Below are 72,089 nucleotides of genomic sequence, written 5' to 3' on the forward strand. Positions count from 1 at the left end.
TCCAGAGGTATCAGTGTGGGAGCAGGAAGAGAAGCCATTGCAGGTGATTCTCTGGCCATGACTGGATAGATAAGAAGGGAACTAGGTGAGTGCAGTCCCACCCAGCTGGACGACAGAAGAGAGGGGTTTCAGGAGGATGGTGTGGTGAACCGTGTCAAAGCCTGCAGACAGGTCCAGAAGGATGAGGAGGAAGAGTTTACCATGGTCGCAGTCACATAGGATGTTATTTGTGACTTTGATAAGGGCCGTTTCAGTGCTGTGGCAGGGGCAGAAACCTGATTGAAGGGGTTCAGACATGGAGTTGTGGGAAAGATGGGCACGAATTTGGGGGGGGGGGCAACAACACGTTCAAGGGCTTTGGAGAGGAAAGGGAGATTGGAGATGCAAACTGCACCCTGTATAATGTAAATCATTACAGAAACAACAAGTCATTTTACTTTAGCATTGGGACATTTGGTTTTATCACAAGTGTTCAAAAAGCATGCCGTTTTGTCATGAGTTTGATATTGAAAAGTAAACAGTGTTAAGAACTCAAATTCAAAGTACTAAAGTGAAAGGATCTTAGATATTGGAAACAGAAACAGAAAATACACTGCAGGCCTATCAGTATCTGAAAAAGAAATATTTCAGCATGGTAGATGGCAGTTCAGTCTACATCCAGAATGTTCATCTTAACTTTTCTTTTTTGAAATGTTGATGGGCCTGTTGTGTATTTTCAGTATTTTCATTGGTTTAATTTTCTGATTTCCAGCATCTGTAGTTTTTTATCATCATCTGTTCAGATCTTTATTTATGTTTTAAGAGGACATTTAATACTCTACAATAAAGCTTTGTTCATTTGATGCTTGCAGGAAAGATATAAATCGTTGCACATATTTTCAGTCAATCTGCAATGATCTCTGTCAACGATAACCTCGTCCTGAAAAAAGATTTACATCCTAGAAGGAATCAGTATCTCCTCACCCCTTCATTCCCATTGTGTCCTCTATCCTTTCATCTTCCCACTATCACCGCCCCTCATTCTCATCACTATCCCGAGCTCTTCCCCTTGGAACTACTCACTCAACCACTGCATTCTACCTTTTCCTTGCTCCATTGTCACTCACTTCACCCTTAACCCTCCATCTATTTCTGCTCTCTCCCCCCGCCCCCCAAAGACAGGTGGTGAAAGATCAGAGCGCCCCCCACCCTCAATCTGTTGCCCTTCACCCCTCCCTTCCTTCCTATCTGTGTCATTCAAAGGGGTAGATCTTGACTTTGTGCTGGAGTGTAAAACGGATGCTAGCATTACAAGTTGGCAGCTTGTTTTACTTCTCTGCTGACTTTTATTTCCATTGAAGTCAATGGTTTCTGATTACACCTCTGTGAAGCATCTTGGGATATTTTTTCTACATTAAAGGTGCAATATAAATGTAAGTGGTTGTTGGTAAATGACATGTTCACAGTTTATCATGCTGTTAGTGAACTATACAAATCAGGAAGGTGCTAGCTTTGATTCTGGGGTTGTGTTGAGTTAGCGGATCTCGGTGCAGACAGTGGTGGGAGGAGAAGGATGCTACAACTGGCCTTCACGCCCCTGGACTTTGGTGAAGATAAACCACTCTTAACAATACTGAAATAATCACTCTGCAAAGTCCATACTTTATGAAGCATCTTCACATGTGCTGAGGAACATCATGAGAAATGCAAATATGAATAAAATCAAATTGAAAACTTTTTGGGTATGGACTTACTTCTTTAAAATAAATGTGCTTGTGAAGAGGTGTAAATGTTTCTGCACCACTATGCCTATCTCATCATGTTTTCCCCTTCTCTAATGGCTGGTGATTAGTCAATGGCTATGGGTGGATCCCAATAACAAGGAAATATTTACACCCTGTATTCCAATGAAATGTGAAAATTGTATCAGATGCTCACACAGTTGATGAATATGGGGACTTAACAATTTATAGATAAATATATTATGCAGACACACATCCCAACAGGAATACTTAACTGGATTTAAGTTTGACTCTGGGTCACTTAAGGACCTATGACAACACTCATTTATGTAACTTTTCATGAAAATTTGATTAACAATAGGATCCAAAAATAAAATAGATCCTGTCTACAACATGTACAAAACAGCAGCTATCTTTTGATGATGATTGTAGGGCTCTCTGACAGTTACTGCAATTAGGAGCTACTTTTACACTGCTCGTGAATCTCCTATGGCTTTACCCTTGATTAGGCACAGGAAATGGTCTGTCTTTTAGATGTTTTTGTTGCAACAGGCGGGGAGAGATTATAGGGCCAACTCTGGAGTAACAGACATTGCTGTTAAACAATTACCCATTGATTTCAATGTTCTTGGAGCATAAGTGTTACCAACTGAAGGATACTATTCTGAGTGATTGGTTTTAAATTCAAGCAAGAAATTACTGTTGGGGATATGAGCAGATGGACACCTGTTTAACACTTGGTTTAAAGGTTGGTCTGATATTCCTTTTTGCACTATTTTAACAGTTGTTAAGCTTTTTAAAATGAATGTTTTCTTTAAATACCAGCATTAATCCAGAGGAATATCATTGGTGGCAAAGCTTTCAGTTGCCTCACCCTTCCCTACGGAACTTCTTCCCTAAACCTCTTCACCTCTCTCAACCTTTAAAAACCTACCTATCCGTGGAGAGAGAAACAGAGTTAACGTTTCAGGTCGAAGACCTTTCGTCAGAACTGGAAAAAAGCAGGAAATGGAAAGTAAGTTTGGGGGCTGGGAAAAGGGGGAGGGGATGAAAGAACAAAAGGGAAGGTCAGTGATAGGATAGAAAGCAGGAGAGCTTAAGAGACATTGAGAGACACTAAGAGATATTCAAGGCAAGAGGAGGTGGTAATGGGATAGGTTAAGGAATAAAGGATGGCTCTAGATGGGGTGTGAATTGCGCTGGCAGAATGCAGGACAGCTGCCATGTGGGAGGGAAGGAAAAAAAGGCCAAACAAAAAGTGTGGATAAAAAAAAGAAAATATATATATGTGATAGGGGCCGAGGTGGGCCAGATAGTAGTATGAACCATGAACCAATTTACCAATCTCTGTTTATCAATTGGTTGTTTCACATAGATTTGGAAAATTATGTTTCACACTTGCAAAACATTTTTTTAATGTCCTAACAATCCTGTCACTAAGCACCAAATTAACCCATTCACTGGTTTCCTACTCCCCAGAAGCAACAAATCCTTTGCTCCAGTTCTCCAGAACTGACAAAATGATCATGAACAGTACATCTCTCCAGTAGAAAAGAAAGGCAGTTTGCAGTATTTTATCATTAGTTGTATAATATGTTCAGAAAATTCTCATTCACACAAAAAACTCTCATTTGTTTCTCAGTAATTCCACAGATTCCAGCAGATTGTAAACGTTACCCTGAAAAGATGATCTGATGATTTGCTGATTTCAAAAATTAACTCTGGAAAATTAAAACTTATAAAACTGGAAAATAATTGATACCTGGGAATGACCAGAAGAAATTAAGTACTGCTGCCAACTGTGAGTTCCTAGTCTTGAAAGAGTCCTGTTTAATGATATACATATTGGATTATGTTTTATGAAAAATAATTTACAGCAGATTAAAGAGAAATTCTATTACCAGTAAAATGATCCCCATGCCTTTGCCACATGAGCTCCTTCAGCTGGGAGGTTTGAATGTTGTAAGCTGTCAGTTCTGTCTTTACTGTCAGGAACATCACTCCATGATCTTCCAGGCTCAAAGGGGAAAGTTTTTTTAAAAAAAGATGCTCCATCTAGCAATCTGGTTGTAAAATCTACAAAACATCCCACGAGGGACTACCGAAACTGGGACTCTTAGATCATAGAATTATCGAATGATACAGCACAGGAGGCGGCTATTCGGCCCGTTGTGCCTGTGCAGATTCTTTGGTGGAGCTCGCCAATTAATCCAACTCTTCTGCTCTTTCCCCATAGCCCTGTAATTTTTTTCCTTCAAGCATTTATCCAATTCTCTTTATATTGTTTCTATTGAATCTGCTTTCACCACCTTTCCAGGCAGCACATTCCAGGTCACAACAACTCGCTGTGTAATAAAAGGTTTCCTCATGTCGTCTCTAGTTCTTTTGCCAATTACACCTTAAATCTGTGTCATCTGGTAACTGACCCTTCTGCATAAGAAAATAAAATAAATTGTAACCTTGTCCTTCAATTTTTTTGATGATCTTAAAGTTATGGCCTCTACTTACTGACTCGGCAACCAATGGAAATGTTTCTCCACATTTAGTTTATCAAAACCATCTCAATTTTTAAGAACTCATATCTGGAATGGTACCAGGGATGAGGGACTTCAGTTATGTGGACAGACTGGAGAAGCTGGGTTGTTCTCCTTAGAGCAGAGAAGGTCAAGAGGAGATTTGATACAGCTGATCACAATCATGAATGGTTTTGATAGAGTAAATAGGGAGAAACTGTTTCCAGTGGCAGAAGGGTTGGTTACCAGAGGACAGATTTAGGGCATCCCGACCACGAACAGTGGTGGAAGCAGAATCCTAATAGCCTTTAAAAGGGAACTAGATAATAAAAAGCTATGGTAAAAGGGTAGGGAAATGGGACTAAATGGATAACTCTGAGAGCCAGCACTGGTGTAATGGGCTGAATGGCCTCCTCACGTGCTGTAAAATTCTACTTAGTAACAAGGACCCAAACATCAAACTACAGGAAACTTTTTTTTAATCCGGCACACATGGGACCGACATGGTGCCGGTTCATCAAAAATTCCGGATAACCGAAAGCTATAGTAGAAGATACGGAGAGCTGAGAGCTCCGTATAAAGCAACAAACCCTGTTGCTTAGCAACAGGTTCAGAACAGTGGCCACACCTTCCAAGCGTCTCTGTAGCTTAGCAACAGCTGCAGCCACATCCTTGCACAGCAACAGATGGAGGAAGGCAAGTAATAAAACTTACCTGAACCTACTCCTGAATTTTGCCGGTTAACCGAGATTTCCGGTTATTTAGGTGCCGGTAAATCGAAAGTTTCCTGTACTCTGAAACTACTTGAGCAACTAGCTAGAAAGCCAGTCCCATAATCGCTGGGCTGTCAAGCTACTTACAAAATATTACCCTGTTGAGCCCGTCAACATTTTAAATCAAGAGTTGATAGAGGACTGTGTATATTTTTGAAAATTGCTTCTCTTAGTGCTCCAGTTTTAAAAACATTGCGCTAGAAGCAGGCCCCACCCACTAAACTGGCCACGGCCCCAGAGTGAATTGATCACCATTGGGAGTTTCCGTTAATTGTACTAATTTGCGGGCCTTCGAGGAGGCTCCAAAAGTTAAGCTGGATCTTTTGGGCGCAAGGACACTAATAGGTAAGTTTTGAAAGGTTTTGAATGAAATTTGTTTTTAAATTTACTAAGGAACGAACTACTGTATCCCAACCTAACTTAAAAAAATACAAAACCATTTTCTAAAGTCATTTAAAATCAGGTTACTCACAGGTGGTGGATTGGCACTGTGATTTAAAATGCTTACTGTTTGTGATAAACCCATTTTCAGCTGTATTCATCAAACTTTACCACTCTTAAAATATATCAAGGAATATTTTTTGAAGCAAATGTTTTTTTTAAATTACGCTGGTTCGGTGATATGCAAATGAATTTGAACGAAACTCGGAGAAAAAAAAAACTTTTCAAAATGGGCACAATTGGCGGTGGAAATGCCTATTGCACCCAAAGTGGAAACTCTACCCCATCATATAAAGCTTACTGATAAAAAAAAAATGCAACAGAGTGCCATAGCTGACAGTAACATTTTTATTAATGAAATATTACCTTTTATTCAAAACAAACACGTATAAATATTGGGGATTATGTGTCACATTACAAAAAATAGCTTGCACTTCAAATACAACTGCTCGGAGAATCAATTCATTTTTATGGTCGCAATCTTTGGGATTGTATACAATTTTTGTTTTCTTTTGGTACCACCTGTTTCATGCTTTGAGCAGTAGGCCCAATAAATGACCATCTTCATGGATACTGTAGGACAATTCTGAAATGACATTTTCTACACTCACATACCTTATTTTTTTCTGCAGCGTACTGATATTCTCAAGTATTGCAGTAATTTGAGCGCATTACTGCAATATGTATATTACACATTATGTAAAAAAAAATACAAAAAGTTGAAGACCTAAAACCTCACTTTCAAAAAAGCAAGCTCTTTTACGATACATCCAAGATCCCAAACAGGTCAAAATGTTCTCCAAACACGGTCCACTCAATTTAATTTTAGGATATTTTATCAGGAAAAAATATCTGCCAAATCTTTAGGTGGTCATCTGGTGGATTCAATCCTTTAAACAGTATTTTCTGTGAGAACCATGTTTAGGACACAATATTATCACCCAAGCTCCTGTTGTCCAAGTTGGTTTGCTCACAGAAAGTAAACTGCTGATGTTTGATTAACAGTAGAGAGCCATGATAGCAAAGTGACCCTGCTGAATTATACCTCTTCAGATCGGTTTCTGAATAATTGTCATAGTGATTTTAGTTTCTGGAGTAAAGGAAAATTCCTTTTTTGTAAATGTTAATTTTCATCTCAAAATTTTTGGTAGCACATAACCCTCCCCTTCACCCTCTTTTACAATTTTCTACCCCTTCTCAAAGTGCCAACTCTTGCTGGGGTACAGTTCCATGGTACCTCCCCTAACTGACCATTTTTCATCAGTGAACTGTCAGTAGGCTATTCAACCATGGAGATCATCATCAATCCAGTTCTAATCCTGTCGGACTCACGGGAACCCTGCTGGCTTTTTCTTCCCCTCAAACAAACAAGGGTAGTGAGGCCAATTGTAGCCCCCCGCAAGTGCTGCTCTAGTTGACATCAGCTAACTCAGCACAGACCAGGAATCGAACCTGCAACCTTCTGGTCTGTTTAGCTTAATGCTACATCAGGCACTGCCTTTATCCATGACATGGTCAGAGAGCTGCTCAGAGAACATTCAGTAGTGCAGACAAGTACTTCACAGCAACTGCCTCATGGAATGTTTCTGCAGTACAACCAGGTGCACTGGTTTGAATAGCAACAACTTACTTGATAAAGAAAAATAAATTTCAGCACATTAGGAGTTCCAAAACAGATTTTTAAATACACATTGTTGGTTTCTACAAGGGGAAACAAAAATACAAACCAACCAAATTCATTGCCCACACAGTCCACAGCACTTCCTCTATTTCTTCAACCACAGGCTCCTCCTTGGTGTCTAGAGGATTAATGCGTTTAGCAGCAACAGCCTAAAATGGTGCTGGATACCATCACCCACAGAACAGTTCTCCAATATGGGTCATTCACCATAAGTGCCAGCCTGCTCTTATTGATTCACTTGGCTGGATTCATTATCTCCTTCCTGGCTTCACAGTTAACCAACTGCATATATTTGTACAAGGGTGCATCACAAGCCATGTGACATGTGCAATCTGGCATCTAGAGACCAACAACAGGACAGCTCTTCTGCTTGATTAAAAAGTGCATCAAGGGCTCAGATGAAGTAATCATGTGGGGCTTTTTCTGTATAAAACCTGTACAATAATAGAACAGAAACAAAAATGTATGCAAAATAAAACTGGAAAAATATAAATCTGAGCATTCGCTTCGAGTTACAGTGCAGCACACACAGGATTATCTTCCGTTTTCAGTCACTATCCTACACGAATGACACGTAGCTCATACACTTTTCTCATGGCTTGTTCAATCTGTTTAAGGAACACTTGTGGAAGCCTCCCACATAAAGTGTGTACAGTTTTCAAGAAGCTGTTTTGGAGTGGAAAATATAGAGACTGAAACAAATTATCTTCAAAGGGAAACTGAAAGACAAAAAAAAAAGTTTCTGATCAACTTCTTTGCTTTAATGTAAATTTCAATAGTTCCAAGACACCACTACACATTTAGCAATGGACTCCGACTTTTACGTCATATATGAGGAAGGCTAACCCATCAGCATCACAGGGTGGGACCAACCAATTCTTTCTCAAAGTAATAGGTATGAGGTTCTTGCTGCCGATTTGGATGAGGGCAGAGTCTGCAGGGTGGATGAGCAAACTGACCACGGCACCGTGGTACAGGAGGCCATTCAAATTGGTTGCGGGGGGGGGGGGGGGGGGGAGGGAGTGAAAAGGAATGTGGTAGTGGTAGGGGACAGTATAGTGAGGGGGATAGATACTTTTCTCTGCAGCCACGACAGGGGGTTCCAAAGGCTGTGTTGCCTGCCAGGGTTAAAAGACTTACATTTATATAGCGCCTTTCACAACCACCGAACATCTCAAAGCGCTTTACAGCCAATAAAGTACTTTTCTGGAGTGTAGTCACAGTGGTAATGTGGGAAACGCGGCAGCCAATTTGCGCACAGTAAGCTCCCACAAACAGCAATGTGATAATGACCAGATAATCTGTTTTTGTTATATTGATTGAGGGATAAATATTGGCCAGGACACCGGGGATAACTCCCCTGCTCTTCTTCGAAATAGTGCCATGGGATCTTTTACGTCCACCTGAGAGATCAGACGGGGCCTCGGTTTAACGTCTCATCCGAAAGATGGCACCTCCAACAATGCAGTGCTCCCTCAGCACTGCACTGGCGTGTCAGTCTAGCTTTATGTGCTCAAGTCCCTGGAGTGGATATCTCATGGCTGGAGAAAAATTTGGAGTGGGAGGGGGAGGATCCAGTTGTTGTTGACCATGTAGGATCCAACAACATAGGTAGAACTAGGAATGAGTTTCTGCTGAGAGAGTTTGAGGAACTAGCTTCCAAATTAAAAGGCAGAACCTTAAAGGTAATAATGTCTGGAATGTTGCCTGAGCCACGTGCAAATTGGCATAGGGACAAGCAGATCAGAGAGTTAAATGCGTGGCTCAAAGAGTGGCGTGGGAGGAAGAGATTTCGATTCATGGGGGACTGGCACCAGTACTGGGGAAAAAGGAAGATGTTCTGTTGGGACGGGCTCCACTTAAACTGGGCTGGGACCAGTGTCCTGGAGAATCGAATAACTAGTGCTGTAGACAGGGCTTTAAACTAAAAAGGTGGGGGTGAGGCGTCAGGTGAGGGGAAATTTAGAAATCTAAACAGAAAATCAAGGCAATGGATCAGTGTAGCTAAATGTGTAGCGATTTGGGTAAAGATAAGCAGAGTGTGACAGGAAGGGACAGAGAATTTAACAGTAATAGTGCATCGGCAAATAAAATGAAAGCAGGGAATAATGGTAAAAAGATAAAATTAAAGGCTCTTTATCTGAATGCACAAAGCATTCATAACAAGATAGATGAATTAATGGAACTAAATAGAGATAAATGGGTTTGATCTAATAGCCATTACAGAGATGTGGTTGCAAGGTGACCAGGGTTGGGAACTAAATATTCTCGAGTACTTGACATTTCGAAAAGACAGGCAGAATGGAAAAGGAGCAGGGGTAGCCCTGATAATAAAAGGATGCCATAAGGACAGTGGTGAGAAAGGATCTTGGCTCGGAAGATCAGGAAGTAGGAGGAGATTGAGGAGATTGGGCCTATATTCCCTAGAATTTAGAAGAATGAGAGGTGGATCTCATTGAAACATATAACATTCTTACAGGGCTTGACAGGGTAGATGCTGGAAGGATGTTTCCCCTGGCTGGAGAGTCTAGATCTAGGGGGTCACAGTCTCATAAGGGGTCGGCCATTTAGGTCTGAGATGTGGACGAATTTCTTCACTCAGAGGGTTGTGAATCTTTGGAATTCCCTACCCCAAAGGAGTGTGGATGCTGAATTGTTCAGTATATTCAAGGCTGAGATAGATAGATTTTTGGACTCTAGGGGAATCAAGGGATATGGAGATCGGGCGGGAAAGTGAAGTTGAGATTGAAGATCAGCAATGATCTTACTGAATGGCGGAGGAAGCGCGAGGGGCCGTATGGCCTACTCCTGCTCCTAATTCTTTTGTTCTTATGTCTTATGCTCTTATAAACAACTTCCAGCAGTGCACTGTGCTCATTATTTTGATCAAGAGTCTTCCAATGTTGCCAGACTGCCACAGTTGAGATTGTACATCCTTGTTTACGGGCCTACACAACCATAGACAAAATGAGGGACGCAGAAGCACTGATTGGTCAGGTGCTCGTGAAACCATACGTGGAAGAGATAATTCAAACTTAATTAATTGTTCCAGCTGGTTTTTGCAAACAGAAATTGAACATTCTGACATGAATGTAGCACGATGACAATATCCTCACTCTTGCGAAAAGACAATCAGGAAATGTGCCACGATTGTTCTTTCATGCACAAATGCCATTCTGATGACACAATATTAACTATACACCTTTTGTGCTGTCTGCTGAGTGATGGCTCGACTGTCAAGTGCGCTGAATTATTAATTGTCAGCAGAATTCGTTTGTATCACCGTCACATACTCAAAACAATGAACTGAAGTCAAATGTCACAATAGTAAACAGTGGGATTCTTTTCAAAAAAACTCTGAGAAACCTAGGCTTTCAAAACATCCATCAGTCCCATTTTCTCTCTATCCATTAAGTGCAATAGAAGGACCAAATGAGAAAGATCATATTTTGTTTCTAACATTAATGATGTGCTCTTATCAGTCTTTCACTGTATAAGCACAGTGAAGCTCAAGTAGAGATCAGAGGTGGAGTGACAGTTAATAAGTAATGGAGCAGTAATCACAGACAAGTAATTTGAAACTTCAATCCACAGATAGGAATCAAATGAAATACCACTGATAAAACTGTAGCTCTTCGGAAAGGAGACATATCACTTTTGTGTTTAAAATACTTACATCACGAATAGCCTCATACATTACTTTGAAGGCAGGCTGTTTATCATCATGATAAACACCACGGTTTCCATGGAGAATGGATACCCCCTGGTCCTCTGCTCCCCTACAGTTGCTGCCATACATACAATGATCTGGTCTATAATTCCACTGACAAGGGAACACGTACAGATATTCTACAGAATCAAAAGAAACAATATTTTAATATCCTACCCAAATGAATTGCTAATTTTTGTTCAATGTCTTTTCTTATCAAGCCGCATAGCCCTTTAATATTTAACTTCTGAAAAGATTTGGGATGCATCTAAAAAAAAAAACTTTTATGTTCCAAGCAGTCTTAAACACTAAGCTTCCTTAACATAGCTTTTGCAGGCTTCCCCAATGACTCAGTGTGTAAATGCTCCATGTGGCGTGATACTAACCTCTACAGACCAGGGAGGTTGCAGGCACAGTCGATGATTTGTACTGAGTCCAATGATCTAAACCAGGCTGGTGTTGGGGCACTACAACTAATCTAAATATTCTTGGGCATGGGAGGAGAAAAAAAAAAATCAACCATGGTTCCTGGCGCTGTTGCTGTGGGGTGACAAACAATGATAGTGATGTCCCCGACAGCTGGAGCATCTGCTAACACTCAAGTGTCTAGGTTTACACAAAGAATAAGGTGCTATTCGTCTGCCAGCACTCAAACTACACCCTGGCGTGACTCACTGCTCCCAAGAGAAGGGGAGAGGGAAGGAAGAAGAAAAACTTTGGCAAAGGGATTGTTTGGTAATCTCAAGACTCAAATTTCAAATCTTCATTTGTAAAAGAGTGGTTTATATATACCCTGTATTGTAATATAAAGGGCAACATGTCAGATTTTGCATGCTTCTCTGAGCATTTGTGAAATGCTCTGTAAAGGACAAACTTTTATAATACATCTAAGAGTGAATTTTCCTATAAACCTGGTAATGCCACTAGTCCAGTCGTGTAATCTGATTTATCTTCTGGTCCTAGATCATGCATATTTCATTTATTTTGCTGTACTGGAGAAATAGTTCAAAAAATAGTGAATTGTTATTTTTCTTCATAATTACTAAGCACAAGAAAGTCAAGTATGTGATTATCACTGTTTAACTGCCAGGCATTACTCATGCTTTGCTTCTGTTCTCCAAGACTGTCTGTATATATCCCTCAATTAGATCAAAGCCTTGGCTTAACTACCTACTCTTCAGTCATTTATATGTGACACAGTTAATACGCTCGAGCGCAACCATCAGTAACAACACTGTATTGAAGTTACAAGAACCTCAAGATTAGGCCACTCCCTGTAACTCCTCTTAACTACTTTGAAAATATATAAAGCGACGATTTTTTTTCAGTGAAACCATACTCATTTTGCTCACCAGTATTCAGGATCACCTCAGCGCCTAGCTGAATGGATATCAGTGAGCGCATGGTACATTGCATTACCATGGCCTGGAAATTGCGATTGGAGGCTTGCCACCCACGTACGTCTCCAAACCAAAAGAAAACTATGTACTTACTTTGTGTCTCCGGAGCTTCGGACTGTTCCGGTCCTGGGCCTGCGTAAAGGCCCACGTATCCCAGGGTGCACGCGGTTCGCAAGCGTCCCTGGGCTCACGTAGGCCAGGCCAACCAATGACAAAGGGGAATTCCTGTTATGCTTATGGGGATTCCATTTATGTACGGAATCCCCAGGAGCATAATAGAAATCAGCTAATAAATAACATTTCACACCACTTATCTAAAAATAAATGATCACAGGTTCAAAATTAATTAAACATTTAAAATAAAAAATTAATTTTTTGAAAAATAAATTTAAACAAAATGTACCTAAACTAATTTTAAATGCAAGTGAATGTTTAAATCATTAAAAAAATTATTTTAACATTTATTTTAATCCTTATGCTGGTAAAAGGCCTGATGCCTGCTTTTACCAGGTGTAAGGGTTTGGTGGGTATTCGCTGGGCAGTAGTTGGGCAAATAGCTCAACTCTGCGCCAGCGAAAGTGAATTTACAGTGGATGCGGTGGATCTGTCCAAGTGAAACTTGACAGATCGCAAGTTCCGGGTTTTTGTGCATGTGCAGCACATGAAGTAACCGGGACCTTGCGGGGCCTCTCACAGCACTTACGATGTTGGAGCTGGGACCTGAGTTTGAGCTGTAAGTGAGTCACTTACGATGGTGTATGCTTTGCGTACGCCATCATAGGCCCCGTAAACTCCGGGCCAATGTAACGTAAGCGATTCTAAGATATGCAACTGGTAGGAAGCTATCAGGTTCTTTTCAGCAGCAAAATAATGAAGTTATTTACCAACTTGCAGATAATACACAGGATTATACCCTAGAGCACAGCCTGCATTGAAAACATTAGCATTCATCCCAAATGTACAAATATTTTGGAAAGTCATAATTAAAATGGAAAGTTGATAGACTTGTTGCCTTTTAAAGAAAAACCTTGGAAAACAAATTATAGCTGCAGACTTTGCATTACATACCGGGGTTGTAGTGAAAGATTATATTTAATAAATCCTGGTCTCCCCATGTGATATCGTTCTTGTATTTATGGTATAAAGGATACAACAATTCTTCCCATCTTAGGCCAGTTGGAATCATACTATTCTATAGGAACAGAAGGCAGAAACATTACTTGTTACACATGCAAAGTGAATGACATTTCACTTACACACCAGTCCCATTGGGAGCCAATTGAAAAGATATAAAGAACAGTTACATCAATCAAGAAACTATCCGTTATTTGACATTTAAAAACTTTACAAGGTGAACACACTGTAGAAAATAGGGTAACCCAGTGAAAGGTCTACAATGGCTGTAAGAGGCACAAAGAGGGCACCCAGGTTCTTGGATGCAGCTTTGGAGGCCCTGGTCCAGGGTGTCAAGAGCAGGAGGAAGGGCAGAAAGCCTCCCAGGCATCACCTCAGCCACCGGTGGGAAGATGCCGTTTAGGTGATCAATGCCAGGAGCTTGGCTCCCAGGACATGGCTGCAATGCAGGAAAAATTTTAATGACCTCACCAGAGCTGTCAAGGTAAGCATCTTGCCTTTCACCTCAATTAATCTCTCCTAACACCTGCACCGCCTGCAGCCACACTACAATACTCCCCTCCCCCACTTCCCTTCACTCTCCGACAATCACTGCTCCACATGTCACTCCACCTCCTTCTCCTCCGACTCACACATTCTGTATCTCCTATCCTCACTTCCCCACACCTCACATCTTCCACACAACATACAAACTATTCTAATAAGACAGGCACATTCTCTAAACATCTCACCAAGCTGTCGCTAACACATTCCCTTCTTTCTAGCAGGAGAAGGTCATGCACAACAGGCAGCAGGAGGCTGCGACCAGAGGAGCCGAGCTCACTAGCACACCCTGACCCCTCTGAAGAAATGTGCTGGCCATCATGAGCAAGGTGTGAGTTATTGCCATGAGGAGTGGTGGCGCTGGAGGAGATGTCTCACAGGGTTTCCTTACACCTTACCCTCTTTTTCGCTTCTCACTTCTATCTCGCTCTACACACTCTGCCTGACAAACTGTAGCTGCATTCGGAAACCACTGATTTCTCTCTGCTCTCCCTTTACACTAAAAGCTAACCCTTGTCGCTGTCGTTCATTTCAGGTGCTGAACATGTCGAGGCCCCTGTGCCACTTCAGGAAGAGGAGGCCAGCCTTCCTGAAGATACAGCATCACTCGATCTGATCACAGCAAGCACTAGTACATCGTGTGTACTTTAGAGGGTAGGTTGAGGAGGGGTCCTCACTTGGGGAATCACCAGCCACAAGTGTGCAGGAATGAGGGCAGGGACATCGGAAACCACAGGTAATAATACAAAACTAATGAACCCGCTATGCTTCTTCGTAGCAGTGGCTTGTTTTGTTTAACTAAAATAAACGAATTCTAATTTCCCCCTGCATTATGTCCATCTTGCAGCTGTTTTTCTGGGCCTCACTTCTTTGCTGTTTTCTCTTTCCAAAACCTGACTGCCTGTGCAGCTTCCAGTTTCAGAAGCCTGCCCGTCTGTGTCTCTGTATATCTCGTTGTTCACAGACAAGAAAAGGAATTGAAGACTTTCACAACAATGGGTGTTTATAATTACCAAAAGAAGTTAACAAATTGCTTATTATTTATAGTCTATGCAAAACAATATCAAAACTAGCTCATTAACATCTGAACTACCTACTGTCCCAGACACCCTATTTTTTAACTTGCACAAATCCACTCTATGTACAAGCTCAACATTCAAAACAACCATTTTTCTAAATCCTATTTGGACCCATTACACAAAATCTTATCTCCCACAATATGGGTCAAAGATCAAAGAGATTCTTGGACTATTTTTTGTTTTTCATCAAAAGTACCTTCCTGGCAAGAGTCAGAATTGCTTAAAGACGCAGTTGCAGAAAACCGAACTATTGCGGGATGTATCAGAAATCAATGCTTTTTTTTTTTACCTTGAACAGTTGATTTCTTATTCGAGTCAGATTCATCAGCATAACTCCTGAATTGACTCCAGCTGCTCCATAATAAGGATGTCGTGCAAACCGACTGTACCATCCAATTTTTGGTATTTCATGCTCTGGGGCCATGGCTGCAAGTTGTGTGGAGTTGAACGATTTCAGGAAATTCCAGACATCATCGACTGGTCTCAGGAAGAGAACATCAGTATCAACATACAGCAGAGAGTCGACATCTTTCAGGATCATCTGATTTGGAAGCAGAAAAGCAAAGGTTTTTAAAAAAATATATATAAACCGCAAATAAAATAAATTAGGCACAACAATTATCCAAAACGTCCTATTATACAAAAGGACATGACTATCTCAGGTCCTTTAAGCTACCAGAATTACCGTTATAACTCTGAATCTAAAGGAATCTTCTGTTTGATAAAACTTTAGGATTATCTGGAGACATTTCCAAAAGTGGACACATTAAGTACACTCCTTATTTTCATTTGGTTCTAATGAACACGATCATTTGATGCTGCTCCATGTTACTAAGATGTCATGACATACAGCTGCAAATCCTTAGGCCACTCCTGTTTTACACTGTAAACTGACCATTATAGTTAATATGCCAGTTTATTCAGAGGACATCAACACATCTCTGTTGGTGCCTCTATCACAATATACGAAACCTAACACAAGTTTAAGTAATTCTTTTTCATCATGGACTGTCTGTTGACAGACTAATGGGCTTTGGTTTTGTGGTACCTGTATTACTGTTCAGGATGAGGGTGGGTATGCCCATTTTCAAAATGGCTGAGCATAGAAAACAGCAAGAATATTTTTGGTGCACCATAGCTAATGATGTAATCCAGCCCTGTCCAGAATGTTCCTTGATCCAGTAAATATCTTGTTACACATAGTTTTTCATCATCTTTCATCTAACTACAGTAATTGTGATCATGATTTATTGAAACAAACGTCTCTTGACCTGATTACACAGCTGATCAAGGATTGACTTAACTGAGGGTCAGGCTTTCCATTTTGTAAGGGCTAGTGTGGAATCCAAACTACGATGACTGGGAGAGATTTCCATCCCAAACGGAGCGACATTTCCCCTCGAGCAAACCTTATATTGTGTTTAAAGTCCTGAGCTCCTTGGGTAAGGAATATATGTAGGAATGATACAGTGACTGATTTTTATGAAATTATCTTAATTTTTTGAAACAAGTTCAAAACATTACTCAATCAAAACATTAGGTACCGGTTTCAATAGTTCAAACTCATAATTGCTGTTATATCTTAAAAAGCAGTCTTATAATTCACTTTGAACAGAGGTCACTTCCCCTAGCTTGTGTGCATATTATGGATAGCTTTGTTTAAAATTAAACTGATTAGAGCTGAGGAAAAAATTGGACTCTATGCTTTAATTGATGGGGAGAGGTATGATGTCTGAAGAAAGGGAACAACAACTTGCGTTGATATAGCACCATTAATGTAGAAAAACGTCCATAGGCACTTCACGAAGGAGTAATCAGATAAAAATGGATGCTGAGACAAAGAAAGATATTCGGAGTGACCAAAAGCTTGGTCAAAGCAATGGGTTTTAAGGAGGACCTTAAAAAGAGGGAGGTGGGAGAGGCTAACACCAATACTTCACCAAGACGTACTTATTTTCAGATATGCACACGAAGCTTTCTGTACAAAAGGCTGGTAAATCATAATGTTTTTGAAAGCTAAGTACTTTCTTCTGCATCTCCTCTGTAACTCAAACAGCAAGGAGGTCAAACTGCTGCTACAAGTTCAGAGGTCACATAAGCCTATGGCCCATAATGGAGAGGCTAAGCTATGAACATGTTTGAATTCTATTCTGAACTTGTACACTAAACAGTTTATCTAGATCTGTCACAGTAAAGATATAAAACAGGCATCTCTATTTCATATATTTAGAAAATTACATTTTCAGACAATGTCTGTTGTTAACTAATATTACAGAAATGTAGAGAATCAAATAATGATAGTATATTCTGGTAATAAACTAAAAAAAAAATTGGTATATTTTTGACTCTGTTGCAGAAATACTGTCCTCAGTGGCACAATAGCTAAAATGTTGTGCTATTGAGCCAGACAGAGGGGGATTGCTTTGACATCAATCCAAGCCTGTGCTGAGTTCAGTCACTGCTCAGATGGTCAGCTGAGTGCTACAATTGGCCTCAGTGTCTTTGGGCTATAGTAGGAGAAAGGAAAAAAGAAAAACTAAGGTTTCCAGTTCCAGTGAGCTGAGGTAGAAGTGCGACTATGTGGACAAAAATCAGGCTCGAATGAGATGGCCCCACTGTTGATTAAGTCCGGTAACACTCACTCACCGTGCTCACTCATGAAGAATCATCAGATTATTGCAGGCTTTCCAATACAGCATCCCTATGATCCACTGTCTTCAGAAAAGGAATGAGGGGGAAAAAACATGCTACTGCAGCCCCCAAAAGACTAATATTTTCTTTGATACTTTTTCACAAAAATCTAAAGTTACCTGAAGTTTCAAACCTAAATTTCCAAGCAGGATTATTAAATGGCAAATCTTGAAATAACACTCCTTAGAATTTCAGTAGTACAACTAAAGACAAAAATGGCAACATACTGGAAGAAAGAGGCGTTGAGCAGCACATGGTTTAAATAATTTTTTCCATTCCTGGGGATTCCCCACTGAAAAGGTGATTGGGTAGATGTTATATTCAAGGTGCGACTTGTATGAAAACGGCCAAGCTTTAATCTGTTAAAATCAAAAATAAGGAATTACAATACAATACACAGGATTTAAATTTTTCAGAGACAGATTTGCCGAATTAAATGAATGCATGAAGATTCTGGAGACCTGAGTGAAATTTGACAGATAGCCTCAATATTTTCAGAATAGTGCAGCCAAAGTATTTCAGCAATCTACAAATGTACACTGACCGATTCTTCAATGCACTACAGAAGCTCATTGTGCAACTTTTACTCTATTCGAATGTTGATTACTAAATCAGTGTAGTGAATTAAAAATACACTTCTTCTCAACGGAGTAGTCAAAAATAAATTGTGGAACTTCTCTGGTTTATCTGTAGGTTAACTAAAGATGTGTACTTTGTAACTTTCACCAACAGTACTGGTTATGTGCCACATATTCAAATGGTTGTTATCTCACTCAGCAATGAAAGTTGTCGAACTTTTGCACTGGTAACCAGATGTTGAAACAGTTCTCATTTCTGGTTTCTTGGTCAGCTGCAGAAGTTGCAAAGTTTTATCAACTGCAAAGTTCTTGGTGAAAGGGATTCAAAGACTTTTGCTGTCTGAGATCATACAGGTTGATATTCCCAAGGCCTGCTGGCAGCATTCCTCATCAATATGGTGAAGAGCTCTCATTCAAGATGATAGACCCAGTGTTACCTGGGTCGATGAGCCTGCTGCTGGGGCTATGTTAAATGGACTTAACAGCACAAGTACTAGGAGCCAGCTCACAGAATCTGGATGAAAAAAATAGACCAGCAACAGAGATGTAACTGTCGTACATGGCAGAAACCATCTTCACCAACTGAGACAAGATGTAGTCCCCAAAGTCATTTTCATAAAAGAAGAAATGCCTACGGTTGTCTAATAATGTGCTGTAGGACATCAATGTCACATCCTGCACACAATTTGCTGTTCATTTCCAAAGAACATGAACTTCTTGGTAAGTATTTTTATTGTTGACTCCAGTTGCTAAATTTCAACTGTAAAGTTTATATAAGAAAAGGCAGAACATGATTTTGGATAGTCTGCAGCAACCGAAGGAAATAAACAACCAGCTCCACAGGAATTACCTTAAAGTCTAGTGTATACACATCCTACTATTTTATGAAAAATACATTTACTTGTTTAGAGATTTCTTCCTGATTTTCCGATTATTAATTTACATATTTTTGTTTATTGCAGTGTTCGGTTATCTATTTTACCTTACGGTCCACCATGTAATTGCCAACTTCCTTCATTTACTCAAAAGTATCACCATGCTCCAACCTTAGAAGAGCAGCCTGAGCTCCCCTACAATTGTGGTATTATTCATTTCCCCATATCAACCATCATCAGAGACTTTCTGAATAAGATTAACAATGGAGTGCAAACTGCATTGTATGATGGCCAGTTTGTGCTGGAGGTCCAATTCACTAGAAATAGAATTAAGACTGTTGCAAACTAATTTCACTTAGGAACCTTACAGGAAGCAGAGAGGGGAGACCATCATCCCATCAGTCTGCATTTGAAACCAGGCTCCAGAAGTGAACGGAAGTTTTCCCACCCACTGCACCAACCAGTTCTCATCCTTTTCAAATATTTATTATTTTCTAAATGTCATCAACATTCTGAACATGTATGTGGCACTTAATATTTATTTCTCTATAATACTGAATTAGAACACAATTCACCGCATGTTTAATATAGATCAGATTTGACTTAATAATTCAGATTCTGGGCACTGCAAACATTTTAATAATAAATATTTGTATTTATTTGACAAATTCTGAACTGTTCCACAACTTACAAACAATATTAAACATTCATAATAGCATCTATTTATTGGCTAATTATTTCTCGTACTTAACAAGTGTTAATCCTGGAAGCTACATAACCTATTTTATACTCGGTGGTATTTAATAGTTTAGCATATTAAATGACATCAATAAACTGTATTACGTTTTTTAAAATTATTCATTCATGGGTTGTGGGCGTTGCTGGCAAGGCCAGCATTTATTGCCCATCCCCAATTGCCCTGGAGAAGGTGGTCGTGAGCCGCCTTCTTGAACCACTGCAGTCCGTGTGGTGAAGATACTGTTGCGTTTGCAAAGATAATCCAGAGACCGCAAGCAGAGTTCAGTTCATGCTGCTTTTATCATGGCTGCCACACACACACACTTCCAGGCACAAGCAATCGAATACCTATACACAATACAACGATAACAGCACTATCAAACTCCATGTGCTCAGGCCAAGGCAATCGAGAACCTATCCCCAATGTCAGACATAACATTTCCTCCCCCCTCACAGAATTTCAAACATGAAATGTAGTGACAAAGTCCTGTAGGTGGCCAGGGCGAGAACGTGTATGAACAGGCCGAGGTACGGACTGGTGAAGAGCAGGCTGAAGTGGGGACTGGTGAGGAGCAGGCTGAGGCACAACATCTGCTTGGGGGTTGGCTGGCTGAGCCACATGTGCATCCCGCCACTCTGGGGGTAAGGTTTGGGGATTAGGTCCGTATAATCCCGCATCAGGGGGTGCTGGCACCTTCCGAAGGCGGCTGGCATGCCACCGAGAGCCATCAGTGAGGCCGAAAGTGGCTGGTCCAAGTTGGCGGCTCATTTGGAGAGGGGAGGACCAGAATGACGCCATCTTATTGTTGCGGTGAGGCCTGTAGACTCTGACCCAATCGGAGACTGAGATGTTGGGCGCTTTGGCCCTCTTCGACTGGTCGAAGCGGAGTTTCATCTTCTCCTGCTGTCTAGCGACTGTGGCTTGAGCCGGTGGAGCAGGGCTCTGAGCTAGCGAGGGGCGGAGCCTGCCAAGGGCAGCATGAGCTCACAGCCTAGCATGAGGGATGCAGGTGAGACCCCTGTAGTGGAATGCTGGGAGGCTCTGTAGTGCAGCAGTGTGTGGAGGAGGGCCTTGTCAAACGCACACCCCTGGGATAGGTGTGCTCTGAGGCCATTTTTCAGTGTCTGGTTAAAACGCTCCACCCCCCCCCATTTGACTCGGGGTATGTGACGGATGCCCTTGCACTCAAGGTAAGAGGAGAGTTCCGAAGAGACCATTTGGGGGCCATTGTCTGTGGTGATGGCCTTTGGATGCCCCCAGCGGGAGAAGAGGGACTCAAGGATATCAATGATGACCCGAGAGGTGACAGAGCCCACAGCAGTGACCTCTGGCCATTTTGAGTGCAGGTCATAGGTCACCACTAGGAACCGTTAATGGTGGGGGACACCATGGATCTCCCCGCAGACATCCAGCTGCAGGTGCTCCCAGGGCTGAGAGGGCCAGGCAAGGGGTTGCAGGGGTGGAGGAGCTTGGTGGCCAGTCTTGCCACTTACAAGGCAGGCTGCACAGTCCTTGACCAGGGCCTCGATTTCCCTGTCGATACCCGGCCACCACACTCTGTCTCGGCATCGTTGTTTGAGCTTCACTATGCCCAAGTGGCCCTCGTGCGCCATGGATAAAACACGCGCACGAAGGGCACTTGGGACGACAGTGCAGAGCCCACGTACAACACAGGAGTCATTCCAGCAGGAGAGCTCCTCTTTAACTCTGGAGTAGGCAGACAGTTCCTCAGGCACCTTGCGAGGCCAGCCATCTCTGATGAAGGTGCACAGCTGGGAGAGGGCCGGATCCTGTTCAGAGGCCTCTTTGAACTCCTGGAGAGAGACTGTGGTTTGGAGAGGCGTGTGCAGCATCTGGACGATATCCCGTTCCACATGGTCAGACCCGACGAGTGGGGCTGGGGCAGAGACAGTGTGGGAGAGCAGATCTGCAACAACATTGTCACGTCCTGGTGTGAACTGGAGACTGAAATTGTATTGGCGGAGGCGGTCAGACCAGCAGTGTAGACGCAGTGGTCTGTGGCCCGTGCCGGATGTCGACATCAGGGCAGAGAGAGCCTGGTGATCGGTTCGCAGGGTGAAGGCACGGCCATACGTGTACAGGTGCCACCACTCACATGCCCAGACGCACGCCAGCGCCTCACGCTCGCCTACTGAGTACTTCTGTTCGGTAGGGCTGAGGGCTCGGGAGGCAAAGGCGATTGGTTTCTCCACTCCATTCTATATCTGCGATAACACCGCCCCCACAGCTGCAGCGGACGCGTCGCAGGTGACAAGGGTGAGCCAACACTGGAGGCGACGTGAGCTGCGATTTGAGGAGGCGAACAGCTTCCGTACAGGCTTGTGACCACACCCAGGGCTCATCCTTTCGCAGGAGCTGGCGCAGTGGGGCTGTGGTGGCTGAGTACTGGGGCAAAAACTTCAGGTAGTACCCAGTCATGCCAAGGAAGGAGGCAACCTGTGCTGCAGAACTGGGTTCTGGGATGCTATGAATGGCATCCACGTTTGACTGGAGTGGGGATATACCATCAGCCGACAACTGAAACCCCACAAATTCGATCTCTGAAACAGCAAAGACACACTTTGCACCATTCAGTGTGAGCTTGTGTTTTGCTAGAGCCGTGAAAACTCTGCGAAGGCGTTCGTCGTGAGTGGAGGTCGAGGGCCCATGCACGACGATGTCATCCAGGTAGATGGCCACCCCAGGAATGCCTGCGAACATAGAGGACATCACCTTTTGGAAGCAGCTGGGTGCAGAGCTAAGTCCAAATGGCATCCTGGTGTACCGAAAGACGCCAGCATGTGTCACAAAAGCAGTGAGGTCCCTGCTGCTGGGGTGGAGGGGAACCTGTAGATAGCCCTGTCGAAGGTCCAGTTTCGAGAAGAGGATGGAACCATAGAACTGCGCTGTGAGTTCCTCTGACGTGGGCAGTGGATATTTGTCAGGGATTACGGCCTTATTCACTGCTCGAAGATCGACACGGACGCGTAGACCACCTGACTTTTTCGTTGCGACCACCAGGTTGGAGACCCATGGGGAGGCATCAACTGGTTCGATGATGCCGGCTTCCAGTAGCTGCTTTAGTTCAGCTGTGACCCCGTCACGGAGAGCAAGCGGGATGCGGCGCAGTGGCTGAATGACAGGGGTAACGGTGGAGTCAACCATGGGCTGGTGGGTGAAGGCAGTCAGGCAGCCCAGACCCTCGAAGAGTGCTGGCCACGTTTGGCGCCACGGTGAGGCGACGTGCAGAATCGCAGACCCGCCGGTGTCCAAGAGAGAAAAACCCAGGTCAGTGAAAAGATCCAGTCCCATCAGGTTAGCTCCTTGGCGTGCCACATGAAAACAAATATCTGGCAAAACTTTTGTTCCATAGCATAGTGAGGTTGACTGAGCCCACTAGTCCAATTTTCGAATTACCATACCCGCAAAGGGCAGTGGAGAGCGCAGAGAGTGGCAGGGAGCTGAAAAAGCGTTTGAATGTGTCCACGTTCAGCAGTGAGATGCTGGCACCGGTATCCAATAACAGAGGGATGCACACATCATTCAGGTTAATTGTGCATGACTTGAAAGCCACTACTGGCCCAGAGCTCACGTTGTGAATTATAGGCCAACTGCTTGAGGACTGAGAGTGTTCATCTGTAGCAACAGGGGCAGAGCGGCAGACCTTGGCAAAGTGATTTTGTTTTCCACAATTGCGACAGACTTGGCCGCGCGCGGGGCAATTCTGCGCTCTGGTAGCATGTGAACGAGATCCGCAGTTTCCACACTGTTGCCGCGGTAGCACGCATTACCGTGTCAGGGCTGTTGGGGCCGAGGGCGCCGTCACTGGGTGTGTGTGCTAGTTTCGCTGCACATTCGGCTGCAGGCTCCACTTGAAAGGCAATGTTGACTGCCTGTGACAACGACAGATCGTCGGACTCGAGTAACAGTCTTTCACGCACTCTCACGTTGTTGGTGTGCTCTATTAGTTGATCACGCACCATCTCATCTTGTAGCGCACCGAACTTGCACGAGCTAGCTAACCCCCTCAAATTATCCACGTATTGATGCACTGACTCGCCGGGAAGTTGGTGACGCTGTCTAAAAATGAATCGCCGCAGGAGGGCACTTTGTGGGGCAGAGAAGTGTGTGCTTAACAGAGCCACAGCCACATCATACGTTTGAATTGAGTCTGCTGTGCATAATGTCCCAAGAACACGCTGGCTCTCCGCTCCCAAGCAATGGGATAACAGTGCCTTTTTCCGAGCCGTACTCACAGTTTCTAGTCCAAGAGCAATGAGGTAGGTTTCAAAGGACTGTAACCAGCGAACCCATGGGATCGGGAGCTCACCTGGTAGTGCAAGGAAGGGAGGAGGTGGTGGAAGAGAGATTTCAGCCATCCTTGTCGCCAAATGTTGCGTTTGCAAAGATAGTCCAGAGACCGCAAGCAGAGTTCAGTTCATGCTGCTTTTATCATGGCTGCCACACACACACACACTTCCAGGCACAAGCAATTGAATACCTATACACAATACAATGATAACAGCACTATCAAACTCCATGTGCTCAGGCCAAGGCAATCGAGAACCTATCCCCAATGTCAGACATAACAGATACTCCTACTATTTTATGAAAAATACATTTACTTGTTTAGAGATTTCTTCCTGACAGTGCTGTTAGGGAGGGAGTTCCAGGATTTTGACCCAGCGACGATGAAGGAATGGCGATATCACGTGGAGTGAATCGAATTGGCTGAAGACTGGCTCCTGTGATGGTGGGGCCGATATGGATCATCCACTCGGTACTTCTTGCTGAAGATGGTTGCAAACGCTTCAGCTTTGTCTTTTGCACTCACGTGCTGGACTCCACAATCATTGAGGATGGGGATATTCATGGAGCCTCCTCCTCCCATTAGTTGTTTAATGGGCCACCACCATTCATGACTGGATGTGGCAGGACTGCAGAGCTTTGATCTGATCTGTTGATTGTGGGATTGCTTAGCTCTGTCTATAGCATGCTGCTTCAATAAATAGAAGAGATGGAGCAGCACAGTGGTTAAGAACACAGTCATTTCACGTATAAGCCTTGTATTAAAACCGATCCTAGAATAACTGGTTGTAAATCTGCCCTCACATGGTTGTTAAGCAACTCTACACGATTGAACCCCAGTTCCGAGAAGATGCAAGTACACTGCACAAAGCTGCCCATTGTTAAACAACAGAGCAGCGTTACTCTGAAAGAACGCAGAAGTGGCTGATGTAAGATTTTGTGGGAAGTGCAATTATTCACAGGCAAAGACATGTTATTGGGGCTCAGTACAGACTTGTGCAACTTGAAGTTTTCTGTATTTTAGAAATAACTACAGTTAAACATTTTGGCTTGGTTACTTATCCTTTGTGGTTAATCACGCATTACAATGGGCCAGAATTTACTGTTTAACATAACAGTGAGGCTAGTGATGCTCAGCTTTACGCACAAATCGGACAGCAACTTCAGGCGAGCGCAGTTACACGCGGAAATATGGAAGTTGCTGTCCGGTTTGCACGGAAGGTTGTGGGTTCAAGTCCCACTCCAGAAACCTGAGCATAAAATCTAGAATGATACTCCAGTGCAGTACTGAGGGAGCGCTGCACTGTCAGAGGTGCCATCTTTTGGATGAGATGTTAAACCGAGACCCCGTCTGCCCTCTCGGGCGGGCGCAAAAGATCCCATGGCACCTTTTTGAAGAAGAGCAGGGGTGTTCTCCCTGGTGTCCTGGGCAATATTTATCACTCAACCAGAATCACTAAAAGAGATTATCTGGTCATTATCACATTGCTGTTTGTGAGCCCTTGCTGTGTGCAAACTGCTGCTGCATTCGCTAGATTACAACAGTGACTGCACTTCATTGGCCGTAAAGCGCTTTGGGACATTCTGAGGTTGCGAAAGGCACTATATAAATGCAAGTCTTTCAGTTTCCAGCTGAGACCAGCTCACTCAGCACAGACCAAGGATCAAACATGGAATTTTCCTGTTGTGTACGGCACAGCAGCACGTCGCAGAAACCGATTTGAAATATAGAGAGGATTTTACTGACCACGGGTAGTTACTTGTATAAACAATCATTGAATAAATGGATGTTAATTCAAACTGGTCGAATTCCGGCCACTGCAGGTTCTGAAACTGCATCATACAAACATCAATTATTCACCAGGGTGACCGATCCACCACCTTTCTAACATCAAGAACACTGGATTTCATTTCAGAAATATATTCTAGTGTGTAATTAACCACAAGAACAGCAGGAACCAAGCCAAAGTTTTTTTTATTGTACTTCTAAGGAAAACTTTGAGCTACACATGGCCCGCTGTGTGGGATGGATCAATAGATCAGTCATTAGCCTATCAAAAGAACATTAAAATTCAGAGACACAACATAAACTGTGGATTCTTTGGTGAAATACCAGCCTGTTTGAAGTCAGCATGTGGGAGGATGCAAAACGACTTGAATAAAGTAAGCCACATAATGAGTGGCAACATACTTGGAGATTAATATTTGCACCATTTAACAGACATTGTAGTTTCAAAATCTACTCTGGATTTCATTTAAAAAACCACATGTTTCGACAGCTCTTGCTTCTTTTTGTTGGAGACACTTACACTGTTTTCAAACTGTGGCTGGAGAGCATCCTCAGCAAAAATGTGGAATTTTATCTTATTTGAGCTGAAAAGGATAGCTGATTTTAACATGGTCATTGTCTCTTCAAGCCGGTCCCCACAGGCCACCACTGCCAAGTGCATCCATTCTTCTCCATGCCACACATGGAGGCGAAACATTGGCTCATTAAGATTTCTAAAGGAAAACAAAATATCAATTAAAATCTCCCATTACAGATTTTAAAATGTACACTGCCAGTTCAGCCTTCTTGTTTCTTTGCCTTGCTCTCTCACCACCACATATGGCAGCTGTCATGTTCAATCGCTCTCTGACATCTCAGAACGAGTGCAAGCGTGGGCACAAAGCCCCAACCACATCAAAGGCATTCAGATTTTTATGCATCTTTGTTAATATTAGAAATTGTCAAATATTTTCCTATATCTGTTCTCCCTCGCTGCAGTGCAAAATAATTTACAAAACTATCTAAGTATATTTATCTAAATATAAACTGCTTGCTGCAAACACTATTATAGAATGATACAGCACAGGAAGCAGCCAGTTGGTCCATGGTGCCTGTACCAGCTCTGGGAAAGAGCTATCCAATTAGTCCCACTCCCCTGCTCTTTCCCCATAGCCCTGCAAATTGTTCCCCTTCAAGTATTTATCCAAGACCCTTTTGAAAGTTATTATTGAATCTGCTTCCACCACCCTTTCAGGCAGTGCATTCCAGATCATAACAACTCACTGGAAACAGTTTCTCCTTATTTACTCTATCAAAACCCTTCATGATTTTGAACACCTCCATCAAATCTCCTCTTAACCTGCTCTGCTCTAAGGAGAACAATCCCAGTTTCCTCTAGTCTCAACGCATAACTAAAGCCTCTCATCTATGGTAATTCTAGTAAATCTCCTCTGCACCCTCAATAGGCCTTGACATCATTCCAAGAGTGTGGTGTCCAGAATTGGCCACAATACTCCAGCTGGGGCCTAACCAGCATTTTATAAAGGTTTAGCACAACTTTCTTGCTTTTGTACTCTATACCTCTGTTTATAAAGCCAAGGATCCCGTATGCCTTTTAAACAGCCTTCTCAACTTGTTCTGCCATCTTCAAAGTCTCTCTGTTCCTGCACCCTCTTTAAAATTGTACCATTTAGTTTATATTGCCTCTCCTCATTTTTCTTATCAAAATGAATCACTTCACATTTCTCTGCGTTAAATTTCATCTGCCATGTGTCTGCCCATTTTATTCGTCTATGTCCTTCTGAAGTCTGTTACTAACCTCTTCACTATTAACTACATTTCTGAGTTTCGTGTCATCTGCAAACTTTGAAATTATGGCCTGTATACCCAAGTCTAGATCATTAATATAGATCAAAAGGAGCAGTGGTCCCAACATCAACCCCTGGGGAACACCACTGCACACTTCCCTCCAGTCTGAAAAACAACTGTTCACCACTACTCTCTGCTTCCTGTCCATTAGCCAATTTCAGGTCCACGCAGCCACTGTGCCTTTAATCCCATGGGCTTCAATTTTGCTAACAAGTGTATTATGTGGCACTTTATCAAACGCCTTTTGAAAGTCCATATATACATCAACTGCACTACCCTCATCAACCCTGTCCATTACTTCATCGAAGAACTCAATCAAGTTAGTCAAACACGATTTTCCTTTAACAAATCCATGCTGGCTTTCATTAATTAGCCCGTTAAAGGATTGTCTTTTCTAGATCAGGCTCAAACTCACAACCTAGGTATTTCCCCAGCCTGGACTGTCATATAAGGGCTGCACGGTGACTGACTGCGCCACTAATGGAACATACATTATTGCATTGTAAAACAAAGTCCCTGTGGACTAGCATGGCTCAGTGGTAGCGCTCTTGCCTCTGAATTACTAAGTCATAGGTTCAAGACCTACTCCAGAACTTCCGCACAATAACTAGGATGACAGTTGGGTGAAGATCCCATGGCACTATTTTAAGAAGAGCAAGAGAGTTCGCTCAGTGTCCTGGCTAATATTACTCCCTCAACCAACACCACCAAAACATATTAGTTGGTCATTTATCTCACTGCTGTTTGTGGAACCTTTGTGTTCAAATTGTCTGTTTCATTTGCCTTCAGAACAGTGATTGCATTTCAAAAATAAACCATAGCTTGTGAAGCAATTTAGGATGTAAGGAGGTGGTTCCTTTCCCAAAGAATAGTGGTCCTCTGGATCAGGCTGCTGTCATGTGCTGTGGATGCTGATTCGCTGAATCCTTCAAGCGAGAGCTGGACCTGTTTCTGGCTGGGGCAGAGATCATCTCTTACAGAAGGTAGGCACTGTAGGAAAATCAAGGCCAGTGTGATCTCCTGAACAAGTTTCGATCACCTAGATGGGTCGGAGAGGAATTTCCCAGATTTTTTTCCCCAAATTGGCCTGGGTTTTTTATCTGTTATTTTGCCTCTCCCGGGGAATCACACTGGGCCGTATTTTGCAAACCTTACGGGTGTGTATGAGGTGCGCAAGTGCCGATAGGGGCCGCACAAGTTCCGGGTTTAGGCATGTGAAGCGCATGCGCTAAAGCCCGGAACTTGCAATGTCAAGAATTCTCTTAACAGATCCTCCGCATCCCCAGGAGATGGGCCTCTGCGGGTGGAGAGTTGCGCTATTTGCCCAACTTCCGCCTGCTGAATGCCCGTGAAAGGCCTGCTTTTACCAGCACAAGAGTTTTAAAAAAATAGAAAAATAAAATTTTAGCATCCATTTATACATTAAAAACCCATCCAATAAGGCAAGTCTATTTTTAGCCCTGATAAAACATTAAAAAAAATTCAAAAAATAAAATTATTTAAAATATTTAATTAAATGGCATTTTAATTCATTTTAAATATGTAATAAAAAAAATTCATGTGTTTGTGTATTTTTTAAGTGATCCTCATTCATACATATGGGAGCTCTGTACGTATGGAACTCCCTTATGTGTGAATGGGGATTCCCTTCTTTTATTGGTTGGGCCGGCCCACGTGATCTACCCGGAGAGGTCCAGGATCGCAAGCCTCCATATCTCCCGGGCCACCAGGTAAACGCGTAGATATTTTACAGGTTGGAGGCATCCGCCCACGGGAAGCCTCCGATCGCAAATGTTGGGCCATGGGTTCTGGTGGGGTGGAGTATATATGTTGTGATACACAAGGTATCGCAATTGTGTGGGACAGGCTCGATGGACCAGAGGGTCTTTACCTGTCCATCAGTGTTCGTATGTAGGATGTCCTGAGGATGTGAACGGTGATATATAATTGAGTTCCTTCTTTCATACATAGGCTCACAAGAATAGGAGAGAAAGAAGCACTTGCATTTATACAGCATCTTTTATAACCTCAGGACATCTCCATGCGCTTCACAGTCAATAAAGTACTTTTCAAGTGTAGTCACTGCTATAATGAAGAGAAACATGGCAGCCAATTTGCCCTTTATTTTGGGCTCATAAAACATAAATACTGTTGTGTGCTGACAGAGATATACCTCCTCGTATCCTTTGAGGTCAGAACTTCAAGACACAAACCAAAAGAAGCATTCTACAGTTGAACAAAGCTCATCAAATGATGGTTTCCTGAACATCAGCTAGATGCTGGGTACAAATCCAACTGCAGATATCATCTTGTCCTTTACCTTAAATTGATAGATTTCAGGACAAAACAAGGAGGCTGCGTTAAATAGTTTCTCCTTGGTTTGCAATTAAAGCATATTTCTATATAAATATTTCCCAAGTGAGCATGAAAACCCATAGATATCGTCAGGTGACTACACGTACATTCCAGCTTAACCACCCGTTGAGTAGACAACCAAACTGATCTCCTGTAAAGCCTCCAACCCCCAGAGATATCTGCGCTCCTCTAATTCTGCCCTCTTGAGCATCCCTGATTATAAATCGCTCAACCATTGGTGGCCGTGCCTTCTGTTGCCTAGGCCCTAAGCTCTGGAATTCCCTCCCTAAACCTCTCCACCTCGCTACCTCTCTCTCCTCCTTTAAGACACTTCTTAAAACCTACCTCTTTTGGGCACGCGCCCTAATTTCTCCTTATGTGGCTCGGTGTGAAATTTTTTGTCTTATAATACACCTGTGAAGCACCGTGGGATGTTTTACTACATTAAAGGTGTTATATAAATACAAGTTGTTATTGTTGTTGTTGGGGCCAAGGATGGTAAGAAGAAACTGCTATCCGAGGGCAAAAGCAGCCATCGTAGTTGTGGACATTTGTTCACATTTACCTGCTTGCAAAATTTGATACAGCATGAATGGTCTCACAAGCCAAAAAGAGTGGGAAAACCACACCAGCCCATTCCCTCTCTCATAGGACCAATTCAAGTCCCAGTACATCAACTATCCCTGCAAACTTTACAAACGCTGATTAAATCCTACGCAGAAGGTCTCTCAGACTGAAATGGAGACCAAGAAATTCTGGAATCATTCAGGGGGCAGTTCAATAGGGAGATTGTAGGCTTCTATGGAAGGATGGGCCAAATGACTTCCCTTATCTATCTATACTTATATACTTGTTAACCTGGCCAATGCACAAAGGTCAGCTGAAAAATAATGAAGCTGGTGGGTGAGAAATGAAAGTTAAATAAAACAGTGCACATGTTTGAGCAAACACACACAAGCATAGTACATGAGTTAGGGAAGAACTACTGTGAGTGGATGTGAACCAGTCTCTATCCGCAGATGAGAGGAAACAGGATTTGAAGGCAATGGCGATGTTTTCTCACACTTCCATTATCATCAAGTGGCTGTCGGAGCCAGGAGGCAAAGGGGTATGCGATTGAAAAACAAATTTGATGCCTATTTTGTCAATAAATGTGTACAGAACAGTTTGATTCCTTTCTGCCAATGTCAATCATTACCAGCAACATGAAATCCACAGCTACAAGCCAGATACATGTAATGCAGGGTTTTTTTCCACAAAAAAAATGTAAACCTTCATCACAGTTTTTCATTCCTCATCGAATTCAGAATTATAAATCCTGAGGCAAAAATAAACCAAGACCACAGTAAAAGGCACTTTATAACATTCACTGAATTACTAACAACATCTCCAGGCATGTTTATAGTGTGCAGGGGCACCATTTAAAGGTAACAGATTTAGTGTGAAATGATGGGGGAGGAGGTGGTAAGCCTATTTAAGGTACACCAGCAGTGTTATGTAGTTACTGGGATAGCCAGGACCACTCGGCTCCCGACCTCATTACAGCCTTGGTTCAAACATGGACAAAAGAGCTGAATTCCAGAGGGGAGGCGAGAGTGACCGGCCTTGACATCAAGGCAGCATTTGACCAAGTGTGGCATCAAGGAGCCCTAGTAAAACTGAAGTCAATGGGAATCGGGGGGGGGGGGGGGAAAACTCTCCACTGGCTGGAGTCATACCTAGCACAAGGGAAGATGGTTGTGGTTGTTGGAGGTCAATCATCACAGCCCCAGGATATCGCTGCAGGAATTCCTCATGGCAGTGTCCTAGGCCCAACCATCGTCAGCTGCTTCATCAATGACCTTCCCTCAATCATAAGGTCAGAAGTGGGGATGTTCGCCGATAAGTGGCAGGTAACATTCACACCACACAAGTGCCAGGCAATGACTATCTCCAACAAGTGAGCATCTAACCACCGCCCCTTGACATTCAAAGGCTTTACCATCGCTGAATCCCCCACCATCAATATCCTGGGGATCACCATTGACCAGAAACTTAACTGGACCAGCCCACTTGATTGGTAACCCATCCACCACCTTAAACATTCACTCCCTCCACCACTGGCGTACCATGGCTGCAGTGTGTACCATCTACAAGATGCACTGCAGCAACTCGCCAAGGCTTCTTTGGCAGCACCTCCCAAACCCACGACCTCTTCCGCCTAGAAGGACAAAGGCAGCAGGCGCATGGGAACACCACCACCTGCAAGTTCCCCATCAAGTCACACATCATCCTGACTTAGAAATATATCGCCGATCCTTCATTGTCGCCGAGTCAAAATCCTGGAACTCCCTACCTAACAGCACTGTGGGAGTACCTTCACCACACGGACTGCAGCGGTTCAAGAAGGTGGCCCACCACCACCTTGCCAGCGACGCCCACATCCCATGAACGAATAAAAGCCAGAAAGTTTAGTTAGATGGCGGGATATATTTCTTTTCTCAGAGAGTCATCACTTTCTGGAGCAAATGGGTAAGGAGTACCGACAGTCCTTTAAAAAGAGGAAGTTGCAAGTGTCTGAGAGAAAAATATAAGTTGCCAGTTAGATATGATTGTGAGGTGTTATGGACTATCAAGATTTCCTGGAACTTTGCTTGACTGCCGTAGGAATTCAGAGAGAAATTTCTGAGAAATTTTTCTAAATTGGCAACAGACTTTTTTCTGTCTCTCTCAGGGAATTGCCTGGTCAGGGAATGAGGTGTATGAGATTTCACCGTTGCCTGACTGTGGCCGCCTTGATCAGCTTGTTGGTCCTTTCTCATTGTTTTCATTATATAATACAAATGGGAGTGAATTAATTCAAACAAAATTCAATTATTTCTTTGAGGCAATTTGAAGAAATCATATTTGAATTAAGTCAGACGGTAGTTGTTTACAGTAAAGGAAATCCCAAGGAAACTAATACTGAATCAGGGTTGGGGATTCACCAAAAATAATGTAAGCAAAATAACAGCAATGAAGAAAGTAATGGCACTAAAGAGTGACAGATCCCCAGGACCAGATGGTTTATATCCCAGGGTTTTAAAGGAAGTAGGTGAGAACATTGCTGATGCCCTAACTATAATCTTCCAAAGTTCTCTTGATTCAATAACCATTCCTTTAGACTGGAAAATTGCACATGTCACTCTGCTATTTAAGAATGGTGAGAGAGGGAAACCAGGGAATTTTAGACCAGTTAGCCTAACATCTGTTGTCGGGAAATTACTGGGGTCTATAATTAAGAATAGTGACTGAACACCTTGAAAATTTTCAGCTGATCAGAGAGAGCTAGCATGGATTTGTAAAGGGTAGGTTGTGCCTGATGAAGCTGATTGAATTTTTTGAAGAGGTGACTAAAGTAGTGAACAGGGGAATGTCTATGGATCTTATTTATATGGACTTCCAGATGGCATTCGATAAAATCCCTCAAAAGAGACTGTTAGCTAAAGTTGAAGCTCATGGAATTGAAGGCAAATTATTGACCTGGTTAGGAAATTCGCTCAGCAGCAGGAGACAGAGAGTAGGAATAATGGGCAGGTACTCAAATTGGCAGGATGTGACTAGTGGTATCCCAAAGGGATCTGTGTTTGGGCCTCAACTATTCACCGTATTCATTAATTTTTTAGATGATGGGATAGTGAGCCACATATCCAAGTTTGCCAACGACAAATATAGGCGGCATTGTAAGCAGTGTAAATGGAAGCATAAAATTACAAAGAGATATTAATAGATTAAGTGAATGGACAAAGCTGTGGCAAATGGATTTCAATGTAGGCAAATGTAAGGTTATCTACTTTGGACCTAAAAAGGATAGATCAGGGTACTTTCTAAATGGTGAAAAGCTAGAAGCAGTGGAGGACCAAAGAGACTTAGAAGTCCATGTACACAGATCATTAAAATGTCATGAACAAGTACAAAAAAAAATCAAAAAGGCTAAAGGAATGCTGGCCTTTATATCTAAAGGACTAGAGTACAAGGGGATAGAGGTTGTGCTACAGCTCTACAAAGCCCAAGATCGAGCAGACCTGAAGTACAGTGTTCAGTTCTGGGCACCACACCGTAGGAAGGATGTATTGGCCTTGGATGGAGTGTAGCGTAGATTTATCAGAACCTGGACCCCAAGGGTTAAATTACGGAGGTGAGATTACACAAACTAGGGTTGTATACCCTGGAATTTAGAAGGTTATGTGGTAACTTGATCAAAGTTTTCAAGATATTAAGGTGAACTGATCTACCCTGTTTCTATCTACCCTATTTCTACTGGTTGGGTAGTCTTGGACTAGGGGGCATAGCCTAAAAGTTAGAGCCAGGCCTTTCAGGAGTGAAGTTAGAAAACACTTCTACACACAAAGGGTGGTAGAAGTTTGGAACTCTCTTCTGTAAACGGCAGTCAATTGTTAATTTTAATTTTGAGATTGATAGATTTTTGTTAACCAAAGGTATTAAGGGCTATGGGCCAAAGGCGGGTATATGGAGTTAGGTCACAGATCAGCCATGATCGCACTGAATGGCGGAATAGCCTGCTCCTATTCTTATGTTCCTAACTGAAAGCAGAGCTCAATCTCATTTCAAAACATAAAATCACCAGCATGTTTTTCATGTAGAATGTCAGATCAGAACATTTCAAATATAAAAGCTACTTCAGTTTCACTGCATTCTTAAAACCATCATGGGCCCCGATTTTAACTCCAGGTGGATTCCACGCTCAGGCCAGAGTTAAAATTGCAGTCAGGTCTCAATGATGTCATCGGGCTGCAACATGGATATGTAAAGAAGGACCCTGTTGACTCTAGGTGCGTGTCCTTGATACCTGTTCGGGAAAGCAGGTTAAAATTGCAGATGTTGTGATCATGGCGGCTTTCGCACAGATTTTAACTGCCCACCCGCCAGGCTTGTGCTGAGCGAGTAGGGTTAAAATCACCCCCAATTGTCTTTGTGAGGGACAAAAAAAAGTACACAATACTACTTAGATAGATCTAGATTTCTATGGAAGGCTATCTTGGCCAGCTAGTTTCCCAGAGGGAAGTCGTAATATGTACAAGTTATTTGTATCAAAAACTAGCATGTCTTAAATGCATGTAAAACTTGCAGACACATCTGTTGAACACTTGGGTTGTTCACAAAGCCAGGCTGTTTGTTATAAAGAAAGAACTTGCATTTATACAGCACCTTTCATGATCTCAGGACATCCTGAAGTGCTTTACATACATTACAACAGTGACTGCACTTCAACAGTGTAAGAAACGTGGCAGCCAATTTGTACACAGCAAGGTCGTACAAACAGGAATGAGATAAGTGACGAGATTATCTGTCTTTAAGTGTTGGTTGAGGGATAAATGTTGGGCAGCACACCGGGAGTGCTATCTTGCTCTTCTTCGAAAAGTGCCGTAGGATTTTTTACGTACACCTGAGAGAGCAGACAGTGCCTCGATCTAACATATCATTCAAAAGACAGTACATCTGACAGTGCAACACTCCCTCAGTACTGCATTGAAGTGCTAGCCTAGATTGTGTGCTCAAGTTTCTAGAGGGGGCTTGAACCCATGACCTCCCAATTCAACGGTGAGAGTGCTACCACTGAGCCAGGGCTGACACCATGCAAGTTAGGTGTCAAAAGATAAAAACAAACTAGAACAGCTGGAAGTCTCCTGCTCGCACTCTATCTGTCAGAATGCCAGAATTGATTATGAACACTATTGCTTGCTTACTGAGAAATATCATATTTGTTTTTCATGGAATTTGGCTTTCACTTCAAAGCAAGACAGGACTGTATCTGGGCAGCAGTCCTAGAATATTCAGTACCCTGCCCGCCTGCCAGCTTCCATACTGTAGCAGCGGTGAAGCATCCATGAAATATTCAGCAAAAACTCAGTTAAAACATTATGAAAAGAATACTACTTAACATTTTCAGACAGTTCAACATGCTTACTAAGTCAAGCACGGTACTGCTGATGAATTGCTTCTGTGTAATTACGAGTCCTGTGGCACACTATTCACTTCACGTCAAAACATAAAGTTGCTTTGGCCCAGTAAATAGAGTTGGAAGAGAATACAAATTGTAACAACAAATGCAATTATGCCAAAATTTAAAAATGACATATTTTGGCCTTTTGCAGTCCCTCAGGCCCAATAAACTTGATAATCTAAAACAAGCATCACAGGAATGGAAAGCATGGCAACGCAATGGAATGCTTCATTTTCCTGTGCAGCAGAATAGCTATAGCAACATAGTGAAGGATCAGAAGAACGTAAGAAATAAGAGCAAGAGTAGGCCATACTGCCCCTCGAGCCTGCTCCGCCATTCAATAAGATCATGGCTGATCATCGACCTCAACTCCACTTTCCTGCCCGATCTCCATATCCCTTGATAAGAACATAAACCTGCCTGTCCTCATTGGGAGATGTGGACCTGCGTTACTTGCTGGTGTCGAAATATATGAAATGGTATTTTCCCATTGCTTCATAATATGTCCATATTAATTGGGCTCACGGCTCCAGCCACTGTGTTAGTGATGAGTGATTCTACTCATCAGTGGCTGGGGACATGATGGGTGCTCGAGGTATTCAGCATTTCGTTTCAGTAGGATTATTAAGGCAAGCGTCATGTTAACTGTCTTTTGCATGCTCCTGCACTTCTTGAGGGGGCAAGGAGATACCCAATATTGTCAAGGTGGAGGTCAGCTGACAAACATACACAAAAGATTTGATGTATATTTAAATATTCCAAGCACGCGCTTCCATCAATGCTCATTTGGTAAAGGTAGCACGAATCTGAACTACAAAGATTACGAAGGCATCAGCTTTGATCCCAAGTCTGTGCTGAAGTGGCATAACACATGTAGAAAATAGAGACCTCACTGTCTAGGCTCATGGTTGAGGAATGACCACTAAGTTGAGGCACTGGAGGATGCAAGAAATCCATGGAATCATGCCCCGGTAAATGGGATTCTGGGCTCTAAATATCAGGGAACTGAATGTAAAACAAAAACAGAAAATATTGGAAACACTCTAAGTCACAGAATCACAGAATCACAGAAACCACACAGTGCAGATAGAGGCCATTTCGGCCCATCGAGCCTGCACCGACACATATCCCACCCGATCCCCATAACCCCTACATATCCCACCCTATCCCCGTAACCCCACGTATTTAATCCCCCTAACACTAAGGGTCAATTTATCATAGCCAATCAACCTAACCCGCACATCTTTGGACTGTGGGAGGAAACCGGAGCACCCGGAGTAAACCCACGCAAACACGGGGAGAATGTGCAAACTCCACACAGACAGTCGCCCGAGGCTGGATTCGAACCCGGGTCCCTGGCGCTGTGAGGCAACAGTGCTAACCACTATGCCACCGTGCTGCCCTGTGTCAGGCAGCATCTGTGGAGAGAACAGACAAGTTAACATTTCAGTTATGGACCCATCATCAGAATTGGAAGATATTACAGATTAACAGCATTTAAAAAGGACCAGATCAAGGGAAAATTTAGGCTTATTAACAGAAACATAAAAGGGGTAAGTTAGAAGTTTTTTCACATAAAGGGTTAGTGCATTACTACAAATTAGAGCAGAGACAATCAGGCCATTTAAAAAGGAAATAGATGAATACTTGAAGAATATTCAAGGGCACAGGGAAAGAGCAGAAACTAGGGTCAAGCAGATAGCTCCTCTGTGGAACTACTATTGTCACAGGCACAGTGGAACAAACGCACTCTTCCTGTGCTGCAACTTCTATGATCCACCATCTTCAATCAGGGAGAAGTGGGAGGGAACTTTTAAAAAAATAATTCCAGATATTTACATAAACCAAGTTCTACCAAATGTCACAGCAAAGACTGCAACAGTATCTGTTTTATTCTATTATGTCCATGATTTCTGAACAGTGTTCAGTGCCATTCGCAACTCCTCAGATAATGAAGCAGTCTATGCCCGCATGCAGCAAGATCTGGACGACATTCGGTCTTGGGCTGATAAGTGGCAGGTAACATTCACGCCACACAAGTGCCAGGCAATGACTATCTCCAACAAGCGAGCGTCTAACCCTTGACATTCAACAGCATTACCATCGCCGACTCCCCCACCAGAAACTTCACTGGACCAGCCACACAAATACTGTGGCAACAAGAGCAGGTCAGAGGCTGGGTATTCTGTGGCGAGTGTCTCACCTCCTGACTCCCCAAAGCCTTTCCACCATTTACAAGGCACAAGTCAGGAGTGTGATGGAATACTCTCCACTTGCCTGGATGAGTGCAGCTCCAACAACACTCAAGAAGCTCGACACCATCCAAGACAAAGCAGCCCGCTTCATTGGCACCCCATCCACCACCGGCGTACCGTGGTTGCAGTGTGCACCATCTACAACATGCACTGCAGCAACTCGCCAATGCTTCTTCGGCAGCACCTCCCAAACCCGCGACCTCTACCACCTAGAAGGACATGGGCAGCAGGTGCATGGGAACACCATCACATGCAAGTTCACCTCATCCTGACTTGGAATTATATCGACATTCCTTCATCATCGCTAGGTCAAAATCCTGGAACTCCCTCCCCAACAGCATTGTGGGAGTACCTTCACCACACAGACTGCAACGGTTCAAGGCGGCGGCTCACCACCACCTCCTCAAGGGCAACTAGGAATGGGCAATAAATGCTGGCCTTGCCAGCGATGCCCACATCCCACGAACGAATAAAAAAACAATTTAGATGGGTGACTTAAAAAGCCAATATGATCAATGCAGGATGAGGTACTATGTAGGCTTGGTTTTCAATTCTTGACCAGATGTGTGCACCTTCCACTAAATTAAATTCCACCGTAGGGGCCTCAGTTTAGTATTCAGTTCTCATTTCCAAGTATAGTAGACATCATATAAGGTTTTGGGATGATAGAATATTAGGCGTTTGTACAACCTGGATTTCAAATACGTGCTGTGAGCATTCTTCGTCTACAATGTCTACTGGGGTTTTGCCACATTATTATCTTTGCACAGTCAAGAATGAATGACTGATCTAAAGACACTTCAATAACAACTTACATTTACATAGAACCTTAATGTCACAAAATATCCCAAAGCATTTTACAGAGAAGAAACTAGTGTTGAGCAGTAATGGAGAAGTGACCAGAAATGTGATCAGAAAGATAGGTTTTGAAGAGGCTTTTGAAAGAGAGAGAAACAAGCCAGAAGCTTTACACACCAGGTGACCAAAGATAAGGAGCGTTGGACTAAAATGCAGCCAAAAGTTGAGCAGCCCTGTACTGGCTGCGCTAGACGTGCTCCTATCTAGTTATCCAGCAAGTTAAACACTTATTCAAAGTAATTCCTCGTGAAGCTGTTTGCTGTTTTGAAGCTTTACTTGAACAAATTTGTGAAACTGTAAACAAAGACAAAGTATGTTTTGTACATAAACTGAGTACTATACATTCGATATTACATAAGATATAAACATATTTACAATAGTAGAATAGATTAATTGTATAACTAACATTTGGACTAACTTCTGTAACTATTAAATATTAACCTTTTATAAACATAGTGTTATCAAAATACTACTCTGACAACGTTGCTATTATGCTAACAAACAAAGATACTCACAGATATTGCGCTTGGCCTAACATATGAAATCAGATTACATTGGATTGAGGATGGAGCCCCTCATGGCAGATTCTCCATTACTCAAGTCAGGTTCTTCCTGGAATTCTACTTCCTGGGATTCTGCTTCCTGAGTCACACAGGAAGAAAGGTAGAGAGAGGGCGAATGACCTCTCACACAGGAAGAAAGGTAGAAAGGTCAAATGACCTTTGCTGCATACAAACTGCCAACACGATAACCACCACCAGAGGGTGCTATCTGCATATAAAATGGTCCATCAGTCCAGAACATCACTGCTATACAATAGCTACCACCAGAGGGTGCTATCTGCATGTAAAATGTCCAGAACAAGCCCCTTTAAATAGCAAGAGCGGCTACAACCTCTGGCACTGCAAATAAATATGAAATATGTCTTTGTCCAGGCCGCAGAATGGATATGCAGCCTGGGCGTCTGTAAAGTAGCTAAGGATAACATCTGAAGCCACAGCGCCATGCATCACTCTCCACCCCAGGTCCCCATTGGTGCACGGGAGACTCCCCGAATACAGGGCTTTCCATTGGGGATGCTTGCCTCTGCTGGCCAACAAGATTCATCATAGATCTGGGCTCAGAAACCCAGTGCAAGTTGGTCAAATTTGCAGAAGATAATTAACCTGGACAAACTCCAGTGAGCTGGTAAAAAAAATTAATACAGTAAAGTGTGAAGTACTGCACAAAGGAAGGAAAATGGGAAACGCATCTATTCCATGACTGGTGCTGAAATAGCTAAAGATGAAGTTGAATGAAACCCAAATGTATGAGTAGACTCTATATTCAACATATCCAATCAATGTAGAGCAGCAATCAACAAACCCAACAGAATGTTGAACTAGTCAAAATAGAACCACAAAAGAACCACATAGGAAGTTAGTGTGCAAAATTAAAGCACATGGGATTGGAGGTAATATACTGGCATGGATTGAAAATTGGTTAACAGACAGGAAACAGAGAGTTGGAATAAAAGGGTCTTTTTCGGGGTGGCAGGTGGTCACTAGTGGGGTACCGCAGGGATCAGTGCTTGGGCCCCAGCTATTCACAATATATATCAATGATTTGGATGAGGGAACCAAATGTAATATTTCCAAGTTTGCTGTCGACACAAAACTAGGTGAGATTGTGAGTTGTGAGGAGGATGCAAAGAGGCTTCTAGGCGATTTAGACAAGTTGAGTGAGTGGGCAAATACATGGCAGATGCAGTATAACGTGGATAAATGTGAAGTTATCCACTTCGGTAGGAAAAACAGAAAGATAGAGTATTATTTAAAAGGTGATAGATTGGGAAATGCTGATGTACAAAGGGACCTGGGTGTCCTTGTACACCAGTCACTGAAAGCAAACATGCAGGTGCAGCAAGCAGTTAGGAAGGCAAATGGTATGTTGATCTTCATTGCAAGAGGATTTGCGTATAGGAGCAAGGGTGTTTTACTACAGTTGTACAGGGCCTTGGTGAGACCACACCTGGAGTACTGTGTGCAATTTTGGTCTCCTTACCTAAGAAAGGATATACTTGCCATAGAGGGAGGGCAGCGAAGGTTCACCAGACTGATTCCTGGGATGGCAGGACTGTCGTATGAGGAGAGATTGGGTCGACTAGGCCTGTATTCACTAGAGTTTAGAAGAATGAGAGGGGACCTCATTGAAACGTATAAAATTCTGACAGGGCTAGACAGACTGGATGCAGGGAGGATGTTTCCCCTGGCTGGGGGGTCTAGAACGAGGGGTCACAGTCTCAGGATACGGGGTAGGACATTTAGGACTGAGATGAGGAGACATTTCTTCACTCAGAGGGTGGTGAACCTGTGGAATTCTCTACCACAGAAGGCTGTGGCGGCCAAGTCACTGAATATATTTAAGGAGAGAGATAGGTTTCTAGACACAAAAGATATCAAGGGGTATGGGGAGGGAGCGGGAATATGGTATTGAGATAGCGGATCAGCCATGATCCTATTGAATGGCGAAGCAGGCTCGAAGGGTTGAATGGCCTACTCCTGCTTCTATTTTTCTATGTTTCTAAAACAATAGAATACAAGTCAGAAGAAGTCAAGATCAAACTTTATAGTGCTGTTAAGATTGCACTTTGAGCACTGTGACCATTTTAGTTGCTGAGACGCAGGGAAATGTTCAATCATTGGTGGCAGTGTGGAGAAGAGCCACAAAGCGAATTCTTAGCTTCAAAAGTCTGAGTTAAGAGGAAAGACAAGATAAAGGTCTTTTTTGGCCTTGAATGGGGTCAGCTGAGGGGTGATCTTAGAGATATAGTAGATAGTAAAAAGTAAATCTGAAAAATTACTTGAAATTACATGCTAGAGTAGATTCAAACTTGTCAAAGGCAAATTTAGGATCTCCACCCCTCCATGGTCAATAAGTTGTCAGACTGCTTCTCTGGCATCCAGTTCTGGATGAGCAGAAATTTTCTCCAATTAAATATTGGAAAGACCGAAGCCATTGTTTTCGGTCCCCACCACAAACTCCATTCCCTAGCCACTGACTCCATCCCTCTCCCTAACATCTGTCTGTGGCTGAACCATACTATTCGCAACCTTGGTGTCATATGACCCTGAACTGAGCTTCCGACCACATATCCGCAGCATAACTAAGACCACCTATTTCCACCTCCGTAACATCGCCCGTCTCCGCCCTTGCCTCAGCTCATCCGCTGTGGAAATCCTCATCTATGCCTTTGTTACCTCTAGACTTGACTATTCCAACGCACTCCTGGCTGGCCTCCCACATTCTACCCTACATAAACTTGAGGTCATCCAAACCTCGGCTGCCCCTGTCCTAACTCGCACCAAGTCCCGTTCGCCCATCACCCCTGTGCTCGCTAACCTACATTGGCTCCTGGTTAAGCAACGCCTCGATTTCAAAATTCTCATCCTTGTTTTCAAATCCCTCCATGGCCTCGCCCCCTCCCCATCACTGTAATCTCCTACCAGCCCCACAACCCTCCAAGATATCAAATTCAAATGCAAATCGCTTTATTGGCATGACAAGGTACATCTTATGTTGCCAAAGCATCGAAAAACATTTATGGTTGAACACATAAACGCAGATCTATTCATACAGTGTATAAACAGATATATCCCTGAGTGTATAAATATACATTCATATAATTTGTATATACTCTTTTCTTAGATTTAATGGTTGTCCCTCTGTTTATATCTGCGCTCCTCTAATTCTGCCCTCTTGAGCACCCCTGATTCTAATCGCTCAGCCATTGGTGGCCGTGCCTTCTGTTACCTAGGCCCTAAGCTCTGAAATTCCCTGCCTTAATTCTCCGCCTCTCTACCTTTCTTTCCTCCTTTAAGACGCTCCTTAAAACCTAACTCTTTGACCAAGCTTTTGGTCACCTGCCCTAATTTCTCCTCATGTGGCTCGGTGTCAATTTTTTTGTCTTTTAATACTCCTGTGAAGCACCTTGGGATGTTTTACTATGTTAAAGGTGCTGTATAAATACAACAACAACAACATGTATTTATATCAGGAAGTTCTTCTTCACACAAAGAAGGATCCATACATGAAATGGACTCCCTGGATAGAGGAGTGGAAAAAAAATTGGAATCATTTAGGAATTAACTGGATGCTGCAAGGCGGAGGGGGCTGGAGGAGGAGGAACTGTCTGGTCCTTCTGGATAGATGAATGAAGATGGGTCAAATAGTCTTCCTCACCCATAATTACCTTGTCATCTTTTTGATCTTCCCAATTTTCAGTTGCTGAATGTAATAGCTCATTTACTACATGTCAGACAAGCAATCTAACAACAGAAAGACGGATGTGAATGAAATCAGTCCCTGGTTTGAAATACTTCAGTTAAATGTCGACAAATGATAGCAAGTCCAGTGTGCCATACAAGTCCTTAAGATAGGTGATCCCTTTTTGCTCAATTCACAAAATAAGGCAGCTGCTTCCTAGAAGGATTGTAGGTTAATGTCACAATGAAACACCTAGGAAAGAGGGTAAAAATTGCCACAATCTTGTCCAGGGCTCCCAACAGAGCACAAATGATCTTCCATATGAGATACTTTGACCAGGAAGCAATGTAAACTGTCATTTTTTGTTGAGTGCCAATCAAGCATGCGTGGGTTTGCTGAGGGTAGAGCCATAGGATCGTCGGAAAGCTGTAGGAATATTTCTTCCCTATCCTTGGAAACATGAAGACTAAAATGAATTTTTAAAACGTTGCCTCTCCACCCCAGCTAAACTAATATTGTGAACATGGCTTTCAAAGGATTCCATAAATGTCATCACCAGCAACAGAATGGTTTATAACTGCAATTATGTAAAATTAAAAACATTAATATATTTGAAACACAGCAGCACTCCACTATCCTGTCATTGGGTGACTGACAAAAACTGCAGCTATGCATTCCACCACGCCGCAGCTTCACAGGCAAGCTGTGCTTGGCAGTGACACCAACCTCAGGTTCACTATTACGCTCGTCACTCCACCTACTCTGGAGAGTCATGACCAGCAATAAATGCATCCAAACAATACCAAAGATACAAGAAAATACTGTTTGTATGCAGTTTATATTCCTGACTATACGCGAGATTGACAAAAAAAGTCCATATATTTTTTCCAAATATTTTTAAGACAACTAGCATTGCATTTACTTGAAGTGAGTTTGTGTTGTTTACATTTAGATGCCAATTCAGATGAAATATTGGCAGCTCACATTTTGAGAAATATTGTCCATTTTATGTTTGGAACAAATCACATACACCTGAAGCAAATGGCATATCACATTCTACATTCCAAATGAAACACCTTCCATTCTATATTTCATGGAGATATAGATTTAGAGACCTACTTATATCTAACTTGTGATGTGACGTTGCACACCGGGAGACCAGAACCAGTGTAGCCTTCAGATTGAGGGGTGCAGCAGTATAATTGGACCAGACAAGGTAGATGTAATTTAGTCCCGATAATGTCATTCTGTCCTTATTTGCAATACTTGGATTTTATACAATGATATAACTAAATATCAAATCTTACAGGCATTTGGAAAGCAGAGGGGAAGTCAGTTCGAACAGAGGAGGAGCTGGGAAATGCACAACTGAGATGCTATAGCACCACCACTGGCCAGAGGTTGTAATTACAACAGGAGAATGTTTACAATGTTTACACTGACGGTTTTCATTATAAACGTGGACATAGGAATTTATAACTGGAAAATTGACGAGGTAAGGTTTGGAGACAGGAAGTACACATACATATAAACTTTTTAATACATCATTTAGATATATTTAGATATAAAGCACCTTAGGACGTTTTACTACATTGAAGGCACTATATAAATGCAAATTGCTGTTTATATAGTGGGGGTGGGGGCTTATACAAAAAGGGAAAACACTTCCTCTTGCTAGATAACAGGAGATCAAAATACAGATGTTCACAGAGGCCAGGCAATTGTTTTAGTGCAAACTTCCTCACTGAAATGATGGCCCTGAATTTGCGGTTGGTATGATGGCATACTCTCAGAGTACGTCATCATACCGCCTTTGAAATCGACCGCAAGTTTGAGATTTCCGCATGCGCTATATATCGAACTTGCGATCTGTCAAGTTCCGAATAGACAGATGATCCGCTAGGACTTTCAAGTCCTCATTCCTGGTGAAAAGTTGGGCTAATTGCCCACCTAATGCGCATCAATTACGCTGGAAAATGTTACAGCTGGTGCAAACAGGCCGGGGGGGGGGGGGGAATGAGAAAATCGTATAATAATTAAAAACAAACACGTAAAAGAACCTACCAGACAGCAGTAAAGGCTCGGTTTGACGATGAGATCGCTTTAAATCTTTTTTTTTTTAAATCTTGCAGTCTTCCAGTAAATAACTACTTATTCCAAAGTATTCCCTGTGCTTTTTAAAGCCAAGTACTGTACTTGCCAAATAAATATAGCTCGTGTCACACCGCTTAAATTTACACGTTCTTTGGTGTCGTGTTGAAATGTTTTCTGATTGGCCGAGTGAAAGGCGCACCACCCCACGTGATCCCAGGTACGCTTACGTACACGTACGCCCCTGGGTTCCGTGGGCCACTACGCTGCGCACAACTCCACAGCGTTTCAAAGCAAGTTTTCGCTTGGGGCTTCGCACGAGGTTAAGTGCGGATTTCGTTCGGAGGTCGGCGACGTACTCCTTAGCTACGCGGTCGACTGCAAGTTCAGGGCCATTACTATTTTAAACTAACAAGCCCTTCCCCCAAAGCATGAACATTCCACCAACACAAGTAGCAAACTTTAACTATAATAACTAGATATAGCAGATTCTCTCCACGGATGTTGCCTGGCCTGCTGAGTTTTTCCAGCATTTTCTGTTGTTATTTCGGATTTCCAGCATCTGCAGTGTTTTGCTATCGTACTCTTGTCATTAGTTCACTAAATCGGAACACAATACACTTTTAAACTTTGGCATTAACAATTTCTAAGACCACAAGAACACTGCTGCCACTCCCCAGAATCATTGACATACAATCGCAGGGGAAGGAGGGGGAGCAGATTATACCCGGAATAAAATCTCTGACAAATGTGCTGTAACCAGGGCGCCGCACACAGTTTCGGGAAAAAAATGTTTCGTTGAGGGAAAAAAAATAATGTAGTTCAGGAAACAGTTTCCTCCATTGCTGGGAGCAGAGCCGCGCGGGGTGTACAGATATTAGATGAAGATGGAAAGATTTGAACCACTTCTTGACAAATCAAAACCATTCTCAGAGAGGAAATCCTTCTCTTTAAGTACAGCTCCGAGGCCACTCATGCCTATGCCGGGGGAGCAGCCGATGTCCACACACACAGGGCGCTTGTTTCAGCGGCTGCTCCAAGCGTTTCCTCAGCCCTTACCTGTCGCTCGCTGGCTTTTTGCGCCTTTTGGTGAAGAGACGCGGCTGTGGGTTTATAATCGGCCGATGCAGCAGGCGGAAAGCGGTCGGGGGGCGAGTAACCAGCCGCCCCTGGAATCCCTGCTCGACCTGCCAAGTTTCCCCTTTGCCTTGTGGCGGTGGCGGCTCAGCAGCCGAGTTGGCCAGCAGCACAGAGAGCAGCAGGCGGCCGCCGGCCAGGCAGGCGGCGATTGCAGCGATCTTGCAGTAAAGTTTCATTGTGTGGGTCCGCACCACTCGGCTCACCAGATCCGCTCCCCGCACCCACGTCATTTGCTGTGCACTCTGCTGCCGTAACGTTCTTCATACTTGGTCGGAAATTAATTCCAGATTTGACATTTTTTTTTTGGTTTTTGCCTCCTGTTTCTACTTTATTCGTGCAGCGTGCACAGCCCACCATCAAACGTAAGAAAGTCCTCCCCCTCAACACCTTCCGCTCAGGCAGACAGAGAGAGAGAGAGAGAGGCAACGCCGCTGTTGTAGCCCCATCACTAAACAGGGGGCCAAGTTACATTTTAACCCTTCAAGGGTTGTGTCAGTTGACACTACAACAGGGAGGCGGTGAAATAACAACAGAAAATGCTGGAAAAACTCAGCAGGCCAGGCAACATCCGTGGAGAGCAATTAAAAGTCGACGTTTCGGTTGAACCCTTTTTCAAAAAGGATATAAGATAGATCGAAGGCAGGGCTGCGATAGAACAAAAGAGAAGTAAAGAGACATTAAGAGGTATTCAAAACCAGACGAGATGGTAATAGGACAAAGGAGACAAAGACGGCTGAGATTAGGTGTGAAGTGTCCTGGCAGGATGAGAAACAGCTGCCATGTGGGAGAGAGAAAAAAAAAGGAAAGGGGGGGGGGGGAAAGGAAGACCCAAAACAAAGGGGTGGAAAGAAAAAAATATATAAGTAAAAATGTAATAGGGGCCGAGGTTATGATCTGAAATTGTTGAACTCGATATTGAAGGCTGCAAAGTGCCTAATCGGAAGATGAGGTGCTGTTCCTCGAGTTTACGTTGAGCTTCCGTGGAACAATGCAAGAGCCCGAGGACGGTGAGGGAGGCGGTGATGCTGCTATTTCAAGAGCATTGCAACTCAAGAATTACAATTGCTGTTGCGGATTTGTAGCGTGGTCTTTTTTTATTTCAGATTTCCAGCTCTTGCAGTTGCTTCCACCCCCCCCCCGCCCCCGCAAATTAAGCAATGTTTGTGTTATTTTGTAATATTCAGCTGAAGAATGCTATCGTTTGACACGTTTCAAAAGAGGGAAAAAAACTACTTCTAAAGATGGCACAGACTAGCTGTTTGTGCTTGAATGATAAAAGACCAAAAAGTCGCTGCAGTCACATCTTAGAATTGTGCTTCACAGACAGAAGTATATTAAAGCTACTTCTATAAGGAAATTATATGTTTGATAATATGTAAAAGTGAGACTACAAATTTTGTTTAATATGCAAAATGAAAATGCTGGAAATACAGAGGTCCATCTGCATCTGTAAAGAGAAAAGATAGGTTGAGCGTGTAGATCCCTCTCAAAACTTAAAACTGAAAGATAAGTAAGATTGGGGAAAAATGAATGTCTTTTTTCATTGTGTAACCAGAGAAATTAGCAACACAGTTATTGCCTTTCCCCCAGCATGTCATGAGAGATAGGATGTGAGTTTGCATTTGAGTTCACCGTCGGCCTTCCTCCCTTTTCTAACTCCTTCTCCTACCTCCTGTGTGATGTACCATTTTGTGAATGAGAGGTGTTCTCCTGAGTTCGTAGCAGATACCACTCTGATCCTAAGGGATGTATGTGAATGGTCTGGGTTGGCTTAATCTCTGATTTTCCTTTTCATTGTCCAAGCAAGTTATGATAGCTGAGTTTGAAAACTTTGACCACAAGTTGATCAGACAGTGGCCCACACAGATCATCCTCAAGGCCCTGCAGAAAGAGGATACGGTGGATCCTGTCGGAAGGTTTCCTGAGCAGACTGCTCATTCCAGATCTGTCAAACAAGCACCAAGACGGTGGTGAGAAGGGCTCTTCTTGTCAGATCCTTCATGCACATCCAGAGTCTGGTGTCATGGCACACTGTCCTCGAGGTGGCTGTGGTGGGGAAGAGACCATCGATCACCTCCTTCTCATAATACAGGTCTCTGTTTTCAATCTACTGTTTCCAGGGACACAATGGAACCTCCCTCCCAGTACTCAATGACTCTCACAACCCCAATGATCCCTTTCGCCATGAGTCCTGCTCTCAATGCTCCAACACCCTGACCTCCCTATTACTACAGTACCACAGCTTAGGACACTTTCTTCTGTATTCCAAGATCCCAACATCACTCCTCAGCACCACTCTCTTAGGACAGACAGAACTCTCTATCAACCCAGTATTCCACCCTGACACCACTGCCCTATCCCGTCACCCCTCTCCCAGTGTTCTCGCAGCCCATGATCCTTCTCCTACTCCTTTTACATGCCAGGTCTCTCGTACACCTTTCACACCTCAGTGGTCCCATACCCTGAGGACTCCCTGTCAAAATCTGATTCCCCCTTCCCAGTGCTCACAAACATCTAACCACAGGAATTCTTTCAGGAACACTCCCTAATACAGTACCGCCCTTCCAGAACTGCCACAATGCACAACCTCCATCCTACCACTGCTGCACTTCAACATCACTCCTACAGCTTCCACACCTCAGAAACCTTCTCCCACACCCAATGATACCTTTCCCTAAAGTTCCCAGACCATAGTGCACTCACTCTCCAGCACCATCCTTCAAGCACTATCTAACCACCATTACTATTACTTGCAACCCAACCATGTGCATTCTGGAACATCTTCCCTACCACCTTCCTCTACATCCTGAGTTTTGAAAAAATGTAAGCAATAAAATTTGCCACATATTTAAATCAACATATAAGTATAATCGTGCCTACTGATCTGGAGTTTCCATACAAATATGAACATAATCATGGAATTTGACCCAAAAATACCACTAACTTTCTGCCAATACTGTGTAATAAAAATGCAATGCCGCTTATCAGCAGTTGTGATAATATATTGCAAATTACATGGGATAAAAGATTGTATCGCAGACTCACCATGAGTGACACCACAAGAGATCCAATCGTAATATATTAAAAGTCTAGCATATAGCATCCAATGCCCCTAAGTGTAAAACCTATACTCTCTGGAGGTGATCTCATTGAAACATATAAGTTTCTGAGGGGGGTTGACAGGATAGATGCTGAGAGGGTGTTTCCCCTGGCTGGAGAGTCTAGAACTAGGGGGCATCGTCTCAGGATAAGGGGTCGGACATTTGAGAATGAGGAGAAATTTCTTCACTCAGAGAGTGGTGAATCTTTGGAATTCTGTACCCCAGAGGACTGTGGATGCTCAGTCGTTGAGTATATTCAAGGCTGAGATCGATAGATTTTTTGGACTCTAGGGGAGTCAAGAGATATGGGGATCGGGCGGGAAAGTGGAGTTGAGGCCGAAGATAAGCCATGATCTTATTGAATGGCGGAGCAGACTCGAGGGGCCATATGACCTACTCCTGCTCCTATTTCTTATATTCTTATGTTCTTAAAAGAATAATATCAAGAGGAACAACTGAATACTGTCCTTTCCTCCCCACCTTCTTCCCTTTCCCCTGCTATACACTGGTCCCCTTGACTCACTCTACTCTATATCGTCTCCTTCTCTCCTCTGCTCCATGACCCACATTGTGCATTTTTATGCAATTTGGATTAATACTGTCCTTGATATCAGACTCACAATCCAGATCCCACACTAGCACGAACAACGCACGAGAGATATAATAACACAAGGTAAATTTTCCACTGCAGGTGCAGTTTACTTTCAAATAACTAGAAATGAATGCTTAGGTCACCAGAAGTGTATTGCTGACTTTTCTGTGGTCAATTTATACTGTCATAATTATTCAAAGTTTCGAGTGCAGTTTTAGACATGTGCAGGGAGGTAGCATAGTGGGGGGAGCAGAAAATTCTAATTTTGGTGAACTATTTAGGGATGCAGATACTTAAAGGGAAGTGGCAGAATAAGGAGTAAAATTATTACATACTTTGAAAGGGCTGTAAAGGCATTTCAGCCTGTTGACAGGCTTTGTGATGACTGAAAAGGGAGAAGGGCAAGTCACAGGCAAAAATGAAGGGACAGATGTGTGGTGCGTTTCCAGCATTTTCTGTTTTTATTTCAAATGAGATCAGACAGGAAACAAGTGCATGCTGTAAAGTTGGGAAAAAAATCAATTTGCAAACCCCTTCTCCCCGAACATAATGAATTGTCAATTAAAGTTCAATCTCATGAATTCAAGTTCAATAAACCCACATTCTCTGGTTGATTATTTCGAGGTTAGTCACTAATTAGATTTATGGAACACTATTAACTGTAGTTTTAAAGCTGCAGTATTAATTGAAACTGTCTATGTCTCTTTACTTGTCCATTTAATATACTGTACAGTGCAATCAATTATTTTTCAAAGCAAATAGGATTCTCCAATCTGCTAATAAATGTGCTTTTAATTATTTTTCCTTCTCACTGCCATTTAGTCAGCTGAGATTGCTGGTAGATGAAAGAGACTGTATTGCAAATAAACTCTTTTATGAGCTTTGTTTAATTTAGATCAAATACATCTTGTGCAATAACTCTGTTTTTCCTTGGAGTAATTTCGGTCGAGATTTAATCATTTTTGAAATTTGCCTATGTGGTAACCACAGCTCAGTGAGATTACCCTCATTTGGTTCAGATTATAGTCAGAGCATCTCCAGCAACGGCTTCTCTTCCCGTCCCTGCACCGATACCGCCAGATTCACCCAAGGATCTATCCTTGGCCCCTTCTCTTCCTGATCTACATTCTGCCCCTTGGCAACATCATCCACAGACATGGGGTCAGCTTCCAAATGTACGTTGACAACACCCAGCTCCACCACTTGTCTCGACCCCTCCACTGCTTCTGTGTTGTCAGACTGCTTGCCCAACATCCAGTTCCGGAGGAGCTGCAATTTTTTCTTGTTAAACATTGGGAAGAATGAAGCTATCATCTTCAGCCCCTGCCACAAACTCTGTACCATTGCCATCGCTTCGCTGTCCCTGCTCAGTCATTGTCTCGGGCAGAATCAGACTGTTCACAACCTTGGCATCCTATTCCACCCGGAGCTGGGTTCCCGACACCATATCCTACCACCTACTTCCACTTCCGTAACATTGTCTGCCACCACCCATTACTCAGCTCATCTGCTGCTGAAACCCTTACCTATGCTTTTGTCACCTCCAGACTTAACTATTTTAATGTTCTCCTGGAGAGTCACTCATCTTCCACTCAGCTCATCCAAAGCTCTGCTGCTGTATCCTAACCCGCAGCAAGTCCCACTCACCCATTACCCCTCTGCTCACTGAGCTACATTAGCTCCCGGTCTCCCAACACTTCAAATTTAAAATTCTCATCCTCGTATTCAAATCTCTTCCTATCTTTGTAACCTTCTCCAGCTTTGCAACCCTCTGAGAACTCAGCGTTCCTCCAACTCTGGCCTCTTGGGGATCCCCCACCCCCTTTGCCCATCATTGGCGGCCGTGCCTTCAGGCGTCTAGGCCCCATGCTCTGGAATTCCCTCCCTAAACCAGCTCCCTCTCCTCCTTAAAACCATCTCTTCAACCAGGCTTTTAGCCACCTCTGCTAATATTTCCTTCTTTGGCTCGGTGTCAATTTTTTTGTCCGATTACGCTTCTGTGAAGCGCCTTGGGCTGTTTTACTAGGTTAAAGGCGCTATATAAATGCAAGTTATTGTTGTGCCGGCTGCTTGGCTGGCTTACAAATCAATAGTGACTAGGTTTCAAAAAAATAATTCATTGGTTGTAAAGCGCTTTTAGACGTTCTGAGGAGGTGAAAGGCGGTATAGCAATGCAAGATTATTTCACTGTCTTGTGTCGTTCAGTGGACGGGACAGAGGAGACTGCTCGCCTCTGGGTGGCGCGGTTGCCCACTTGACGGGAGGCTCTTCTTTCTGCAGATTGCACGTCGTTGGAAGGACCGTGAGCCATTGGGGCGACCACGTTCGAACACTGGGTGGAAGGATCCGCGAGAGTGGAACGGTGAGGAGCGGGACGTTCGGAGGGACAAAGGGAAATGGAATGGGCGGGGAGAACGTTCGGTTAGATGTTCCAGTAACTTACAGAGCCGCCCGGCCGCTGCCGCTGCCGCCAGTAAGATTGCAAGCTGCTTGTGTACTCTGCGCTCTGGCCGAGTCGGCCTCCCGGTGCACTGCCGTATATATAAATTGCTGCAGTGCTGTAGTAGTCTGTCCCAGTTAACAGAAGATAATGCATTCGAAAAATGTTAATTTGCACCAACGCAGGGTAGCAAACTCGAGGCACAAAGTTGTGAGTTAGCAAAGTCTATATAACTAACAAGAAGATCGAGTATGCAGCATTTATATGCAATGTTCTACTTGTATGCTTTCTGCTTAACAATTACAAAAGAAACTTGGGTGTTACGAATCCTGCAGATTGGCGAGGCAAGATCTGTCGCTTCTAAAACCGGACTTCATCGCCTCTGCCCACCTTGGACGAGAATCGATAGCAACACATCGAGTGGAGATTTTTTGTAAAACGCGTGCAGTCCGGTGATTGGAAATAAACAGCAATGCCAGCGTATCTGTAAACCCTGCACCTCTTGAATTCGGAAAGTCAAATCAGCCAGTGTACCCAATCCTGAGTGAGCCCTGCTCGAAAATGTTCATGTAGATGTTGCTGAGCTCAATCATGACAGCCCCGTGAGTTTGAATACTTATGATCAGAAATGTCATAAAGGTCCTGTGGGTGAGGTGGTACCTGTGGAATGGTACACCAGCGAGATCAGGATCTTTAGGGGAAGGCAAGAGAAAATTCCAGGACAGAACTTTTGTGTGTGGGGGGGAATATTGCAGAATACTAAATAAATGGGGATGGTTCTCTGTCGTCACTTACCATTGGTGCAGCAGTGGTACTGTAATCTTGGCACAATCCACTGTATCTGCTAATGGCAAGAGGTTGCTACCCTGGTGTAGTAAACAATGTTAAAAAAAACAAAGTTAATGACCTGGATTTTGCAGCCAGCAGCAAACGAGGGAAGCGAAGGCCTTCGTTGCTGGCCCTGAAGTATGCTTTGCACAAGGATCTCGGGATCCCTGTGTCGATTACTTCGGGTTTTCCAACCTTCAATTCAAGTCAACGGACTGTAGTGGAGATCCCCTTGTGCGAGGTGCTGCGAAGTCAACAGGCTGTCTAATTGCAGCCAATCAAAATGCAACATTCTCACAGACAGTGAACCAGGAAGTGTGTAAGCCCTTAAAATTCTAACTTTTAAAAAATGTTGAGAGAGAGCAAAAGAAAGATTGGGGTTCTCGCATTGGGAAAAGGCAAACTTCAAATAAAGATAGACAAATTTTATTTAAAAATTTAAAGAATTTATTTTGAAAAGTTTCTTAATTTTAATTAAATTGGACAATTTTCACGCTGCACAAAATTAAAATTCGTTTTCCAGGCACTTAATATTTGTTTAGCAGCAATAATGCTGTTAAAACCCCAGTTACACCCAATCCCTTTGGGTCTAACTTTTAGTGGGGAATTTAACAGCGTAATTACTGCAGAAGAGCCGATGTATTTTTGTCACTTTCCCTGATTTGGCTGATTACACACATTGTGGGGAGGGGGCGGGCGGGGGCGGCACAGCGCAGCCTGTTTCGGAACTGTCAGTGACGGACAGCAATTTCAGGATTTGCACATGTGCCAAATCCCGAAGTTGCAGTCAGTTTCAAAGATGGAACGCTGCCAGTTCGCCGTCCTCCCAACTGCAAATTCCAGGCCATTATTAACTGGCAAAGTTTTGACATGCATGATAATATGGTGAACTTGGTGCTTATCAAGTATTTCAGTGAGGCTTAATGGTGGATGTGTGAAATATGTGTGAATGTCTGCAATTGATTCATGATGTCTCTATTGGTACTCATTAGACCTTGTGACTTGAAAGGGACATGGCTCCACCTTAGCAGAATGATGCATGGCATAATATTGCAGCCTTTGTAATACTGTATATTTTCAAACTGCAAGTATGCATAATATGCCTAGTTTGAACACTAATAATTGTTTCCCCTTATTATTTACACCTCAGGTCAAGCACAGATTTTTTTAAAATCGTATGAAATAGGAGCAGGAGTAGGCCATACGACCCCTCGAGCCTGCTCCGCCATTCAATAAGGTGATGGCTGATCTTCGATCTTGACTCCACTTTCCTGCCCTATCTCCATATCCTTGATGCCCTTAATGTCCAAAAATCTATCGCTCTCAGTCTTGAATATACTCAATGACTGAGCCTCCACAGCCCTCTGGGGTAGAGAATTCCAAAGATTCACCACCCTCCGAGTGAAGAAATTTCTCCTCATCTCAATCCTAAGTGGCCGACCCCTTATCCGGAGACTGTGCCCCTAGTTCTAGACTCTCCAGCCAAGGGAAACAGCCTCTCGGCATCTACCCTGTCAAGTCTGCGAAGAATTTTATAAGTTTCAATAAGAGGAGTGAAAAAACATTGTAACTGAAATCCTCACCGTCCCAGCATTAATAGTTAATTTTCTCTTCTCAATTCAACTTGTTAAGTTCTCCTGTGTAACCAACCAGCTTTGCTGACATTAATTTGGTGAATGTTCTAACTTTTGGACAGTGATTTGTATTAGTGGGTAATCTGGCTTGTGGGATGGCCCTAGTGACGTGACTTCAGTGGGATATGGTGATCCTTATAATGTGATGGTTATGGTTGTGGAGCCTTCAAAAGTTTTTATTTTCCAAATAACAATAATTTACTGTTAAGTAGACATAGAATGCGAGGGAGGGGATTGTTTTAATACATTTCGAGCCTTGGACCTGCTCATGACCCAGAATTAGACACGCTGAATTACGATGGCTGGATGGGTTTTTAATCGTTGCTGCGTGTCAGTGTAATTTGTTTTGCTCATTTACTTGAACAGTTTAACCTTGCAGTAGGAATGTGACTATCTTCCTTGAATCCATTGGTTTAGATCTCCAGATTTTCTGTTGATTTGTTTTGGGAAATATGTGACTTGAGGGCCCACCTAATTTCTGATCATAATCGCTATTTATGATATATTTGATAGGAATTTATAGCTTACCAATATGGTGACAATATTTAGTGGTCTGCTGTGTTGAGGCAAAATAGCCTTATGATTTGAGCAGCTATATACGTTGTGTAGAATTGACTTTAGTTAAATCCCCAATGAGGTGGTTGTTGCCAAGTGATAGAAATAATTAACATTTGTCACAGTGTTGTAATAATTTACAGTCTATTGCCTTTAGAATGTGTCCCAACGGGCAGTTAACAACAAGTCTTTTACTTTTTCCTCAAGGCGTGTGAATTGCTTGTTAAGATCCTGAAAGGCCACCTATGTTAGTCTTGATGGATTGCATGCAATGGTACCATTTCATCTTCCTTTTGTACAGGCTTGACATCAAAATTATAAACTAGCTGGGAGTACCATATTCTTCTGTTCCCTTGCTGTAATGGTTTACAGGCCAGAGGCAAACTGAAAGCTCCATGGGTTGTCATTCTCACTTAAAAAAAATTCTTCTTTGGCGTGTGGTTCAAGACTATGAAAAGCACCATAGCTTTGGGACTTGTGATGGAATACTCTCCACTTGTCTGGATGAGTGCAGCTGCAACAACACTAAAAGAGCTTGACCTATCCAGGATAAAGCAGTCCGCTTGATTGGCAGCCCATCCACCGCCTTAAACATCCACTCCCCCCATCACCAGCGCACCGTAGCCACAGTGTGTACTAACTACAGGGTGCACTTCAGCAGCTCGCCAATACTTCTTCAGCAGCACCTTCCAAACTCGTGGCCTCCATCACCTCAAGGGCAGCAGGCGCGTGAGAACACCATCCCGACGTGAATATAGATCGCCATTCCTTCGCCGTTTGGTCAAAATCCTGGGACTCCCTCCCTAAAGCACCATGGGTGTACCATCACTACATGGAATGCAGTAGCTCAAGAAGGCGGCCCACCACCACCTTTTTGAGAGCAATTAGGGATGGGCAATAAATGCTGGCCTTGATAGCGATGCCCATAGCCCAAGAATTGTTTTCTTAAAAAGCCATTGGGGGGCAGTGTGCTAATATTTTTTGATGCATTGATATTGTGCAGTCTTTTCCAAATTTAATATTCTCTAACGAAGTAGTTTCAATTTTTTTTACATAATTAGTTCAAAATACTGCCATGTGAAAACTATGAGGAGTTAATAGTCGACATATATTACACTGTGCAGTCAGGTAATAAAAACTGCGTTTAGAATGCACAGGAAATCCAATTTTAATTTCTAGCAGCAGCCCAGTTCATGTCAGCTTTGGTGAAGTTGTTCAGTGGCTGTACAATCTTCACATGAAGATTTTTTTTTCCTATTTTTTTTTCTGAAGATGCTGACTCTTCCTGCGTTATAGTTTCTTGGGTGCTGCAAGCCCGATGGTATTTTATCTATCAAGGTATTTTTGACGTGTGAGCCCAGCCAGTATAGCATGAAGTTATTTGACTATGGGAGGCATCACAACCAAATTAGATTCTGCTCTCCCCTGATGTCTACACAGGCTGCATTTATGCAGGAATCATTGAATAGTAATTGGGAGTGGCGACAGTAGTTTGATGTTGGAGTTGCAATTGTGCCGAGGTAGTTTCCACTGCGGTCCCTATTATCTACCATTTGACCTGCTTAAACTTAGAAACCCCATTATGAATGAGGTGCAATGGTGCTACCACCTTTCAAATAATGGCCTTGTTGTCCATTGGCTTTAGCACCTTGTTTAAGATGTTGGCCCGTAATTTCCGATAGGAGGCTTCCTGCGTGCGGAAGCCTCCTATCAGAAAAAAATCTATGCACTTACCTGAGGGCTCCCGAGGTGCGTACACTTCCACTCCTGGACCTCTCCACAGTCGAAATGCGCAGGGCCCGCGTATTCCAGGGGCGCATGCGGTTCGCAAGCATCCCTGGGATCACGTGGGCCAGGCGAGCCAATGAAAGAAGGGAATCTCCCTTCATACTTTTGACAGATAGCCCTGTCAAATATATGAATGGAGACCACCCCAAAAAGACATTAAAACATTTAAAAAAAATTAAATCACATTTTAAAAATGAGTTAAAATTTCATTAAATATTTTAAACAAAAATTTAATTAAAAAATAATAATTAAAGTTTTTTATGGGGCTAAAAATAAACTTACCTTTTTTTAATAAGTATTTTTAAACTCTTATGCTGGTAAAAGCAGGCCTTATACCTGCTTTTACCGGGTGTAAGATTTCTAAGGGTTTTCTGCGGGCGGAGGTTCTCCAGAAAACGGAACTCTTCCCCCCCGCAGAGGCCCTTCTCCAGGGCAGGTGTCCGATCTGTCAAGAGGATTCTTGACAGATCGGAAATGCTGGTTTTCAGCGCATGCACTTCGCATGCCTGAAACCGGCATTTCCGATGTCCCTACGGGTGTGTACACAGCGCGTACCCACCCGTAGGCATCAGAAAATACGGGCCGTTATGATTGCAGACCGCATCATCGATCAACATGTATGTGGGCGCAGTGACGAGAGCTCATAAGGTAACTGTCATTGGGGACACCGAGGGAACTGTTGTGTGTTTTAGTCAGCTTGTATTTTAGTTGATGCACTAGACTAAACCACTTGACTTGCCATTGATTGTCAGATCTCCCTCAGGAGATACAGGCATCCAAGATTAATGGCCTCCTGCTCCCATTTCCTACTTCACTTGTCAGCCTGCCAAAATTCTTTCTTTTGAATAACTCCACGTGCGCCTTTCTGTGGACTGAGTGCTCTTGAGAGTCTTGAGTAGTAGCTTGAATTATTTTGCTAGATGTAGTCCTGGTTAAGCTTTGTTTCAGCAGATTGATGGTCAAGACCAGTACCAGGTGGCTGATCTCAAAGGACCTTGATTTAAGTCCAGAGCCTCTGCGAAGCCAAGAGAAAAGTGACAGCATTATTTTTAGAATCTCTTGGTAGAGCGGAATGCATTTTAAGTTGTTTTCCTTTTTGAGCAGCTTATCACCAGCTATGTGCCAAATTAGAAAGGTGTTCGAGTTCAGCATAAATCAGTGTTCCCAGTCTTCCATTTTGGACTTATTGAGCAGAGTCCTGTTATCTGTACTCCTTCAAAATGTAACCAAGATACTTTGATTAAGCCTCATACTTGGGTAATCATTGTTGCCTCTTTAAAAGACACTGATGTCTTGGATCATTTACCGAGCTGTCCAAACTGTAATAATGCCAGATTCGCTCCATTCGTTCTTAGTAGTTTGCCACCAAACTGTGGTTTGTGTCATAAGAGCCTGAAGTGACTTCATATTTATGTTTTCCAGTTCTGCTTAACCTCTCCTCAGACCACTTTTTAGTTCTGCCAATTTTATTGCACTCTTGTAATGTATGTCTTTCTGGTGCACTTCTATTCACTTGCTGGACTCCTCTGTTAGTCCTCATACACTAATTTATCCAATATTTTACTTCTAATATCATCATAAACGTACAAACTTGCGACAGGAGAAGACCAGCTGGTCCATTTAAGCCTGTTCCATCCCGTCGTGGTACAATGTAGACACGGCATCAGCCCTATTCCCACCCCTCCATCACGCAATCACCTCGAACAGGCAAAAAGCCAGAGGGATCAATTGTGGGCCAATTTAGAAAAAAAAACTCTGGGGAATTCCTCTCTGGCCCACGAAGGGGATCAAGCAAAGTTTGATCTCCAGTAGAGCACGGTGACTGGTGACGCGAATCTCCATTGACGCACCCACCGTCTACAGGTAGAAGTACCTACCACTCGCAGGAACTCCCTTTCGAATGTTTGTAATGAATCTGCTCTCGCATGAGCTGGCAGCTTATTCCAGAGGTCAGTGACCCTCTGTAAAAAGAAACCCTTCCTGACCTCTAACCCAGTTCTATGCTTTTGGAACTTGGACTGATGCCCCTCTGTCCTCTCTAGGCTATCTAGCTCAAATAGCCGATCCACTTGGGATAGAATCTAATCCCTACATTATTTTAAAGACCTCAAGCATAACTGCTTGCTGTGCTTTGGAAACGCTGGCCCAGAAATTCGGGTCGGGGGCTTCCCGCGGGTGCAAGCCTCCGACCTGCACTTGATAGAACGGATTCTTTTACCCTCAGTCCGGTTCAGCAATCACTGAGTCGAATACACCTGGAGAGTTTAAACGATTTATTTTCCACGGAGTCTTACTCTGATATATCGGCACCGACTCCTGCAAGAGTCTGACGAATCCAACAGAGCAAGCAATTTCTCATACAGCGTGCTACATTTTTATCCCTGCTTTGAGAAAGCATTAACACCTCGTACATTCTGCACCAATCCTGAGCTGTGCACGTATACATTTAATTGGATTTCCTGGTCTGGCAGTTCGAAATATACAAGTCACATTTTACTGAATGGGTTACAGCTAAGTAAACATCCTGGTAATGTGTTCATGATCACCTAAACATTATGGTAATGCGTTTGCAATCACCTAATGTCTGTACAGTTTCTGCCCGCCGCCCTACATTGTTCCTATCAGCAAGGGGTAACATCATGGGCGCCAGCCTCGTTAACAATTAAAGATCAGGTATCAGGTTAGCCCTTTTTACTTCTCTGCTGCTTTTACAGTTTCTGGTTTCTTTTTCTTGAAATGATATTCTCACACTTACCTAGCGCGCCGGCCGTTGAGCTGTGGGCCCGCATGGGATTCCGATCCTGGGCCTGCTCCAACTGCCGGCGCACAGTGCTTGCGTATCCCAGGGGCACAGTTAGTTCGAAGCGTCTCCTGGGATCACGTGGGCCATGGAGAGCCAGTGGTAGCAGGGAATGCTTCATTCATAAATTTGACAGGAAGAGCTGTCAAACCTATAAATAATATAAGCCCCAAAACATAACTAAAACTTCAAATACATTTTTTTTTAAACATCACATTAAAAAAAAAATTATAAATTACATTAACTATTTTAAACAATAATTTAAAATGTTGAAAAAATTAATTACATTTTCTAATGGGGCTAAAAATAAACTTACCCTTTAAAGTATTAAAAAATAATAAACCTGTGGAAAAAAATATTTTAATTTTAATTAATTCACCATTTACCTTGTTAAAAGCAGGCCTTGCGCATGCTTTTTAAAAGTGTAACTGCTGGAGACTTACCCTCCAGGAGAAACCTGCAAAAAAAACGTAAGTTCGATGCGCACGCGTTGCCTCTCTGGCGCACACGTTCCACCTGTCAACCCCTTTCAAGGGAACGGAAGTTCCGGTTTCCCGCACATGCGCAGTGCATGCATGAAACCGGCACTTTCGTTGGGCCTACGCGTGAGTACCCAGCGCGTACTCGCGCGTGGGGACCCGAATTTCTGGGCCGTTATGTCTGGAGTGTAAACAGTGTGTTGAGTGGCAGAAATGTGACACTTGATGGTAGGATAATGCGCAGCACTGTGGAGCAAGTGCGACTCTGTGACCTGCATTCCAAGAGCACACGACTGCCCTCGTACTCGCACTAACGATCCTTCATCTCGGTCCGAGGAGAATCAGTCGCAGGCAAAAGAAAATAATCTGTTTCCCAGCTGGCAGTTCAGAATAATTTACTTACACAGTAGCTTGTCCAAGATGTTTATAGTGGAAGTCTTGAGTTGATGAGGAGCTGTGTTCAGCCCGTCTGCCCTCTTGAGCTATAATTTGTAATTTTTCTTGAGAGCAACCAAGGTTAAGTGCTAAATAGTGTAGGAGACCACCTAAGGTTGAAAAGATTAAAGGGAAGACACATGAATTAGCTGGTGAGCGGTGATCGCAAGCGTCAATTTTAAAAGTCTGAAAGTTGTAGGAGGGAGGGAAGATTAAGGTAAGAGAGTACTGCACTTGTAGGTCCTGGGAAAGGATGAGTTTAGAGTAGGAGAGAGTGCCATGAGTCTTTATTTTAACATAGTAGGAAGGAAGGGAAGAGTGTGTAGGTCACTGTATTTGGGGCAGAGAAGGAACAAAAGAAAATTGAGGTGCATTGACCATAGCAGTATTTGGAAACTAGAAAAAGACGAGACATTTGAGTGGGGGTGGGGGAAGAGTCTGGACAATTGTTGCCAAAGCACCACTAGTGGTGAGGAGACTGAATAGCAGGTATTAGAAGTCTGAGAAGTAGAAATTGTTTTTGCACTGTAGGCGTTATCTTTAGGCAAATGTCAGAATAGTTTTACTAAATGGTAGCAACCGGAAACAGGTATGACAAACTGGAAATCTAAAGAATTTAAATGTATATATGATAGTCAGTTGGAACGTTATTGTGCTGTAAATGAGAGATTTACTTGTGCTTCCATGTGGCATGTCTGAAAGCTTATTTCAATATTTTTAACCACGTGAATGTTGAACAGGAGGCCTGACTGACTCCACTCTCCCCACCCATTTCTAACACCCGGGACATCTAGGCCACTTGCCCCAACACTGCCCTGGCTGATAGCAAACTTGGTACGAATGAGGGATTGAACCAGTGAATCTTTCTGGTTTGGGTGGCTCATTGCAAAGCAAGTATTATATGGGAGCTCAAAAACAAACCCTCTGTATTTAAAGCATTCTGCACTACATTTGTGTGCGTGCATACAGTAAAGTGGGATACAAAATTAGTACTTAATGTTTAGAGGTAAAATTTACTCTTGCATTGTGTACAGAAACATTTGTTCACATCGCTGTGGTTTCATGTATCCCTCCACCTCCTGCCAACTCCCCCCTCGCCCTCCCCTTGGATTGTTGGTTAAGTTGAGTAGAGGGGTAGAGTACCAGGCGGTGAGGCTAAGTGGCAGGCTGTGGCTCCCTATCTGTAAGTGAATGGGTGCAGAACCGCAGCACTTGGATTCGCCTGCCAGGACTTGCCCCTTCTACCCTTTCTTCAGAGTGCTCCTTGAATGGAGTGGCAGGCCATTGTGATGCGAGATGAGTACCATGGTTGAATGCCTGGTCCTGAGAAGACCGAGAAGACGGCATCCAGGTGCCGCTTGGTGAAGAGTTTACAGCAAAAACATTTGTTTTTCAGCCACTTATTTCTGCTTCCAAAGTGGAGAATAAATAAGTTAGGAACACTCGAGGAACAGCACCTCCTCTTTCTATTAGGCACTTTACAACCTTCTGGACTCCACATCGAGTTCAACAATTTTAGACCATAACCTCGGCCTCTATTTTTTCAGGCAGCAGCTGTTGATGATTCTGCCACCCCCATTTGCAACATTTAATCTCTCCTGCCTTCCCCTTATCACAGACCATCCCTTTTGTTCTTTCCTCCCCTCCCTCCTTTCCCAGCCTCTGCACCTGCTTAAAATCTGTTACATCTGTAACTTTTTCCAGTTCTGACAAAGGGTCACAGACCTGAAACGTTGACTCTGTTTTTCTCTCTCCACAGGATGCTGCCTGACCTGCTGAGTGTTTCCAGCACTTTCTGTTGGTTTTAATAAATAAGTTTGGTTATGTTGTATCTATGCTTTAATACGTTCAATCAAGCATGTAGATACGTCGAATTAAATCAGAGTCAGGCAGACAGGCTTATAACTGCAATCTTTTTATTGGTAAAATGGCTGACTTCAGCTTTCCTGGATAATTCCCATAATGCAATGCACATTACATTACCGTATTAACTGGTGTTAAACTCGCACATTACATTACCGTATTGACGTGTCAAACTCGCAATCAATACACGACATCCCACTTTTCCTTGGAAACAAACTTGCAGTTTACAAACAGTTGCTTACAATAACACTGCATAACTTATTTAATTTATGAACTTTTTACAAACTTGTGTCTTACCACACAACTAAATAATTCCCAGGTTTAAACATTTAACATCACCCATGCAATTCTCGCACAGTTTATGTTGTGACATAATCAGACAGTCTTTGGGGTTTTCTTTTAACCCTTTGAGGTCTGGCTGTATTGGGTATGTCTGACATGTTGGTGTCAGTGGGTATTGCCTGTGTCACAGTGGTATGTGCGTCAGGGTCTACTATACTGTCCTCAGTCCCTTGTGTTTCTTCCTGCTCATGGAGTGTCTCCTTTGGTCCATTAGTTCTGTATTTCTTCACAAACGTAGTTTTTCTCGAGTAGCGTGCTCCTTCTGGAGATTCTACGACTACTTGACTCCCTGTTCTACTCAAAACTTTGTGGGGTGTGGCATTAAAAGGAGTGGTGAACTTGTCCACTTTGTCCTGCCATACCAGCACCGTGTCGCCAACTTCCACCTCTGAGTATTGTGTTCTCCGCTGTTCATCTGGGTACAGTTTGGACTTGCCTTTTTGTTCTGCATCCCGGTCACGTACTTCCACGTCTGCACGCGACTCTGTGATGTCTGGCAGCTTTCCTCTCATTTTCCGTTTAAAGAGCAGCTCTTCCGGGCTCTTTCCCGTCCTGGCGTGGTCAATGCTCCTGTACACAGTCACATATTTTCTAAGTTCACGTTTCCAATCTAGTCCTTCTGACTGAGCAATTCTGATTCTCTTCATCAGCGATGCATTCTGGCGCTCGACTTCTCCGTTAGCCTGAGCCCATTTCGCTGTCGTTTTCAGGTGTTTGATTCCGTTGTTTTCACAGTATTCTTTGAATAATTCAGATCTGAATTGGGGACCATTATCAGATTTGCAGGTGATTGGCAAACCATGACGGCTGAAGATTGACTCTAAGCTATCAATAACCTTCTCTGTTGTTGTGGAGGTCATGATGTCGTATTCATAGTAGCGACTATAATAATCAACTACCACAAGAATAGAGTGGTTGGATGGCAAGGGTCCCAGTAAGTCTATAGCTACATCCTGCCAGGGGCCCTCCGGTAATGCTGTTGGTCTCAACGGTTCAGGTGGGTCGGGTCTGGCTACTATCTGACAGCCGTGGCACGCTTTACAGTGTTTTTCAGCTGCCTTGTCCATGTCGGGCCACCAAACCTTGGTTCTGAAATGTTGCTTTGTTCCAACTATTCCCAAGTGTCCGTCATGTGCTAACACCAGGGCTCGTGCGTGTAACACTGTGGGTAGCACGATGCGTGTTCCCCGAAGAACTAGGTACCCCACTACGCACAGCTCGTTTGCAATTGCTGCATAAGCTTTACAGTTCTCAATATGTCCGTTCGTGATTGCCTTCCGTCCCTCAATCAGCTCTGGGTCGGTAGCAGAGGCTTCCTCCACCTCTCGAGTAGTGAGTGCTTTTGGTGTCGCACTCACAGCTACAAATCTCAAGTATTGATCTGAGCCATGAGAATGTCTCTCCTGTTTTGCTGTCTCCCCCAGCAATCGTGACAGTGGGTCTGCAATGTTTTGCTTGCCTGGAATGTGTATCACCTTAAAATCGTACGGCTGTAATCTAAGTACCCATCTCTATACGGGCACAGGGTTTAGAGTGTGGGCCGTATATCACTTGTAATGGCTTATGGTCAGTTACCAAGTTAAATTTTCGGCCTACACATATGGATGCAGCCTCTCACAAGCCCATACAAGAGCCAAGGCACCTCTCTCTGTTTGAGAGTATTTCCTCTCACAGTCTGTTAAACTACGACTTACATAGCATATTGGCACCTCTTGTCCCTGTTGGTCCTGAACTAGTACTGCACCTAAATCTACAGGACTGGCATCTGCTATCACCTTGGTTGGTGCGTCCTTATCAAAATATGCTAAAGTGCTGGCTCTGGCCAACTCTTCCTCGAGTGCACTGAATGACTGTCTCTGTTGTGATCCAAATTTAAATGGTGTGTCTTTTCTCGTCAGGCGTCGCAGTGGCTCTGATAGCGTTGCAAACTGCGGGATGAATCTGCTACTATACCCAACGAGTCCCAAGAAACTCCTCACCTCTGTAGCATTCTCTGGTTCCCGAGCTTCTGCCACCACTCGCACTCTCTCTGCTGTTGGTCCAATGCCCTTTTCAGACAACAGATTCCCATGAAAATCAATCAGTCCATGTTGAATTGGCACTTCTCTGAGTTTAGTGTCAGTCCACTTTCCATTAGTCTGGTCATGACAGCATGCAGGCATCTGTCGTGCGTTTCCTGGTCACGTGCATGCACGATAATGTTGTCTGAGTTGTTTTCAACACCCTCTATTCCAGCTAAGGCATTAGCTATCTCGTGCTGCTATTGCTCACTAGCTGAAGATACACCGAATATCAGCCTCTTGTACCTGTATACTCTGTTATGTACTGCAAACGTTGTGATTTCTCGTGACTCGGGTCAGTTCTAGCTGGTGATAACCCCATTTCAGGTCTAGCTTACTAAACACCGTCGAGCCGTTCATACCTTGGAGTATCTCATCAACGGTGGGGATTGGCTATCGTTCCCTCACTATTGCCTGGTTTGCTCGTCTCATGTCTAGGCATAACCTTACATCCTTATCCGCTTTTGTTACAATAACCACAGGATTTACCCATGGGGTGGGACCAGTTACAGGTTCGATAAAATCCATGTCCCTCAATTGTTTTATTTTGGCCTCTACTGCCCCCCCTTAAGTTGAATGGTATACGCCTGAGTGGCTGGGCCACAGGCTTCACTTGCGGGTTGATATACAAACTGATCTGTTTTGTGTTCAGCCTTCCTACCCCCTGGAACACCTTTTGGATACCGCTGTTCTAGTAGCTGTCTTACATCTACCACAGCTGAGACATCTGCGCATATTTTTAAAACTCCCAGTTTCATGGCTGTCTCCCTTCCTAGCAACGGTTCTCCATGGCCTTTAACCACAATGAACTCCGTCTGCTCAGTTCTCTTACCTATTGTAATCCCACATGTGAATACACCTTTAACTGACAGTGGTCAGCTAGAAGCTTAAGAGAATAACTTTCTCTCTGTCTTAGGGACATGTGACTGACACTTAATGTGTTCTGACTTTAATCCTTCCCATGTATTCTCATCTATCACATTATTAGTTGCACCCGAATCAATTAACATTCGCAGATTTACTCCCCCCACACAAAAGGGACGTGTCTGTCACGTTATTTACAGTAACAGCAAATGCAAAGTCATTTTGTTCCTCTACATTGTTCACACTGTGTTTCTTTGTACCCTTTGTGCGGCATACTTTGGAGAAATGATCCTTTCCCTTGCACTTATGACACGTTAGTCCGCGTGCTGGGCATTTCAGATCTCTGCCCATGTGGTCTGTGTGTCCACATCTGTAACAATTCCTTTCGTTCCTATCGCCATTTCCCTTTGGTTTCTCTGTCGAGCTTTTCGCATAATACCCTCTTTTCCGTGTAACACGACGAACAGTATCTGTCTCCGCCTTCTCTGTACATGACATGGCTGACATCTGCTCCTCGATGTTTTCACATAGTGAGGCCAATTGTAACGTGTGGGCGAGCGTTAGACCATGCCCTTCCTCTAGCAATTTCCTCCGCACATAGGCTGACGTGCACCTACTCAGGATAGCGTCTCTCATTTGATTATCCGCAGCCCCCCAAAAAGCACAGTCTTTAGCAGCCTGCCGCAAGCGAATAGCAAATTGTTGAACAGTCTCACCTGCCTTCTGGGACAACTTTATGAAAAGTCTGTCTAGCAAATGCTGCGTTGACCTGGGGCACGAAGTAGTGATTCAAAGCACTAACCGCCGCCGTGTAGTCTGCTGGCTCTCCTGTGTCCGGTAGAGTCGAAAAGATATCCTGGACATCTGGTCCAGCTAGGTGTTGAAGTAGAGCTGCTCTTCTCCGCTTTGTGGCACCTGTAGAGGTATTGTCGATAATGAGTCCTTTGCCGTTGGCATAAAGCTCAAAAGACGTTAACCACCTCGTCCATCTTGGACCCAATGTGGCTGGCTTGGCGAAGCATGCAAAATTTTGAATGCCGGTCTTCTCCATCCTAGCTAACTAAAACTTGGGCAACTATCTATTTAAAATGATTCCTTTCGTTATCCTCATCGCCAATGTTGTATCTATGCTTTAATACGTTCAATCAAGCATGTAGATACGTCGAATTAAATCAGAGTCAGGCAGACAGGCTTCGAACTGTGATCTTTACTTTATTGGTAAAATGGCTGACTGCTGCTTTCCTGGGTAATTCCCATAATGCAATGCACATTACATTACCGTATTGACTGGTGTCAAACTCGCAATCAATACACGACAGGTTAGGTTGCAGAAAAGGAACTAAAAAATAAAATAAAAATGCGAAGAAAATAGTAGAAAGGGGTCATTAATGCATTTTTAATTTTGTTTTTTAAAACTGAAATTGTGTTTTTGCTGGTTCAGGTTGTGTTTATTGAAACTTCATCACTAGGTGTATTTTTGGCGAGTTGAAATCATACCAAACTGGGTGGTCCCAGAAACAAAGTAATACAATTTATAAACTCAAATGTTACAGCTTTAAAGTGGATGCACAAACAGAGACACCTGGAGGATCACAGACATAAATCTTTTGAATGTGACTGGACAAGCTGATAAAGCTATTTAAAAAAAAAAGCACATGAGGTCCTTGGCTTTATAAATAGAAGCATAAAAGTACAAAAGCAAGGAAGTTATGCTCAACATTTATAAATCACTGGTTAGGTCTCAGTTGGAATATTGTGTCCAATTCTGGGCAACACACTTTGGAAGGATGTCGAGGCCATGGAGAGGAGATTTACCAGATTGATACAAGGATGAGGGACTTCAGTTATATGGAGAGACTAAAGAAGCAATTGTTCTCCTTAGAGCAGAAAAGATTAAGGGCCAGTAACCAGAGAATAGAGTTTTAAGATAATTGGTAAAAGGACTAGAGGGGAGATGAGAATTATTTTGCGCAGCGTGGTGTTATGATATGGAATGCACTGCTTGAAAGGGTGGTGGAAACAAATTCAATAATAACTTACAAACAGGAATTAGATAAATAGTTGAAAAGGAAAAAAATAGGGCCCTGGGGAAAGGGCAGGGGAGTGGGACTAATTGGATAGCTCTTTCAAAGTGCTGGCACAGACATGATGGACCGAATGGCCCCCTGTGATGTATGATTCTAAGTTTTCTTGGATCTGTCAGCAGTTGAGGAGCTAATGGTCTAAAGTATATTATATCAGTAATTATGTATTGGCTCCTCATCAAGTCTCTGGTAATTCCTCTATGGTCCTTTTTTATACAAGATGTATAATTTATTTTGTTAGAACTTGACACTCAATGTATTTGTACCCTTATAATATTTGGTATTTTGTGCTGACGACTGACCATAGTGATCGAGTGAGCCAGCAGAGTGTGCTGTGGCCAAAGGACTAGTGAGTTTTTGACGGATTTTGACTGATTCCTCATGTCCAAACAGTCATATTTGACTCGATCCCAGAAACCCCAGTACATGTGTAGAAAAAATAATGCAAGCTAAGTGAACCACTGCGATTTTACTACCTGCTGTTAGTTGAATTTACTTCTGCTAATCTTTGATCTGAATAAATCTGATTTATTGTTGTAGCTTTGGGATACACAGTCTGTCAGAGTGTTGTCAGTTAGAGAGGTAAGTAGTTAGCAATTCCTGTGTACATATTAATAGTAAACGGGTTAATTCTTCACCTGGGGCATGGTAATTCCCACATTACATGTAAGGCCATGTTTCAGTTCATAAGCAGTGTGGGCTTTTCTGTGGAAATGGTCCTTTGGACTGGGCTTGAGAATAAATATTGAGAGTGCTTGAATCATAACACACATAACTCCTGTTAATAGCTAAGAGACTTCAAAATCTTTTTTCGAAGAAGCTCTTAAAGCCCAGATTTTCAGATAAGAGCATCGATTTATGTTCTAAGGAGGAGACGACGACAGTGGATAACTGTGGTAGCAATAGAAAAATCTTTTGCTGCTCTGCCAGGAGTCAAAGTAATTAAGGGCTGTGTAGGTTGAAGGTTTCTTCAGGGCAAATTCAGGTTAACTCCCAGGATGTCACAGAGGCTTTAAACGGCTACTTTGCTTCAAGCTTCACTCCAGTAGACTGTGCTCCGTTACCATTAATGCAATGCACAATTTGACTCCATAAAGTTTTAAGTATCAAAGTAGATGTAGATATAATCCTGGGAAAGGATAAGGGATCTCAACAGGTCAAGCTGCTGGGCCTTCAGCCAAGGGTGCTCGAGGAATCGAACAGGAGTCATAATGGCACAGAAGGAGGTCATTCGGCCCAACGAGTCCATGCCGGCTCTCTGTGGAGCAATCCAGTCGGTCCCATTCCCCCGCTCTATCGCCGTAGCCCTGCAACTTTATTTCCCTCAAGTGCCTATCCAGTCTCCCCTTGAAAACATTGAGTGTCTCCGTTTCCACCACTTCTGTCGGCAGCGAGTTCCAGGTTCTCACCACTCGCTGCGTAAAAAAGCTTTTCCTCACATCCCCCCTGTATCTCTTGCCCAATACCTTAAATCTGTGTCCCCTAGTCCTTGTACCATCAACTAGTGGGAACAGCCTTTCCCCGTCTAGCCTATCCAAACCCATCATAATCTTGTACACCTCTATCAAATCACCCCTCAACCTCCTTTGCTCTAATGAAAACAAATCCTGCTTCTCCAACCTGTCCTTGAAGCTAAGATCCCCCATCCCCGGAACCATTCTGGTAAATCTCCTCTGCACATTCTCAAGTGCCTTCACATCCTTCCTAAAGTGTGGTGACCAGAACTGGACGCAATACTCCAGTTGTGGCCTAACCAGCACTTTATAAAGGTTCAGCATAACTTCTCTACTTTTGTACTCAATACCTCTATTTATGAAGCCCAAGATCCCATATGCTTTGCTAACCACTCTCTCAATATGTCCTGCCACCTTCAGGGACCTATGCACATTAACTCCCAGGTCCCTCTGTCCCTGCACACTCTTTAAAACTGTGTCATTAAGTGTATATTGCCTCTCCCTGTTCCTTCTGCCAAAATGCATCACCTTATATTTCTCTGTATTAAATTCCATTTGCCACTTGTCTGCCCATTCTGCTAGCCTTTCTATGTCCTGTTGCAGTTGATTGGTATCATCCTCACTGTTTGCCACACCCCCAAGTTTGGTGTCATCGGCAAATTTAGAAATTCTACTCTGTATTCCAATATCCAGGTCGTATATCAAAAAAAGCAGTGGCCCCAGCACTGACCCTTGGGAACACCACTGTCTTCCATCCTCCAGTCTGAAAAACAGCCATTTACCACAACTCGCTGTTTTCTGCCCTTAAGCCAATTCCTTATCCAAGCTGCCACTGACCCACCTATTCCATGAGCCTCAGTTTTGTTAACCAGCCTTCCATGTGGCACCTTGTCAAACGCCTAATGGGATCTGGGCTCACTAAAACACTTGCTTATATATTTAGCAGTTTGTTTGGGTCAGGGATTCTTCCCGTGCACTGGAGGAAGACTCGGTGCCAGTAATTAAAATGTGCAGTAAGTCAGTACTGGAAAATATATGCCCATGAACTTGACTTCAGATACAGATACTCTGTATGACCACCTGGATAGAGAAGGGGTTTAATAGAGTCTCAACATGGCTTCTAGGTACAGAGGAACAGGAGTAGGCCATTCAGCCCCTCAAGCCTGTTCCGCCATTCTGCAATATCATGGCTGATCTGTATCTTGGCTTCATTATCTCTCCTTTCTCCCATTTCCCTTTGTATCCTGTTAGAACAAAAATCTATCGATGTCGGTCTTAAATTTCTTGGGAGAGACATAATGACTAGAATTATATCTAGATGGATTGGAGTAATGGGCCTACATCTGGCGCATGTCATTTAATACAGATAAATGTAAGATTATGTAGGTGGGTAGGGCTAATGCCAAACATTTGTGTATATATAAGGCAGAATTCCAAACTTAAGTCTTCAAGCAGGAAAGAGACTTGGGTGTTTTAGTACATGAATCTCTAAAAGTTCACAATCAGCACCACAAAGCTATCGCAAAAGGGAAAAGAATATTAGGATGCATGGCTAGGAAGAACCAATATAAAACACAAAGTACTATATTGTACAGGACCATGGTTCGGCCTCAGCTAGAATACTGAGTCCAGTTTTGCTCGCGTCACATGCTGGATGACGTAAAAGCCCTGGAAAAGCTTCAAAGGCTAGCTACTAGATTGGTGCCCATCTTAAAACAACAATAGCAACAAAACGTGGATGTATGTAGCAGTTTTCAAGTATAAAACCATTCCAAGGTGTTACACAAAAGCGCAATCAGACAACAATCCTTTAGTTAAACTGATTGGCTTGATATCTGTGTCTTTCTGCTCTTTTAACAGAAGAAGCGTAGACTTTGAGGAGATTTGATTGACATCTTGAAAATAGTGACAGGATTAGATTCTGTCCATGTGGATGAACTGTAAATGTTTGATGGGTTAGGGAAAACTGGAGAATATGGGTATAAGTTACAGAAGCGCAGAACGAGGATAGATGTTGAGAT

The 72,089-nt window shown here is 43.2% G+C and overlaps 1 protein-coding gene across 1 annotated transcript; it reads right to left on the reverse strand.

The window, feature by feature from the left end:
* Positions 1–5,782: 5,782 nt before the first annotated feature.
* gxylt2 (glucoside xylosyltransferase 2) lies at positions 5,783–47,441 on the reverse strand. The gene is made up of 7 exons (XM_086001427.1): positions 46,669–47,441; positions 26,495–26,687; positions 17,913–18,044; positions 15,284–15,535; positions 13,307–13,430; positions 10,806–10,978; positions 5,783–7,848 (listed from the first exon to the last, which is right to left on the reverse strand). Exons 1-7 carry the CDS (start codon positions 46,977–46,979, stop codon positions 7,684–7,686), a joined length of 1,350 nt encoding a protein of 449 aa, XP_085857553.1. The 5' UTR covers positions 46,980–47,441; the 3' UTR covers positions 5,783–7,683.
* Positions 47,442–72,089: the final 24,648 nt, after the last annotated feature.

The sequence above is a fragment of the Somniosus microcephalus genome, chromosome 11 (assembly GCF_052327205.1).
Source record: "Somniosus microcephalus isolate GS21.2 chromosome 11, FLI_Smic_1.0, whole genome shotgun sequence".
Classification (NCBI taxonomy): domain Eukaryota; kingdom Metazoa; phylum Chordata; class Chondrichthyes; order Squaliformes; family Somniosidae; genus Somniosus; species Somniosus microcephalus.

Excerpts from the sequence above, each read along its gene's own strand:
- gxylt2 (XM_086001427.1), bottom strand. The coding sequence starts at position 46,979 with ATGACGTGGGTGCGGGGAGCGGATCTGGTGAGCCGAGTGGTGCGGACC. Across the intron at positions 18,045-26,494 it reads AGCCACAGTTTGAAAACAGT|ATTAAAGCTTGGCCGTTTTC; the intron begins GTAAGTGTCTCC and ends TGATTTTAACAG. Across the intron at positions 7,849-10,805 it reads TGTATGAGGCTATTCGTGAT|TTTCCCTTTGAAGATAATTT; the intron begins GTAAGTATTTTA and ends TTTGTCTTTCAG.